The sequence below is a fragment of the Manduca sexta genome, chromosome 23, assembly GCF_014839805.1.
Source record: "Manduca sexta isolate Smith_Timp_Sample1 chromosome 23, JHU_Msex_v1.0, whole genome shotgun sequence".
Lineage (NCBI taxonomy): Eukaryota > Metazoa > Arthropoda > Insecta > Lepidoptera > Sphingidae > Manduca > Manduca sexta.
The window spans coordinates 16,738,099-16,810,187 of record NC_051137.1 but is presented as its reverse complement, the minus strand read 5'-3'; the positions used below and the strand labels follow the sequence as shown (position 1 = coordinate 16,810,187).

The 72,089-nt window shown below is 34.7% G+C and overlaps 4 protein-coding genes and 1 non-coding gene across 5 annotated transcripts; 1 reads left to right on the top strand and 4 right to left on the bottom strand.

Annotated features, from left to right (window-relative positions):
* Positions 1-7,321: 7,321 nt before the first annotated feature.
* Positions 7,322-9,854, bottom strand: LOC115454442 (uncharacterized protein K02A2.6). Its single transcript, XM_030183177.2, has one exon. The coding sequence runs from the start codon at positions 9,499-9,501 to the stop codon at positions 7,471-7,473; it is 2,031 nt and encodes a 676-aa protein (XP_030039037.2). The 5' UTR covers positions 9,502-9,854; the 3' UTR covers positions 7,322-7,470.
* A 427-nt stretch (positions 9,855-10,281) lies between these two features.
* LOC119190345 lies at positions 10,282-11,359 on the bottom strand. The gene has a single exon (XM_037442126.1). The coding sequence runs from the start codon at positions 11,182-11,184 to the stop codon at positions 10,303-10,305; it is 882 nt and encodes a 293-aa protein (XP_037298023.1). The 5' UTR covers positions 11,185-11,359; the 3' UTR covers positions 10,282-10,302.
* Positions 11,360-12,118: 759 nt separating this feature from the next.
* Positions 12,119-12,192, bottom strand: Trnat-agu. The gene has a single exon. It is a non-coding gene; the product is annotated as a tRNA-Thr (tRNA).
* Positions 12,193-22,715: 10,523 nt separating this feature from the next.
* On the bottom strand, positions 22,716-23,790 carry LOC119190316. The gene has a single exon (XM_037442001.1). The coding sequence runs from the start codon at positions 23,621-23,623 to the stop codon at positions 22,907-22,909; it is 717 nt and encodes a 238-aa protein (XP_037297898.1). The 5' UTR covers positions 23,624-23,790; the 3' UTR covers positions 22,716-22,906.
* A 23,222-nt stretch (positions 23,791-47,012) lies between these two features.
* Positions 47,013-65,260, top strand: LOC115456294 (homeobox protein aristaless). The gene is made up of 5 exons (XM_030185306.2): positions 47,013-47,089; positions 58,739-58,958; positions 59,574-59,619; positions 64,322-64,515; positions 64,718-65,260. The coding sequence occupies exons 2-5, from the start codon at positions 58,759-58,761 to the stop codon at positions 65,106-65,108; spliced, it is 831 nt and encodes a 276-aa protein (XP_030041166.2). The 5' UTR covers positions 47,013-47,089; positions 58,739-58,758; the 3' UTR covers positions 65,109-65,260.
* The last annotated feature ends 6,829 nt before the right edge of the window (positions 65,261-72,089 follow it).

The window sequence follows — 72,089 nt, the reverse complement described above, 5'->3', positions numbered from 1 at the left end:
AACAATAAACCGTGTCAGCGTCATCGTTGTCGACAACCTGCCGACGGCGATGGGCGGAGGGCGGCGCGGTTGGGCGGACCGCCCATTACATTCAAACTTTGCTGGACTTGGCGTTGTGTTTGAAAGTTTCAGCCTCGGATCTAGGGGTGGCTAGTTGGGGCCCATGCCCCGGGCGGCAAATTCAAATTTGGCAGTCGAATACATCATTAACGCAACTTTGACTACTGACACATCCAGTACATTCAATACCAAAATTATTTCCCGCTGGGCGCGAAATGATGATGATGATAAAAGTAAAAGTACTGGTGGGTGGGATCGGTATTTTCCAAATTTTGCCCCGCCTCGAAAAAATTCAAGATCCGGGGCTGGAAAGTTTGTATTGAATTTCCAGCAAACGGCCCAACGGTAGATCAGCGCTGGCTTCACTGTCAGCATATTGCTGAGTTGGTGCCTTATTTGTGACAAACATAGTTTTAAGTTTTTTTTATCTGTTTCGCTTATTTGTTTGTTATTATGTAACTTGTGTTTGTTGCAAAATACATTTCTTATCTTTCTTTCTTCTTTCTTTCAAACATACAAAAATATAACTCAGCTAGATTACTAAACTTTTATACAAATACATAAGAGTTCCATATTGAAATTAAAGCCTCTGAAATGCATATTGAACATGTATGTATATTAGGGTATTCAAATATAACACATCTTTTGTTTGATGATTTTGAATGACTTTTCTTTTAATAAGTTCAAATGTTTTATCTTGAAAATCATAGCTTCTTTAGTGGATTTGCAAAGATATACAAAGATTATACTTAGTCTGGCCATAAATACTGTTACACTTAATTATAAAAAAATATTACATTTGAATTTCGAATCTGTCATTTTTATACGATTGTTCATTGTGTTTTCTCATTTTGGCGCCAATACATTGTAAAATATTTTGCGATATTAAAATGGTGTGGGGTGATAAAGAGAACCGAATCGCTGTGATAGCATTACACAAAGTAGGTATGGAGCCAAATGCAATTTTTAAAACTCTCCATACACTTGGTATTAGTAAAATGTTTGTGTACCGGGCTATTAATAGGTACAATGAGACCTCCTCTGTTTGTGACAGAAAAAAGATCTGGCCGTCCACGTAGTGTTCGTACGAAAAAGGTGGTCAAAGCAGTAAGGGAAAGAATTCGAAGAAATCCTGTCCGAAAGCAAAAGATTTTATCTCGGGAAATGAAGATAGCACCTAGAACCATGTCGCGTATTTTAAAAGATGACTTAGGACTTGCAGCCTATAAGAGACGCACTGGCCATTTCTTAACTGATAATTTAAAGAAGAATAGGGTGGTAAAATCGAAACAACTACTGAAGCGGTACGCAAAGGGAGGTCACAGAAAAATTTTGTTTACGGATGAGAAAATTTTTACAATTGAGCAACATTTTAACAAACAAAATGACCGTATTTATGCTCAAAGCTCTAAGGAAGCTTCCCAATTAGTCGACAGAGTGCAACGTGGACATTATCCGACTTCAGTGATGGTTTGGTGGGGTGTTAGCTATGAAGGAGTGACTGAGCCATATTTTTTGTGAAAAAGGTATCAAAACATCGGCACAAGTGTATCAAGATACCATTCTTGAGAAGGTAGTTAAGCCCCTTAACATCACCATGTTCAATAACCAAGTATGGTCCTTCCAGCAAGACTCGGCGCCGGGTCATAAAGCTCGGTCCACGCAGTCTTGGTTGGAATCGAACGTTTCGGACTTCATCAGAGCTGAAGACTGGCCGTCGTCTAGTCCCGATCTTAATCCGCTGGATTATGATTTGTGGTCAGTTTTAGAGAGTACAGCTTGCTCTAAACGCCATGATAATTTGGAGTCCCTAAAACAATCTATACGATTGGCAGTGAAGAATTTTCCCATGGAAAGAGTGCGTGCTTCTATTGATAACTGGCCTCATCGTTTAAAGGACTGTATTGCAGCCAATGGAGACCACTTCGAATAAGCTTTTTATATTTTTAATTGTTTTATATTTATGTATTAAACTGACACACTGTAAAAGTAATAAATGTTATTTGCAGTTAACAATTTTCTTTTTTCTTTATTACAATATTTATGGCAAGACTAGGTATACAAAGAGTATATACAAAGATTATACTAATTTTGACACTCGTTTTTTAAATATGATTTGATTGGGTTTCCCCTAAATCTTTGTTCTCGTTTTGTAATCTTTAAAGATTCCACAATGGTAAGACCACGGAGACAATGTAATTCTTTATAAAGATTAATTGAATATTTTGCGTATAAAACATTTTTTTGTGAAAATCTAAAATTGATTTATATTACTTTAAATCTCTATAAATAAAAAAATATAAACAATTTAGATTTTTAGATCGTTTAAATACAAATGATTTATGCAACTATACCAGAACGAATACCATACTTTATCATAAAAATAACTACATTCAAATTTGACATTTGTTACAAAACATACGTCCAATTAGGCATCCTTAAACCAACACGCAGCTGTCTAAAATATCTCCCTCTTTACTCCTAACATAATAAGTTTCAAAATTGTTTAAAATGTGTCCACTAGACAGAAAGGTATTCTGGTAAAATATAATAGCGCGACAAGGCACGGAGCACTCATTAGAGAAAACAAATCAATATAATAAGGTAATAAAACTGGCTGTTCCCATTGTAAGGTAATTTTGTTGATTGGCCTTTACGGCTCGGTTTGATTGTTACAAATTTGTTTATGGCATCGGCCGTGTTTATTGGTGGGGTCTAATCGGAACGAGTTTCGGGTTCTTAGGATCTTATGTTTAATTTCAAATTAGTTTGGTTAACTAGAACATGTGTTATTTTGTCTGTTTTTAGGTAGATTCGAATCTTGCTTTGCATTGACAGGAAATTTATCCTCTTAAGAGAATTTCGATGATTATAATTATTAATCTTGTTCTTCAGAATCCTTCGTATTGAAAAGGTGCTAAAAGACAATGCGGTTTCATAAAGTTCAAATCTTAAAATGTTAAATTGCAACATTAATATAACGCATTAAAAATATTGGGTAATGACTATTCAGCTCAATAAAGAATATGATCATCAAATCAATGGTTACGAACATAGGTTTACAGAGTGACAGCAGACAGAAGTATTCGCAAAGCAATCGTCACATGTATTATTTGCAGTGTAAATATGATCAACTATATTATGGTTAAAGATAATAAAATATAACGAAACTGAATCCCTCTTAAAAAAATATTTACAGAATTTAATGAGAGAAAAAAAGGTATTTTAATAATTACATAAAAATGCTGTGAAAGGGCGTCGTAGTCTCTTAGCACAGGCATTCTATATGCTTAAAAAGAGATTTCTAGAATTAAGTAACTCATAAGGAAAATTTGTGTCAATGTAATGATAGATATTTTTATTATATTTTAGCAAGTATTTATTAAATTTAATTCCTTTGTACCGTAATATTCAATAACAACCAAATTACACTCAATTATTAAAAAGCTAAATTAAATTCCCCAAATTCAAAATGAATTTTTGTACAAGTCTATCGTATTTCAACAGATTAGCCATGTGATATACAAGTAATATAGTGGTATATAAAAATAATTATTAACGAAATTGAAGAACAGACACCACAAGCTGGTGATGTATAATTGTAAAATGTAGGTAGATACTGTAACGTTGCGTTGACTTTTTGGACAACCCACACCTCAATCCACGCATGACCATGAAGGCTTCAAAGTCTTCGAAACGTTGGTAGAAAATCAGAATATAAAAAAGCGTTAAAATCCGAAAAATAATTTAACTTCAATGTCTAACATTCACGTAAACACAAGAAAAGTTGATGAGTTCTTAAGAATTCATAAAAAATATTTTATGAAGCTGTAATTTTTTAAGATGGTTAACAAAATTTGACGGTGGAGATAAAATATAATCGTAACATTTATTCGTTTACCTTAGAATTAAATGTTACAAAAATAAAAGATCTCATTTATAATATTAGTACCAAGTAAGATGAGAAAACCTGACACTCAAATAAAAGCTTATTTCCTGATTAAAACTTAATGTTTTCTAATCCTTCAAGAGAATCTAGTGCTTCCTTTTAGTATTTTTTTTTCATAGTTGTGAACTCTTGAACTACGTCAAGGACTGTGCTGAATTGGTGATAAAGTTTAATTATCCAAACCATAGCAAGGCCCTGCGTCAAGTTACATTCTCTTTAACTCGTAATGTTCATTTTACTCGCTATACATCGCGCCTCACATGCCTACAAAATTGCGTGTTTGCCTGAAAATTAAGAGAATCCTTTTTATTCCCATAAAAATAACATTAAAACACATTCAAACTGTTTAAACACAGTTCCTTTAACACATAAACATTCGAAAAGAAACTGGATTATTCTCTGCGTAGTGCTTACTGTTCTTTGTAAATGGATTGAATTTCTGCCAAGTTGACATAAAGGTTAGTTCGCACAATAAATAAATTTTATCTATTAAATACAGTCACTCGGACTGTATTTAAATACAGTCACTCAAAAAGCTATTCTATATTTAAATATAGAATCGCTTTTTTTATTGATTGAATCTATTTTGTTCAAATTTCGAACGCATAGATTGTACCGACCTTCTTCACAGTATTTAACTCTAACAAGTTTACTAATTTAAAATGAGACTACACTATGAAACGACTGAGGAAACATAGCCTTCATACATTTACACTCGATATACAGTCCAAACCAGCCTTAAATAATATATTTACAGCACGCAGTAGTGTCGCGCAAACGGCTCGCCATCATCTCTCGCTATTAACTTAACACTTTTTGTTCGCCAAATGTCACCTGATGAGGTTTAATTTGGCTTTCAGCCACACCGCTCATCTGTCGAAGAGCCATTAAAATTTCGCTGTTCGCGAATAGCTCAATCAATAAACGGTGATCAGAGGTAAAAAGTTTTCGCCACATTGTCTGTCGCTATCGTGCGTTGGATGTGCGAAAATGGGAGGCGATTATCAAAACATGTGAGATATGTCGATTGATTTTATAGGAGTGTTTTGTTTTTATTAATGAAGGCAATTGTTCAATATGATGTGAATTTTTAAATTAATTATAATTTCATCACCCAGAACTTTCAATTGACTATATCTGTGGTCCGCCATAAGGAAAAAAGTTATCCCCAAAACTGATATTCCATAATGTTATCATATTTTTTAGGATTTTTAAATAGGTAAGTATACCAAACACACACTTCACTACAAAAATGTAAAACTGTCTAAAGAAACTCGTTAATCTGAATGACTACTAAATAAAGGAAAAGGGGAAAAACAAGATATATTTATAGCAAAACAAGTATGTCGAGCGTTTCTATAATACAATACGTGGAAAAAATGGGTCTCGCGTAAGCTGCGCCTGCGCACGGCCCTCGCAGGGAATGTAATTAACAGAACACCAATAAAAATAATTGGGAACAAAAAGCGATCCGCTCTCGGCCGCCATTTATTATTTTGATTACCCTTGTTATTGTTATGGGGCATTGATGTTTCTCATCAACGCTTTCACGAAGGCACTGTGACGTCAAATTGTATCGTAAGGGGTGCACACATGAACACAGTGTCTTTCGTGTGTGTGGTACGAGAAGGGGATTTATTGTTCCCCTTTACGGCTTTGTTTGTTCCTGCCGACGACGCGTGACGCAGGATAAGGCAACGACCGAAGTGAGGCGTGGGCGGACGATGCAGCGGGTTTGATAAATTGCACAAACAATTATTTCTAATTTATTTCAACCTTTGCCTTTGCAATTGTTTTAAATTATCTCCTTTAATTGTACTTTTTGCAAATAGTAATTTCTCGATATAGACCTGTCGCAATAAAAATTAATTAAGATAAGTATATCCAGGTATGATGCTATCGTTAGTATTAGATACTATTAAATTTATAAATAGAAAATATGGTTCGTGTTCTTTATATAATATGAGTTTAATTTAGCTTCAGTGAAAGCATTATTCGTGACACATATATTTAGTAGCTAATAATGAATATTATTCTACATCAAATTAATTCATATTAGTAGACTAGCCTACGTTGGTTGGCAACTTATCAATGATTCCATTTGGTCTTTTAGATATTTATGGCTGCCAGATATTACATATTATGAGACAAACCATTTTTTGCGCTATACTACGTAAAAAATCATATTGTTTACTATAATAAATGTCAATGTTGGTTGGCAACCTGTCAATGATTTCATTTCGTGTTTTGGATATTTATGGCGGCCAAAAACTTATCATTAGGGGAAACCTTCTTTTTGCTTTATACTTTTTAAAAACATCATAATATTGTTTCTGTTAATAAATATCAAAGTATTGTAATAATGTTCCTTTATTATTGAGGGAGAAATATACAATCAGTCAAAATAAGACAAAACATTTAGTATGTGTAAACGAAATTTACAGGTCCTTTTAATCAGGGATGTTATGGATATGAAATTTCGGATATGGATACGGATATGGATATGGATATAGGAATTAAATTATTTCGGTTACGGATATTAGATTAAAGTAAAATAAAAATATTATGGAATACAGTAGGGTGACGATAACTAACTAACGTTCGTCGTCATCGTCGATTATTAATTATCGATGAACTAATTGGGGGACATGGGTGTTCGGAAAACCTGTGTGTTTTAATTTGAGATGAAGTTTCAGTGAAGTAGTGACACCTCCTTCCGTAAAAAGTTTTTATCACACTGTTTACATTTTGCAAAAATTACCTTCAACTTGATCAAAAAATGTCCAAATTGAAGTACATACTTTGGACGCATTTTGTCCTTATAAATAAATTTAGTATGTAACTGTTAGATATACGCGCTAGGACTCAAGTGAAACGTCAGATTGCTGGAATCGTACTACTTTTATTTGCTAAGTGACACGATATTTATAACAGCGAGTGGATGCAACCACCCGCATAATACAAATATAACATTCCTCCCCCTAGCATGACAATACATAAGAGCAAGCATCATATTTTTTTCCTTGGAAATGCTAGGTTTAATAAAACTTTTTATAATTTACTCTGGGTACAGGTCGCAATATTTTACCACAATCCGTTTGCCTTTCCTGCTGTGGGCGTTGTTGTGAAGATAATTCCTCGGTCCCGTTGTCGTTCCCTGTTTCTATTGCCTCGTTGAATATATCATTCTCTTCTGCAGATTCCTTAGCCTGAGGCTCATTGTTTTCTAAATTCTCTTTCTTCCTCTCTTCTATTAGACGTATCATCATCGAACGTCGAGGAAGTAGACTGCTGTGAAGACGTTTCTTGTTGAGTGATGTCTTCAAGTTCGATAGGGCTATCACTCGACCGATCCCCATTGCTACCTGTACCCTTGAAGGGAATCAATTGATTTTTATGCTTTTTAATAATACAGGAGGTCAGACTATCTTTAACCATATAAATAACTTTGCCAATTCTTCTTACAATAACCCCTTTGTGCCATGAATCGTTTTATTAATACTGTATTTTTTATACAGAACAATATCGCCTGTTTCAAAATGGTGAGTTTTTCTTAACTTGAACGCTTTACACTGTAAGAACTGTTTGTTTTCGACATGTCGAGTGAGAGTGGTAGACGTCGGTAAAGGTTGTGTCGGGTTAATTAAATCTAATCGCGACCGCAATTTACGTCCAAATACTAACTGCGCCGGCGAACAGCCAGTGGTGGAATGGATGGAATTTCGATAGTCAAAGAGATATTTCCATAACTTACAATCTGTTGAAATGCCATTATTGCTTAAAATACACGATTTAATCCCTTTTTTAACCACCTTTACGTAACATTCTGCCTGCCCGTTACTAGCCGGGTGATACGCTGGTGACGTCATATGCATTATACCGTTAGAAAGACAAAATGTCTTGAACTCAACCGATGTAAATTGAGTGCCATTGTCGCTAACTATAGTGTGAGGCAGACCGAATCTTGCCATATATTCGTATAATTTGTTAATGACCGATGACGATGAAGTACCTATACCCATCTCATAAGCTTCAACCCACTTAGAGTACGCGTCCACTATAATTAAGTATGAACGCCTATGGATGGGTCCTAAGAAATCTATATGTATTCGATAAAATGGCTGTGGAGGATGTGGCCACAATGCGAGCGGTACGCGCGCTGGTGACTGTCTTAATTGCAAACAAATCTCACAACTTGCAATCATGTTTTCTATAGTTCGATCAATTCCAGGAAACCAGAACCTACTGCGCGCCTCTGCTTTTGTTTTAACAATACCCAAATGTGATTTATGCAACTCTAGTAGTAACTTATTTCTAACTGATTCGGGAATAACTATTTTGTGTCCTCTCATAACACAGCCGTTTTCATACGACAATTGTGTCTTACAAAGAAAATAAGGTTTAATTAATAAATTTTGTACACGCTCCGGCCAGCCGTTGTTAATATAAGAAATAACTTTGCATAAAATTGCGTCTTTACACGTTTCGTTGCGAATTTCGTGTAGTGTAACGGGTAAACTACCATCAACGACAAAGTTTACGTACGATGCGCGATCTTCCACTGGTTCTAAACTATCATGAAAGCCGGTTGCGCGGCTGCAACCCCTATTACCAGACGTTAAATCATCGTCGGGTAGACTTGCGCGCGATAAATAATCTGCACTGTTGTCAGCACTACGTATATATTCTATTGTGTAATTATAGCCACTTAGAAATATTGCGTAACGTTGTAACCTATTAGCTGAAACTTCTGGAATGCCACGATAGGGACCGAAAATAGATAATAGGGGCTTGTGATCTGTACGAAGTACAAACGGCGTTGCCCTTCCGTACAAATACTGGTGGAAACGTCGAACTCCGAATATAATTGCTGTAGCCTCCTTTTGGATTTGTGAATACCGTTTTTCTGCAGTATTCAGTGTCCGCGAGGCAAAACACACGGGGCGTTCCACCCCGTCAGATTCTATCTGTGAGAGAATCGCTCCTAAACCACTCGGTGATGCATCCACTGTTAATATAATTTTTGCATCCTGATTATAATGAGCCAGAACTTTCTCTGAGGCTAAACACCTTTTAATGGCATCAAAAGCATAATTATGTATCGCCTCCCATTTCCATTTACTGCCTTTATGCAATAATGCATAGAACGGACTTAAAATTGTGGACGCATTTGGAACAAAATTCCTGTAATAATTGACCAACCCAAGAAAAGATTTTAGCTTACTTACGTTTGTCGGTATAGGTGCCTCAACTATTGCTTTTACTTTTTGTTGAGATTTCCTCAACCCAGTTTTGTCTATGGTATAACCTAAATATTCGACTTGGTCCGCAAAAAATACACATTTATCCTTACGCAACGTTAAGCCCGCCTCTTCTAATCTTTTTAAGACTGCACTAAGCCTATCTAAATGCTGCGCTTCCGTTTCTCCTGTAACACATATATCGTCAAGCATACACATAACTCCGTCTAAACCCGACAACAAACACTCCATTGCCCGCTGAAAAATAGCCGGGGCACTAGCGAGACCAAACACTAGCCTTTTATATTTAAATAATCCTCTGTGAGTATTTATACAAGTTATCTTTTGTGACTCCTCATCCAGTACAAATTGTGAGTACGCTTGTGTTAAGTCTAATTTACTAAATTGTTGCCCTCCATGCAGTTTCGTAAACAGTTCTGTAACAGTTGGCAGCGGGTATTGTTCAACTATTAATTGTTTATTAACACTAACAGAGTAGTCCGCGCACAATCGTATAGACCCATCACGCTTTAATATGGGCACGATAGGCGATGCGTATTCTGAATGTTGAATTGGTTCTAATACCCTACACGCACTAACCGATCGAGTTCACTGTTTACCTTATCTCGCAAAGCGAACGCAACCGGCCGAGCCTTACAAAAAACCGGTTTCGCATCATCCTTTAACTGCAATTTTACGCGGTATTTTGTAAACATGCCTACACCATCTGAAAAGACTCTTGCGTAACGTGATTTTAATTGTTGAACCAAGTTATGCGATTTATTTATAAGGTTGATTTGTGATATTTGCAATTTAAACAAACATATAAAATCACGGCCTAATATTGGCGGCCCACCGTCACGTATCACACGGACCTTTAAATAATGTGTTTTGTTTAAATATGTAAAAGGCAATTTTACGAATCCTAAACAGTCGATAGCACGTCCCGTATAAGTAAACAGCTGATCACTAGCTAACGATAATGGCACTGAATTAAAATATTTTTTATATGTTACATCTGAGATCGCGGTAACCGCCGACCCCGTATCGATTTCAAATTTTAAATGAACTACCCCGACTGAAATAGTTAACGTCATTGGCTCCCCTTTCAACGAACATATTTTTTTTTTTCTTACCGTCGTCACCACTCTCACTCGACTCGCCGGTACCTAGAAAGTTAATTGTTTTGCACATTCGACGTAAATGACCCGTTACATTGCACTTTTTGCACTTATAATTAGCGAACCGACACTGAGCTGTTTTATGATTTTTATAGCCACACACTGTACACATTTCCTTATTATCATCACGTTTGTTTTCACTACGCGCCTGTTTGTCGCGGCCGATCTTGAATAACGGTGCACCCGATGCTGGTACCTGCGCCAACTCCTGAGAGGACGATGCTTCCGCTCCTTTGCGTGCACTGCGCACACTCTCCGCCAACTCCACTGCTTTTGAAAGCGTTAACTCTTCAAGGTCACGCGCAAACAGCTTATCTTTCTCTGGCCCCGGTTGCATGCCCATTACAAACCGGTCACGGAGCGCTTCTTCTACGTTCAGGAACCCGCAATGTAATGTGAGCCCACGTAGCCTTGCAGCCCACTGTGAATACGATTCCTCGGGCCCCTGGACTGCAGCATAAAATTTATACCGCTCACTAAATCCACACTTTTTTGGCGTGAAGTGGTTGTCGAGAAGTACCAGTATATCTTCATATGGTACCTGCGTTAACTGTTTCGGTAACGCCAAATCCGCCGTCAGTTGATAAGTGCCGTCGCTGAGTGCACTCAGTAATATCGCCCGCCTTTTCACTCCTGCTGGGTCCTTTTCCTCGTTGATGTCGTTTGCGATAAACCATTGAGAAATGCGTTGCTTGTAGTTTTGCCATGTATGAATTGTATGGTCAAAACTGGACAAAATGCCGAAGTGAGACATTTTTTTTTTTTTTTTTTTTTATACGTGGGTACTCGTCGCCACTGTTAGATATACGCGCTAGGACTCAAGTGAAACGTCAGATTGCTGGAATCGTACTACTTTTATTTGCTAAGTGACACGATATTTATAACAGCGAGTGGATGCAACCACCCGCATAATACAAATATAACAGTAACACACCACTATTCCTTCACTTTATTAAATAAGTACCTACTCCTAAATAAAAAAAAATACTATTTATGAATGAGGTTATGTTATGACTAAAATATAGTGTATTTATATTTTATTGCAATTGCTTATCAGTAAATCGCTCCCGCTTCCGCCATTTTGCGCACTGTAACGTTACTCGAAATGTTTTCACAGTCATAAAATTGTATAGTTTTGGTTTTAGCACAGCTATTAGTAATAATTTAATTTTATGTTGAATTTTTTTGTTGTTAATCATAAACGGTGAGCGTATAACGTCGAATTGTTTAAAACTTAGCTCACTTAAACAAACTGCTCTATTGATGTCTTTATGTTACTTCAGGCACGCTGGTCTGATATGTGAAAAGAAAAAAGTGTGCGGTTTAAACACTTTGGTAAATATTATCGTATGTAGAACTCTTTCAATAGCATATTATACATCCTTATTATGTATACTTAAAAAGAAATCTCCTATACATCTTACATTCCTAAAATATACATCATTAAAATATCGTAAAGTCTGAATAATTCACTATTCCAATCTAAAATAATAGAAGTGCAATATCCATGATATGGATATTGTACTTCTATTATTTTAGATTGGAATAGTGAATTATTTATTTTATACTTACAAAAAAAAAAACAAATTTTTTGTACATTTTAAATTCCTAAAAATATACAATTTAGATTAAAATATCGAAAATGAATAATTCACTATTCCAATGTAAATAATAGAAGTGCAAAACAAAGGCACCGGCGAGATTTGAACTCACGATCTCCTGTTTACTAGACAGGCGCTTTAACCAACTAAGCCACGGCGCCGATGAGCAAAGTATTGAAATGATCCGTAACTTTCCCGAAAGCCCTTTTCCTTAACATGATCCCAGCAATTGATTTTAGCTGACTGTCTCGACGATTTCTCAGTGGCAGCTCGGATAGAGGACGATGACGACGTGAAACGCCCGCGCTTCTGAAAGCACCTAAAGCTGTTGGTCCTGCACCTAATCTCTCTCCGGTCATGTCGGATTGCTGCCTCACGGGACTATGAGAGTGAAGGAACAGACAGTGTACCTGTGTATTGCACACACACTTGTGCCTAATATCTCCTGCGTACCCGCTTAGCCCTATCAAGTATTGATTTTGAAAATTATAATTAATTTTATCTCATCACAACACCATAACACAATAGTGTTATAAATTCAACATTTGATGTGTGTTTAGTTATGCATGTAATCGGACGCGAACAATTACTTACCTAATTCACAAAAACACATAAACCTTTACGCTATGACTATAAAAACGAAAATTCACCATAAAAGCAAACATAAAATCAGCGCAAAGCATTAATTAAATCGAATCACGATGATACATTGTAGCTTCACAATATTACAGGCTGTAATAATGAATATTACCGCTGTAATAATCAATATTACAGTGTAATTACTTGGAGCGCGGATTATTGCTTTATTAAGCTCGCCTTTAGCGGTGCGTGTTTAGATGTTTATTGTTGTAATTTTATAATGGTATAATTGAGCGCAGGAGTTATTACAGGAACATCTGCGAAGTCCAGCATCAGGCTATGATTGCAAACGTTCCAATGATCGCCAGTTTTAGCTGATTTATATTGCTTTTCTGTTGCAATTTAATGAGTTAATTATCATGAAATGTCTATAATTAATGTCTTAATATTATGATAAAATCACGGATTTTGACGCACTTAAAAAGCGGCGATAGCCTAGTTGGTTGTGGAACGGACTGCCGAGACGAATGTCCGCAGGTTCAAATTCCAAGGGCACACACCTCTGACTTTTCTAAATAATTATATGTGTATTCTTTGTGAATTAGCGCTTGCTTTAACGGTGAAGGAAAACATCGTGAGGAAACCTGCATACCTGAGAAATTCTCTATTAAAAATTTTCGAGGGTGTGTGAAGTCTACCAACCCGCACTAGGCCAGCGCCGTGGACTAAGGCCTATTCCCTCTTAGTAGTTGAGGAGGCCCGTGCCTAACAGTTGGACAGTATATAATACAGGGCTGAATTATTATATACGCACTTTGAGAGTATTTTTGAGTGATATATCAAGACATTTTTTTTTTGTTTTTACAGTGCCTCTTTAACCAGGGAATGTTAGTAGTCTTATTGATAAGTTTGTTGTTAATTTACCAAGTGAGTGATTTTTTTATATTTTTATAAAAAGCCGTTTTATTTACCAATAATTTTTGCATGTAATTTAAATTAGTACTAAACATTGAAATAAAATTATTTTGCGGGTTTTACTGCACTACTTTTAATTATAATTTTGTTCCGATTTTTCAAAAACTTTGCAGACTTCATAGTCACTGGAGGTGTGTCAGAAGTGTAAGACGTGCCATAAATCAAAGTTACAATATCTACCTTCATTTCACAGTGTAGTCGTATTAAACAGCGTAAACCGAGAGACCTACCAAAATTATATACCTAAAATAACAGACGTAATAAATTGCCATGTTATTAATATGAGTAAAATATAAACACCGTGCATAAGTGATGCACCTTTTAAAAGATAAAAATGAATCATTGCACCGCTCCATCAAACTAATTGCTCTGTTTAAATAGTGTTAAAACAGTTCGCAATCGTTCGCCCATTTGTTACTACTTATTATAATTAAACTTTTGTACTTGTAACCATTTTGCGCGTTGTCAAGATAAGTGTAGTTTTTTTAATTACTTGCAATTATCTTTGGTAGTGTTAAAGAGTTTCAGCGTTTGTTTTATCTATGGGTTCTTTAATTGTTTTTTAATGTAATGTGCCCGTTTTCTAGACTGTGTTAGTTGTCGAGACAGGGTGTTTTAAGTATTAATTATAGTGTTAATATGCGAAATAACTTACGAGAAGGCACTACTAAAATTTTAACGATTAGTTAATCATTTGATGAAGCGAGTATAATGTTTACACACACACACACACATCATCACGCATTTTATCCCCGAAGGGGTATGCAGAGGTGCAACCAAGGCACCCACTTTTCGCCGAGTGTGTTCCGTCCCAGGATGTGATAGGGGGCGAGCCTATCGCCATATCGGGCACAAATTCCAGACTCCGGGCTAATATTGAGCAGAAAAACCCAAATATCACTTTGTCCGACCCGGGATTCGAACCCAGGACCTCAGAGCGCTGCCGTACCGCGCATGCAGTACAACTACGCCACCGAGGCAGGCGTATAATGTTTACGTAATATTTTAATCATCTTTATATGAATCGCTTATTACTATCTTCAATTCAATATCTTTCCCAATATTATCCTCAATGAATCTCATAATTAAACAAGTGTGTGAGCAATATACAGGTGCACTCTCTAATCCTTCACTCTCATAGTCCGGTGAGACGGCAACCTGACATGACCGGAGAGGGATCAGGCGCAGGACCAACGGCTTTGCGTACTTTCCGAGGCACGGGGGTATCACACCGCCAACTTCCCGATTCCGAGTACTGAGTCATTTTTAAGATGGAAAAATCCAGTCACATTTATTTTTGGTCCAACCCGGGATTCGAACCAAGGACCTTAGCGCGCTAGTTGTACTCGTATGCATTACAACTACGCAATCGTGACACTGTCATGATGATACTTTGTACGAGTACATAAATTTGTCTATTTTTTCTTTTACCGTATAAAATGATATTAGTATCAAGATATACTTAAACCTTTTTTTTTTTTTTTATTTTGGTTTCGCGGAGATAGTCCCTTATTACTACCGCCCAGCCTTCGTGGGGGGTGACTGAGCGGTTATGCTGGGGTAACCGTGCCTTACGGCCCGGCGTTGAGCCGCCCGGATTTGATGACGACCTTCGGGCGACCGCCGGGCCGAGTCCCTAACCCTATGTACAACTTAACCTATGCACGGCCTACCAGCTAAAACTCCGCGGTGGCCCTCTTCGGCGCATTAGGGACGGCTGCGGGCTTCCTCTGACGTTGAAGTGTCTAGTCTGCGTCCGCAGCCGCCCCTGCGCGGTGCCGCCTTGCGGCCCGTCTCCTATGGGAAGATATACTTAAACCTGGAGGTTGGAACATTACCTGATCTCGTACGGATAATTTCTATTTATTTACTGTATAGTCAATTCCGGAACAATTGTTGGAATATCGGGTAGAATGATTGAGCCTTTCTCTTAATAATCTTCATAAAGTTTTGTTCTATAAAGTATGGATTCATTATGCAGTTGACTACGATCAAAACAGTTTAAATGAACTTCAATAACAAAACAATAAACATTTTTAATATTACACGAAGTTTAACTTTGAAGATAAATATAACATAAATTATTAAGATAATACAAATATCCAATTTAATAAAATTATATCCTAACATCGAAAAAACGAATAGCTATAAAAAGCCAATTTTCTTTGTCACGTGTTTATTGATAAGTGGATCCTTCGCGATAAGGTTTAATTATTTTCTTTAATAGGTTATTATAACTTTCTATGAGTAAATACATTCCGTACGTCGTTGGGAGTTAGTGCAAAATTAAAACAATTTGTAAAGAACAAAGACGGCTGATTTTATCGCTCCAATTATTCATGGAACGGAATGGCGTAAGTTATAACCTTAGACATGATTATACATTTAAATAAAATTACGTTTTTAATTTAGATAGACGACGTGAGGTATGCATGGACTCTGGAGTATTAAAGAACTGCCAAAAAAGTGTTTTCCAGTTACATTCTGGGCACTTGGGATGTTTTAAACGAATGTACATTTTTCTTCTTTATGATAGCTTGCTTTAACGAAGGGAGAAAGCATTAAGAACAGTTCTGAACGTAGTGTAAATAAGTAACTTTAACCTATCGACAACTTAATCTTAGTTATTTGATAAATGCGAAATTTGTGAGAATGTTTGCAAACCTTTCAAAGGGTTTGGATTTAATTTGACACATAAATAGATCATATGGTAAATTTGCACATATTATCCTCGAAAAGGTACAAAATAAAAATTAACCTGTTTTTTTCTATCGTATGCAAAATTTGCATATAATCTTCCCGAAAATGCACACAATAAAAAAAATATTCCGGCTTTTTTCCGCGTGCTAACCCCGAGCAACCGTGTACTATATTATCCGTCCTCTCTACGTCTCATGACTTCACCCCCACATTATTCTCACTACAAGCGTTTTCAACAGACGTGAACATGCTAGAGCCGTCTGAAATAACTTCATGCTCTAACCCGAGCAAATTTAATTTTCACGAACCTTACACAAAGCGAATTAGAAGCGGTGGCGAATAAACTGTTTTGCATTTTTAATTGCGTTTCTTTATCTTTTGTATTAATCTATGGTATAGGGTGGAAAATATGTTGACGTGAAATGAATATTGTTGTATTGTTTGCTAGGTGTTGCTCACAACTTTGCTGGGGAAAAAAAGGCCTTTGTGTATTTTTCCGGGGTTCGAAGTAGGCTATATCTTAATTTAGGGGATGGTCTATCTGTTTGCCAGAATTCACCCAAATCGGTTCAGGAGCTTTTGTGATTACTTCTAACAAATATGTAAATATCCAGACATCTTCACCAATTTACAGATTAAGAAAAAAATTTATGGTATACCAGCAGCACACTTAACAAACAATACATGAAAATAGGAGATAAATATAATGTTACAAATAAGCATGATATTTACAGTATAGACAATATATAATAGACACTATAGACAACTGCGTAATATAATTTTTTAGTAAAATAGAAATTATTAATGGATTTTTCTCAGGACGGTTCGAAGACTGCAACCTTCATGGACAAGGGATGGGGACGGCGGGCTGAGGTTTTCGGCGTCCAAAAAGTTAAAGTTCCAATATCTACCAAAATTTTACAAATGTTGCTAAATTGCACTAGTAAAACTTGGTGCACTCAGAAGTAGAGAACTCCCGTGCCTATCAATGAAAATACGGGACTAATGTTATTATAAATAATCTTATAAATATTCTTACCTGGCTTTAGTGTCAACATTTTTTCACTTCTATTAATACATACAAAATTGGCTAACCTAAAACAAAGGACTTTGTTAATGTGACTCCGTTATATTTATTTACCAATAAATTTTGCTCGCATGCTTCAAATATATAAGTTATAAGAGAAATTAAATTTAAAACTTTCATGTCAGTTATGTGATGTTTATAGCAATAAAGTAGTGGACGTACCTCGCGTGTTCAGTTAAACAAGTTAACTAATAGCCAACTAACCGCCCTAACAAAATACAATTAACAACAGTTTACAGTTTTCTTCGTTTAAATTAACCGTTGACGGACGCCCGGACGAAAACTTGCAAAAGTACAGAAGTGTTTATTTAGTTGACATTTATTGTTATATATATGAGGAATTTATATGGTTAAGCACTGACGGCCTTAATTCTCGAAAGGGTAGGCAGAGGCGCAATGGTGTACCCACTTTCTATTGTGCGTATTTCGTCCCATGATATGATAGGGGGCGAGCCTATCGCCATCTCGGAAAGCAATTCCAGACTCCGGGCTGATGAGTAGAAGAAAAACATCACTTTATCGCACCAGGGGATTGAATCCAAGACCACAGTACGGCAGTCGTAATACAATAACGACACTGAAGCATAAAAATGATCATTTAAAAAATTGTGGTTTCTGTTATAGTTTTCATAAATAACTACAATACATGCAAAACTAAAAAAAAACTGGCTTATTGTCATTGACTTAAAATCTTGATATTTTATTAGGAAAATAATTTATAACCTATTTTGAAGATGGTATACTCGCGGTATAAAAACTAACTATTTTTCAAATTATAATTTATGTAGTTGCCTATCGCACTGGCGATCAAAGACTTTAAAAAAGATAAATTCCATTTTCAAAAACCGTTCCAACCTTACAACTTGGCAGTTAACAAATAAAAGAAATAAAACATAGTTTTATCAGCCACGAAACATGTGATTGCCACCGTTGTAAATGAGACATCAATAGGGAACAATCCGCAGTAAAGGGAGCTTAATGTCCGCGATCACGCGACCGTGCGGGTGTCGGGCGAAATAATCCAGCATGCCTTTGGGGGGTGGGTAGAAACTATTCATGTTGGTATGTAACGATTTTCTTTCACATCGTTCTAGTATGTAAAGTATAGGTGTGTGCGTGTGTTTGTGCGTGACTTTTTTATTATTTATTCATAGACACATCAGTTCACGGTGGTCACTGCACTAAGCTCTAAGTCCGTATCACGTCTTGTGAGTAAAGATTTTTTAAATTGTGAGAGTTGATAATGGAAGACTTGTCTATGATATTTATGACTTATCAGCACGAGCTGTAATAACTTATGGGACGATAAAATATTACCTATGATGTTCAATACATGACTCCACTTATGCTGGTGTTTGTTGAGCGGTCTTAGATAAAATTCTATTATGATTTCTTAATTTACGCGAATGTTAGACATTGAAATTAAACAAATTTTCCGGATTCTATCGCGGTTTTTGGTATTTTATTTTTCTCCCGACGTTTCGAAGACTTTGCAGCCTCCATGGTCACGGGGGGGACTGAGGTGTTGTTCATCCGTAAAGTCAAAGTTACAATATCTACTTACCTACATTTTACAATTATACAACTTTTTAAATTTTAGCTGTTGGTGGTCCGATCTACGCAGAATGAGCTCACAGTGTCTTGAAGTATCACAGTATCTTAAAATTATTTATTTATTTATTTAAAACTTTTTTGTACACCAAAAATGTAAAAAGAAAACAAAAAGAAGACAAATTTGCTTACAGACGGTGGAAAAGAATACATTGGTGGTACAAATGGCGGTCTTATCGCTCGAGGCGATCTCTACCAGACAACCATTGGATGGAGATGATAAAAATAGTCGAAAGGGCAGTTTAGGGCGTACGTAAAAAGATAAAAAAATAATAATAATAATAATAGCAATAATAATAGTAATATGAAAAATTAGATACGATAATATATAGAATATACTACATAAATATACATATGCGCTAACACAAATAATTTATAGACAACATATACATACACACATATATACATACATACATAAATACATACATATATATAATATAAATTACACAAATAGATAAGTAACAAGTGCTAGTCAATGCCGTACGATTAGATTTTAGAGGGTAAGGAAATGCTCTTTTACCATCCTTTTAAAAATTGATAGTGACTGAGCGCGTCTTATTGCTACTGGCAAGGCATTCCATAGCCTGACAGCGACAACAGTGAAGGATTTCTCCATAAATACAGTAGCATGCACAGGCATCTTCAATTTCAAGTTCTCCGATGATCTGAGCAACTTATCGTGTGAGTCGTGAAGAAAAAGGAATCTAGATTTAAGGAAGGAAGGAGTAACAGGATTGAACAAAATACTATAGAGGAGGGAAAGGATGTGGGCATTCCGGCGAAGTCGAATAGGCAACCACTTGAGCTTAGTGCGAAACTCAGATACGTGATCATATTTGCGCAGTCCAAATATAAATCTGATACAAAAATTCTGGAGGCGCTCAAGCTTATTAAGTTGTTCTTCAGTAATATTGGTATAGCTGGCATCAGCATAATCAAGGATGGGAAGGAGAAGGGATTGTACCAGTGAAACCTTGGTAACAATGGGTAAGACGTTACGTAACCTTCGCAAGGATCCCGCTGACGCAAAGAGCTTTTGACTGACATGTTGAAGCTGAGGTCCCCATGTGAGTGATTTGTCTAAGTATAACCCAAGATTTTTTACACAGTCACTGTATGGGATAGTAGAATTGTCACAAATCACTTGGGGAATTTGCGACCAATCTACCCTGGTTATCAATCTAGGGCTGCCAATGACAATTACCTGTGTTTTGCTTGGGTTTACTTTAAGACCATGAGCCTTACTCCAAGTACAAATATGATGCAGATCACAGTTTATCTTAGCAACTGCACCAGACAGATTTTCCAGCGGTGCTTGACAATAAATCTGAAGATCATCAGCATACAGGTGGTAGGATGAGCGAAGCTGATACGAGATCGAGTTAATAAAAACTGTGAAGAGAAGAGGAGATAGAACGCCGCCCTGAGGCACGCCGGCAGTAGTTGAGCAATAAGAAGAATATTTATCCTCAATACAAATACGTTGCCGACGTCCAAACAGGTAACTGTGAAACCACTCAATTGCTGTTGGAGATATGTTAAGGGATCGCAGAGTGTAGAGTAAAACGTCAAAATCAACAGTGTTGAAAGCGTTACTGAAGTCAAGTAAAGCTAATACAGTTAGCTTCCCTTCCTCCATGCCAGACCTGATATTTTCCGTAACATGAATTAGAGAGGTAGTGGTACTATGACCGGTGCGGAAACCGGATTGAAACAGATTGAAAAGTCGATTAGTGAAGAGGAATTCAGTGAGTTGGAAATGGATTAAACGTTCAAGAACTTTAGAGAGGAAAGGTAAGATAGATATAGGACGAAAGTCGGAGTAGGTAGAAGGATTAGATTTTTTAGGCAGAGGGATAATTTGGGCATCCTTCCAGGCAGTAGGAAAAATTCCACTAGCGACGGAATGGTTAAGGATGTGACAGATTATAGGAAGGACTTCGTCAAGGATGGGAAGAATCATGTTACGTCCAATACAGTCGCTTCCAACAGCATTAGAGGTGATCGACATAATACCCTTCTTAACATCACAAGCAGCAAAGGGTTTGAAGACTAACGGGGAACAGTCGGGAGCTTGACAGTTAGAAAGAAGCTTTATAGTGTTATCTTTAATCGTCCTATTAAAGTCGGATGGAGATGAGAAATGTTGATTAAGGGAATTAATGTCTATATTATTAGGAAAAGAGTCTTGACAAGATTTACCAACTCCCAGTGTTTTAAGAAATTTCCAGACTCTGACTGGATCTCCGTTGTCAACTGATGTGTGAACGTGTCGGCGTTGTGCATACCTACACACCTTGCTACAATGATTGCGGATAGTCACATAATTGTCCCAATTTTTGTCACTGGGCCGGCGCTTAAATTTGGACTTGGCCGCAGCTTTCTTTATGAGCAGAGTTTTGATGTCATCTGTCAGCCATGGTGCCGGTAGGTGTTTCACTCTAACAGGCCTAATTGGTGCATGCGTGTCGTAGAGTTGTCTTAAACTATTATTAAAAATGTTAACCTTATCGTCAACATTGTCTGTCTTGAAAAGCAAACTCCAGCAGATTTCAGCAGCATCCTTGCGAAGGTTATCAATATTCATGGCACGAAAATTACGCAGTAATAGGGTTTTGGATGAAGCTTTAGGTGGACGGATACGGAGAGATAGAAAAAGTAAGTCATGGTATGAGAAGGAATCAGCGGAAAGTTGGCCATGCTTACTCACAAGATTTGCGGAGGAAACAAAAATGAGATCTAGGAGAGAAGGGGAACAGTTGGGAAAGTGGTGAGTGGCAGAAAGTGGGAGGATAGAAAGATTGCAGGATTCAATAGTGGACTTGAGAGAGGACGAACGGAGGTCATTTTTGAGAAGGCAGGTGTTGAAGTCACCCATGATTACGGTTTGACTGTACGAAGGAACTAGGTTTTCAAGGATGATTTCCAGGGAAGAAAAGTAATTAATACGGATGGAAGGACAGTAATATACACCAAGTAAAACCTTGGCATGTGAAAGTTCTATTTCTAGAAATAGGTGCTCACCAGCATTAGATGGAGGCGGCTGCGGCGATGTGCTGACAACCATGTAAGGAATATGTGAGCGAAGGTATATAGCAACACCACCGCCACCGCCCATCACCCGATCATTTCTAATAAGGTGGAAACCGGGAAGAGAGTAAGAAGAGGAAGGTAGACAGGGTTTTAACCAAGATTCTGAAATAAGGATGGCATGTAGATGCGTACAGTCAAACGAGGCCAGCATATCGGGAAAATGTGCCGGAATGCTCTGCGCGTTAATGTGGACTACATTAAAGTGCCCAGAAACACCTGAGAACAGAGAAGAAAGAGACTCAGAAAGTTGTGGGGTACAATAAAAGCTGTCATTACTACTTATAGAAACAAAATCCTCACTATCGCTATTCAGATCACTGGTAGACATTGATTATCAAATAAATATTGTGATATAAAATAATATATTTACTTAAAGTATATAAATAAAGATAGTATAGTAATAAAGTAATGTGTTAATAATATCTAAGAGAAATATAATTATTATATATATATATATTTTCTACAAAATTAGATGTTATATCCATCTGCCGGTTGTTTAGTGTCATAGAAAACTAAAAACAAAAACAATTAAAAGAGTTTAGTAGTAATGTGTGTCCAGGGAAATCATAAATAACATAAAGAGAGAAAGGGAAGAAAAAAAAAAAAAAAATAAAAAATAAAAAAAAAGAAAAATGTTAAAAAACTAAACGTTGCAGTATACGGAACAAGATTCACATGTCAGGTGTCAGGTGAAGTTATTGACAGATACATTAAAAGTGAAAAACAAAAGAATGGAAGGGTAGGTAATAAGTATCAGTAAAAGTAAATAAAATGAACTATAGTGAAGTGATACCTGACTTGAAATAAAGAATCAAGGGGTAGGACACATATTACTTCTTAGTAGCTACAGCGCGGCGAGTTTTCGGCGCGACCGAAGTTTTCATCACAGCCGCGGGTTTAGCAGCGTCCACAGGAATCCGACCGACGTCTGACAGCGATACAACTCGATGACGACCACTGGAGTTTAAGACAAATACGTTGCCCTGGTTTGTCCAACACTTGGTGACGCCGAATTTTTCGCGTGCCGCCAGGAAGATGTCGTGTCGAGCCTTTGTTAGGAACTCTGATAATGTAATACCAGAACCCTTGAGCTTAGTTTTATTATGCCAAAGGTTGTCACGAACCACGGCGTCCTGCAGCTTCACCAGAATCGGCCTAGACTTCTGAGGAGAAGGACGACCCAGCCTCTGGCAGCGTTGTATATCACCAACCGTGAAGTCAGTGATTCCCAGCCGCTGAACCACTATGTCAGCAATAACTCGAGCAGTGTTCTCGTTTTGCGCTTCGTCAGCGCCATGAATGAGCAGGATTTTTCTACGTCTCTGCATCTCCATGGTGTCCACGCTGCGAGATAACGTCTCAATTTGCTGTTGCAGCAGGTTGAGAGTCTGGGTAACGAACAACCGAAATGAGGCAAACTCCGCTGCTATCCCCGAAGTACCAGTGGAAGAATTTGAAGCCTTCTGCAGGTCGCATTCAAAAGAGGCCATTCTCGTTTGGAATTCTTGCTTCAGTTCTTCAATAGTCGACCTCAATCCAGATTCCATTGTGATGTGATGGTGTGAAGAGTGAAGTGTAGCAAGTTAAGGATAATGTAGGAGGAAATACACACTAAACCCGGCAGGTAGACAGTTTAGTCAATAGTAGCAGACATAAAATACTGAAAAATACTGTCTTTTACTAATTTTAAATGTAAATTAAAAGTAGAGCAAAACCAAATGTGACTCTTCTTTACAACTACCCACGACGAAAAGTTATATATTAATTATATATTTTTTTAATCACTTAATTGTTTTTTAATCACGCAAAAGTCCACAGCAAATATTGACAATGATCCAGGCGAAATCGAATCGCGATTAGTAGGTAATACTATATAATAATAATACATGTATAAGACACTGGGCTTCCTCTACTATTGAAAGGGTTTAGGCCTTAGTCCACTATACTGGTTTAGGCCGAGTTGGAAGACTTCTTCCCTCGAAATCGTGAAGAATTCTCAGGTATGTAGGTTTCCTCACAATGTTTTCCTTCGCTGTTACACTGAACTATGATTAATAAATAAAATAAATACGTATGTAGTATCGAAAAAGTCAGATGTATTCGAACCTGGGGACATTGTCTCGGCAGACCGTTTCCTTCGAACAGTTTGTTTATTTATTTATTTAAGGACCTCCAAAGAAGGATACACGGCATATAATAAATACAATGTCGTAGCATTTTTACAATTAGCAATGTGGCGTGCCTCTTCAATTGTAGGAGACCACAGCATGCAAATTTATATATTAACAGTTAGTTTATATATCTTCGCCTCCACGACCCTTCAGTGGGAATGAGGAAACATTTGCTAGATACCCCACAGCTTAACGTAATTAGTTGAAGATTAATTATTGCACAACATAAATCATTAGTCATAGGGGTCATTTCCTCTTAATCATCATTGCACGTAATCGTCTCTGCTAGAAGTGTCATAGTTTATGGCATTCATTTAAGTGAACGGTATGTACTTTTTAACAAAGATATATATTTAAAATGATATACCTAGTAGTGTTAAATATTTAGTGGTTTTCTGCGCGATATATTTTTTATTGCGATAAGAAAATATATCGACGCTAGAAAGCATAAACGCTGTAACCCTGAAAGTATGAACTGTACACCAGAGCCAAAAAACTTTTGAAATTTTAGAAAAAAAATCATAACTCGTGAACCGTTACACCTACAAGCTTGCGGTTTTTAGCAAAGTTGTGCAGTTTGTGCTCAGCTATAATATGGTCATTAGCTATTTCATCTAAAGTTCCTGGACAAGATTTAATATGGGTTACAGCAAATAGAACTTTTTTGAGACCTTGAAAACGCTGTAACCATATTAAACAAAGTATGAAAGATTCATTTTGTCACTTTTTTGGGAAAGCATAAACGTTGTAATTAGCATACTCTCTATTTTAAAATGCTGTAAGCAATGGAACAGACTATACTTAAACGTCAATAAAATGCTGTAACTATGGTAGAAGTTGAAAAAAAAGACTTTTAAAAAGTTAAAAACTAATATTTTTATTAGGAACTCTCTTTTTGACTACAAAATTATTATATTAAATAAACTTTTATCACTCTACTGTATATTCCTTTGCAGAAATGTCTTTTACATTAAATGGTAAGCAATAAAAACAATTTAAAAATATAAAAATGAGTAATCCTTTACTTTTATGATTCAACCTCTCACTGATTTTTAACTCTACTATATTATAGACTTTTTCTTTTTATTTTTCATTAATCTTCTGAACATCTTTATTCCTTTTGAACAGCGTTCTCGGAATCAGCTTCTTTTGCTTTGGAATCTTCGAAGAAATAACTTAAAAATGAAATTCTTAAAAAAAATCATAATCGAATCATAACAACTAGCTTTAAAAGCTATATAAGCAATATTAATAATTAAATAAAACAAATAATATAAATACAATTTATAAAATAAATGAAACAAATACAATAAATAAATAGGTAATAATAATTGTTTTCTTCAACTAAATATTATAGACAAAATTAACTTTGGTCAATATTTCCTTATCATTGTACGTTTGATTGTTGAGGATCTTTTGTTTCTTCAGAAACATTATTGTTATTATTAGGTATTGACGATGGGTATGGAGCTGGTGTCGTAAAAGAAAACACGGTACCTTTTTGGTTCCAACGTTTTCTTTCTGGAAATTTCGACCTTCAGAATAAGCCCCGTAGACGGCTGGAAACGAAAGTGAATACTGAGGAATTAAAAGTTATTATGGAAGCGGATCCATCGCAAACCACTTTAGAGTTAGCTGCAGGGTTCGGTGTGAGCGATAAAAGTATTTTAATCCTTTTGAAGCAAATCAGGAAAGCAAAATAGCTTGAAAGGTACCTCATAGATTGAATGAATCAAACCAGCAAAAACGCGTCGAATGCTGCGTTACATTGCTCAACCGATACAATAATTATAGGATTTGTAATCGAATGATAACCTGTAATGAAAAGTTCTTCACAATGGCTGGATCCTAGAGAACCATCCAAATCCTGCCCCAAGCGAAAATTGATTCAAAGAAAATTAGTTTTGAGTGTTTGGTGGACTAGTGCTGGTGTCGTTCACTAACGCTTTCTAAAATCTGGCCAAACGATTATGGCAGATATCTATTAACAGCAACTGCAAACCATGATGAGCAAACTAGCTGCCATACGGAGGCTGGTCAATCGCTGTAAGCCACTGCTGCTTCAGGACAAGGCTAGACCACACACTGCACAACAGACAGCCACTAAACTAGAGGAGATGCAATTGAAATGTCTGCGACATCCGCCGTGCTCTCCCCGGACCTTGCTCCAACAATTACCATTTTTTTCAGTAAATTCGATAACTTTTACAAGGAAAAAAATTCGACTCAGATGTGGCATTCCAAACCGCCTCCAGAAAGTTTATTGATTCTCGCCCCCATGTTTTTACAAAATGCCAATTTCTCATGTCAAAACCTAGTATTAAGAATTTCTATCAATTTTTCGTTTATTTCTTTATAAATTTTTTCACTGAGAATCTTTATTTTTTTATTATTACAATTTTCAGTTTCATCTGTCATAACATCATTATTTGAGATGGAATTACACTCTAGTATTAAATATTTTCGCCATATACGACGTTCAAACGACATCTGGAATCAAATTACTAAATATATTATTTAATTAAGTAATTTTAACATTTATTCTTAAAATGAAAAAAATAATCTCAGGACGTTTTTATTATAACTTACAGACTTATTTTATCTACTGATTTTGCTTATCAAAATTACAAAATTTTAGTCAATGTCAATTAAGACATATTCAAGATATCAAGAAATGCTTCAAAATTGTATTACTAAAATTAATATTGCTCCTACATTTTACATAACGATAGTAGTTAGGTTATAATTTAACTATTACAGTAAATCATAATAAAAGGAAACATTGGACAATGGTTAATTAGTGTATAATCAATAAAAAAAATATGAATGTAATTAAAAACTTATCGTTAAAAGAGCGCCCAATTGGCGGAAAGCTCCAACTTACAGCAAACACAACACTGCACGACACGAAGCGACTAAGACGTTTCGTCGGCTGCAAAAAGGTGCCACGCGACTGTATTAACAGACAGTAATTCAAAGATTTTCAAACGATCGATACGGTACGGATCGTATTTTCAAAAGATGTAAAAGGATTTAAATTAGTAATCTCCTCATGTCACATACCATGTAAACATTGTAACCTTTAGGTGTAACCTTTAGAGTGTATATTATTTACATACCCCATAAACGCTGTAACCTGAGTGTGTCTAAAAATGTTTTCCCGTATTAACGTAGTAACCATGGTCACACTTTAGATTACGACCGATCAAATGGTGTAAGTACCTTTACTACAAAAAACACTCGTTTTTCGGTGGGTTACAGCAATATAAAGTCTGAGATATGTAAAAAAATGACCAAAATTTTACGCTGTGCAAAAATTTTTTTTCATCCTAGAGCAACGAGCATGGGTTCATTCGACGCAGAAAAATTTCCTGATTCCAACGGTGTAAAAAACGTATTTTCGATATTTCAAGGGTTACAGCGTTTATGCTTTCCAGCGTCGATATTTTAAAATTTCCAGAATGTTTATACTTGTTTTATAGGAATTTAAAGATATTATAGGAATTTATAACCTTCACGATCGTATGTGCGATACACATTCCGATTGGGTTAGAAAATGCTTTATTTGAATTTCCAGTATTTTTATATAATTTGTGCAAACAAATAAATTTTAAAATGACCAAAATGTCATGTCTTATAGAATTTTATTAACAAAAGATATCCTACAATTTTGTATTTTTCCTAGCAAATGATTAAGTTATTTACTAGCTACTCCAAACCTTTGAACCACCTACTTATTAATAACAAACCATCGTTCTCCAATTTTCATAAAAAAAAATATATATTGACATTCTATTAAACAAAAAGTATTATAAACATTAACTCACAACACTCGATATATGCAACTGGCCGGATCATTTCATCCGTATTCAGTTAAAGTTAGGGCTCTTATCACACTGGCGAATTGCAGACAAATTCACAGCGATGCGAAGGCGCTGCGTGCTCGTCCATTGTAATGAGACCGTTAACTTTAGTTAAACACGGATCAAACAGCACGGACCTAACGAAATTATAACAATCGATTGATTGACCCGAAGCGTTGTTTAACCGACTTCAACAAATATGTGTTATTATGTGTACACTTTGAGTATGACAGTTGGCATTTCACGAACGATAGCGCATACTGGTCAGACAACATTTTTACCCCTTTTTTTGAAAAGGTCGCCATAACCACTTACGCAGGATGGGTAACAAGTTTACATTTGCTGCTTCGAATGTATATAAAATAGGAATTTAGAACCAAATACGTCAATATAAATGCTATGGTGAAATAACTAAACGCAAACGTAACTTTGTCGCGGTATACGTTACGTATTGCAAAATGATGTCATAATTGCATTAACTTAATTAACACTCGCCATTCGTTTGTTAGTATCAACTATTGGTAATTGTTTGCTTAGTGAAAAAAATTATGCTATAAAAACACGTTGTACGTAATTAAGAAGTTTTAAATAGGAATTAATCGGCCATGACAATGTGTAGGGCTCGAATAAATATCACATCGGAATATGATTGATAAGCAGATGTTTTTGTTTTGCGACCACGAAACGTTTTTATTCATTGACGTCGCGTCTTCCTGATAACGGCAAATGTCTAGTAAAGACAACTAACTGTTTTATGCTAATGCAGTATCTTTGCCAATTAATGTTAGATGTGTGCTAAAAATATAGTTTTTTCATATTCATCGTTTTTTCTAGTTGGAATTACAGCTGTTGTTTATGTTTAGGGTCTAAATAACAATCATTGTAATCTCTGTGTTGTGTTTTGTTTATCCTATTTTATCTTATGTAAGTATGAGTTGTCGTAAATAAAAGAATGTTTTTATTTATGTTAACAATTACCAGAGGCACCGTATGCACTTATTTCATTTTTGTCCAAGACGTGGAAAAGTATGTTATAACTAATAACTATTATGGATTATTGAGACCTAAATGGACCTCGAAGGATCACGCTGACGCTGTCCATTTATCGCTGAATAAAACCATACTACTAAAAAAAACTGATCGTTTTTTGAGCAGAGTACACGCGATGCCCATGTTCAATAAGTATTCATTTTTTAATCACTTCAACAAGACCTGCCTATTACTAAAAGACATACAATAAAATGCTCTTTGTAAATTATACTTTGCTTTAACGTTGAATAGAACATCGTGAGAAAAACTGCATACCAGAGAAGTTCTATATAGGAATTTTGAGGGTGTGTGAAGTCTACAAATCCGCACTAAGCCAACGTTGTGGACTGAGGCCTAATCCCTCTCAGTAGTAGAAGAGGTCCGTGCCCAGCAGTTGGTCAGTATTTAATGCAGCGTTGATTATATTATACAATAAATTGCGATATTTATGTTACCTTAACCTCCATTACAAACCTTGTGCGAAGACAAAAAACTAAAACTTACGAACTAGTGTAGGAAAGTGTGGTGCACAATTTCATTGAACAATAATAGTGTAGTTTCTAAGTATTTATAACACACGAACAAAGTGTTTTTATGTTACCAGAGTTCAAGAAAATGTCTAAAATATTGTGTATAGTTGTTGTAATTATTATCTAGACAATATTTTCTATCAGTGTTATAAACTATAGTATTTTTTTGCTAAGAACCTAGTCCTTACAAAAAAGGATAAAAAAATTGGTCATGCTCAATCAAATCGCAAATTAGTACATACAAAGGCTCTTGAATAAGGAAGACGTTGCAGTTGATTGCTAGAAACGTCTAATTTGTATAGTTTATTCGAAGTATAACGCAAAAACTTATGAAAACATTTGCTATAAAATACATAGGCTAATAACGTAATTATGTTCTATTTAATTTTTTTAAAGTTAGTGTTTGAAAATATCGATTACTCTTTTATAATTGTAATATATTTTGTAATCAAGATCCAGCTCTTTAAACGAGGAAGCTGACATTATACCTTTGCAGGATAATGGTTTTATAGTAAGTTTTTCATAAAATATTATTTAAAAAAGTGAATTCATCTCAAACAAATAAAAAATCGTATTGCGGGAATATAAAAAAACGAACACTGTCCATTACTGTCTCCTATGAAGCTTATATCTTGTTCCCTTAGACGTTTTCTTTTTGTACATAACACCCAAAACCGCCTTATTATACTATTTACAACCAATCTAAAACACATCAGTTATGAACCCGTTCCCAGTGTCAACTATATAAAAAATCAATTTGTTATGTCCGTAAGGTCGGGCAATTCAGTTCCAAGTGAGCGTGGTTCCTGCTTCGGATTGTTGGGCCTTTGTGCCGGCGTGAGCAATTCACACTTCGCCCCGCTCGCTTCATTGTGTGCCCAAGCTGCGTGACGCAGGGCTGGTCGTTAAAATATGGCTGATATTTTTTATACGACGAACAATCGCCTATTAAGTCTATGAATATGAATCCTAGACTTTTAACGTATCCTTATCTAGTATGATAGACAAGGCTTTGAATAGTTTTTTATACAATTTAATGATAAGATGAAGCCGTTTGCTTGATGGTAGACAGTTCAGCCAGTAACTAGTAACACAATGAACTTAGAAAATGTCTGAATGCATTGTGGTCGATCTTGACAAAATATATCTTTAACCTCATAGGCCTAGAGATTTAAGATTTCAAAGGCTAAAACGCTTTAGATAGAAACAGCTGAACATGTGGATATTTAGTGGCAGAATATATTCACAGAGAAGGACTAAGATACACTAAGATACTAAGATACTTATCAGCTAATGTTTAATAATTATATTTTCAAGGAGTGAGTTCTACTTAATACAAATTAAGTCATACGTTACTTATTTAATTAGTATAATGTACATTGACTCATTCTTAATATAATTTTACTTGCAATTCCTGTACATTTGTTAGATTTTCTAATAAAATAAAACAAAAAATCAAGTAACAAAATTAAACATCTAAACATTATAATGAAAACTGAATTTTGCATAAAGGCCTTTTTAAACGTAACCTGAGCTAACATTACAGAATAATTTACGTGCAAAACATATTCCATTAAAAGTTTTATCGACTAATTAAGTGGGGAATCATGTTTCCTTCGCATATTACGTCATGAAAGACGTTAGAAAATGTCAACTTTGTACAACTCAATTAGAATTTAGTTTTAGATCCAGAATATTGGTGTCTGTGTATTATAAGCAATATTGGAATATGGGTTTTTCTGCTCAGTATCAGCCCGGAGTCTGGAATTTGTGCCCGATATGGCGATAGGCTCGCTCCCTATCACGTCATGGGTCGGAATATACTTGGTGAAAAGTGGGTGCCTTAGTTGCACCTCTGCATATCCCTTCGGGGATAAATGCGTGATATTGTGTTATCTTTTAACTCCAAAGGGGTAGGTAGAGACATAACTGGTGCGCCTACTTCCCGCCTTGTGTTTTCCGTTCCATGATGTGATGGGCATGACCCTACTGCCATTTCGGACTCAAATTCCAGATCTCGGGCTGATCAGAGAAAACCCAATATCATTTGGCTCGACCGGGAGATCAAACCCGAAACTGCAATCGTACTGTAACAACTAGTCACTGAGGCAGTATATAACATAATTATCACCATTTTTTTTGTTTTAATTCAGTCGAAATTGATAAAATTATTTTTTATGATTTAAGTATGAACCCTAAGTAATGTCTTTGATATAATTATACGAGTCACAATGGTGACCGCAAACAGTTTCCCCCGTTTTATTGTTGACGTTATACCATATTTATATAATTTTATACGGTATAGAAATATTAATGTTGCATTAGGAAGGGAAATGGGATAGTGATTTCCTATATAACACCACGACCATAATTACAATGGTCGTTGTGTTGTCTTACAGACGTTTCAAAAAAGAATCATCAAAATCGGTACACTCAGTCAAAAGTTCTGAGGTAACAAAGATAAACAAAACAGGTGGATTGAGAGCCTCCTCCTTTTTCTGAAGTCGGTTAAAAAGCCAACTAGTTTGGAAATAAGAAAGGAATTGTTGGAGATGTTTGATAGACACATAGACAGGCTGATTCCAAAAGGCGACAAACTTTTGTAAGTCTTCATCTGGTTGTTTACATCTGGTGTACCGTGGTTGCTGTTCGAGTGGGTACAAGTAGCATGCTACTAGGAATCCAGGAATTCCACCTTTTCAAGTCCTTTTAAGTCGTATCGAAATGAAAAGCCGCGATTTATCGTAAGAAACATTTGTTTCCAGGAATTGTTTTAAGTAATTACTGTAATGATACTAGTTTTCTTATATGAGTATATCAGTTGAAATAGGAGACGATTTTTAGTTTTTGTATTTTCAAGTAATAAAAGTTGTTTCTATATTTCGTCGCTAGATGGCATTGATAGAACCAAATGTATCGATCAATGTGGTAATTTAGTTTGATGTTCAGAATAACATCTGATCAATTAGAGTATTCCGTTTACTACGACAAGGTGAATACAAGAGACCCAGATATAATTGTATTACTGGAAGCGAAATAACTAATTTCCAATTCCAGTTACCATTCTTAGAGTTTCAAACCAAGCTTTTATATTATAAATATTAAGGTAGATAATCCTTTGTCTACCATCTTTAAAAAAATAGGGCTTACATTGCCCCGTTTGTACAAACCTTGGCTCCGATCCCTACACAAACCACATAATCAATTGAATCTGTACATCGCGTTTCCCAAATCAAGGATAACATCCTTGCTACACAAATGGCCAGACAGACTATTAAGCTTAATAAAATTTTCGATGCAACCACAAGAGGTTAGAACATTTGGTGTACAGGATCAAACTAAGGCGTATAATCGTAGGTGATAAAATTAACACAACTCTATGTTTAAACGATATTATTATTATACTAATATACATTTTAAAGTTTATAGATATAAAGAATGTTAGGCTAAATCACGTTAATAATTTGGGTGAAAGTAAACACCTAAATAGACAATGTCCCGGATTAATTTGTGGAATTTTTATATAAAAAAATGCACGAATTGAATTCGTTTTTTAAATATAATTTTCACATTTCTTACAAGGCAGGTACTGATATATTTTAGAAAGATACAGGACCAATGACTCCCTAAGCCTTTTTCAAATTCGACCCTGTCAATGGAGTCCAACAGACGCCAAGGAACGGAAGTCACGTCCTCCACGATTGTTAGGATCTGTTATTATACTGTGATGGCACTTTAAAAGTCCGTTTATATACTAATAACATGAAATGGGACGCGATGTAACGTTTAGTCTTTTTTACAATTTCATTTTGGAAATTATGAATTAATGGTAAAGGAAAGAAATTCCTAAATTAGTGGTTATTGTAGGATATTATATTAAGGTAATAAATTAAAAACGTATATAAAAATATATTAAAAACGAAGTTATATTTTGCCGCGCATAGAATATCCAGGGGATGTCACTTTACAATTTGTAAAAAAAATAGTATATTTAAAAGGGAAAATTTTCAGAGAATATCGACCTACTGCAGTAAATAGCGCTTGAACTTATAAGCTAGGGTGTTGTCAAAGATGTATTAAAAGAGTAAATCAATTATTGTTAGAGAAAGTACCTAAATTATTTTCATCCTTTAAATATAATATATAAATGTATTCAATATAATAACACTAATCTACGTCTGATAGGTAACTTAATACCATTTATGTCCTCGAGCGTTCTTAAAAATTGTAGAATTGTGTTTTTAAGAGACACGGCGTAATATTTTCACGTATCATGAAAATATTCACTTAATTATATGTAAATACATAATATATTAAACTTTAATTGTACTAATTGCAAACAACAAACCCGAGTTAAAGAAAATCATTTGATTACCGACAAACAAATTATTTCTTACTTGTAAAATACCTTATGTTGATGCGGGAAATTAGCTCCGGATTTATATATATACTATAATTTATGCGTGATCTCAAAATGTTAGTTCACGAATATGAAAATGTTATTTATTTTGCTATTCAAATTTTAAAGATAGCAGCTAATCATTTATGCCTATAATGTCTTAATGCAGCCATTACTTTTCTACGAAATGATTTATATCTTCGTCTACACGCCAAATAAATTTGACTTAGGATCGGAATTCTTCACACACAAAAAATATCGTACGTGCAATTTGAAATCGATATCGCAAATTGCATGCACACGTAATATAAGACGAGCAAGCCGTCTACGTGACGCTATTTAGCGCCCAAACGACGCAAGCGCGAATTGGAAATCAAAACAAGCATTGATCCACAATCAAAACGAATCGAAACTTTAACGTCGTGATCGATACTGTGCCATCCGATTATAGGAATTACGATCGTTTGTGCATATCGAATATTCGAATTACGAAACCTTACATCCCAGACCGTAAGGTAGAATTTAAAGCTTTCAGAATTCCATTTTCAAATTTCAACCTTACATCCATTGGCTTAAAAACCGAACGCATTCTCTTTTCGGCCAGTTTGAAAATTGCGACTGAATCGATGGTTCGATTAAACTCAAAATCGATTGTGAAATGCCGTTCAGAAACACTGCGAATACAACTATTTCTTTGGATTATATTAAATTATAGCTAGCCGTGAAAATCGTCCAGTAATGTGTTGGCAAGATTACCGATCCGTGGGACTGCGAGAACGTATCATTTGGTTTCGATCTGGCGGATGGCTAAGTGCGGCTAATGGGCGCAATCTTTGAATTAGCCGTTACATATTGATTTTTGTTTTATTTTAACATATAAATTATAGTTGTAGCACTTGTATAATTATTTTTCTATTGATCTAGAGAGTAAATGTTAGGTAATCATTATTTTACCAAGCGCTGTTGTCATAGCACATTTACTAATGAGAAATATAGATTAATATTAGATTGTATGGAAAAAATCACGTTAATGTACGTGTAATTTATCCCGATAAGGTTTAATCTAAAGAAATGATTCATACAAGAAAAGAATAGCATTAGCATCTGTTAAAACAACATTACCGCGCGGCGACACGCTCGCTTGGCGTTCGGAAACACTAATATTACCAAGTTGACGTAATTTGTACACAATGTACACTGACTTTATTGTGTGGAAGGGTTCCGTGTAATAGTTTCGTTTACTATGAAATTTCGTTCACTGCCGTAGTTTGTGGGGATTTATATGTTTTAAGGGAATCAATTAAAAATATTTTGCGGATCTTATCGCTGTTTTTTATGATAATTTTCTCCCGACTTTTCGAAGACTTTGCAAGACAGTCCGCCGTGACCACGAAGGCTGCAATAAAATAGTTTATTTTAATGTCTAACATTTGTGTAAACATAAGAATCGTTATAAAGAAGTTATGGGGTTGGAACAGATTGCCGAGAAAAAGGTCCATAGGTTCCAAACCCAAAGGCATGCATCTCTGTCATATTTAAAAAGTTGTCTGAAAATTATCGGTTGTGTTAATAATGCAGGAGAACATTGTGAGGAAAACTGCATATTTGATTTCTACAAAAGGATTTAGAAAGTATATGAAGTCAGCCAAACCGCACTAAGCCAGCGTGGTGGACAACTCTTAGTAGATAAGGCCCGTGCAAACAGCGGAACAATATATAATACGGCTGTTATTACATCAAAAATTCTTATGGACAATTCTTCGGTATGTATATTCCCTCACCACTAAACCAAACAATAACTGATAAACAATACACACAACTTCGAATTCTTTCTAACGAGAAACCACCTTTATTTCACCTCTTTTTCACCCGCAGTACCCTGAAATAGAATATGGTAAAACGTTAGTTGGCACAACTAATGTCGGCCGGTGTAATGAGCCTCTTATCTGACTAATTAAAAGTCGATTTAGCGCGCTTTCTAGTCGCACCGGTGACACGGCGGAATCCTTTACGATATGATTGATGTTCGTGACAGTTATAAGTAATTAGTAGACAGTTGGGGTGTAATCGCTTTGTTTGTTTTTTTTAGAAATCATTAATTATCACGTTGTTTAGTGTGGAAGGTGAATATGGTATGTTATTTAAATATTTCTTTCATGTGAGGTCGGACTGTGTATTTTCAGACTGGTTGGTGGAAATAAAGAAGGATTTACCGGCCTTTTTATTACCGGCTAGAGATGTGCCAGCAACCCTCTTTGGGGAAGTGGTATTATATTTATATATTTTAATCAACAACTATTTTACTGCGTAATATTTAATACGATTTAGCAGTTGCGGATAAAAAGAAACATCGATCATGGAAATTATACATATTTTCATGTATAGCACGAATACACACAACCGAGGAGATCAGCTAAAATCCGCATATAATAACTGCTTGGCCGTGATCTGACCGTCAGTGCAACGCTGACGGCCAAAATACATAATATATACTGTACTTAATCGGTGAAACACGTGTAGGTATACTATCAGTAAAATTGTGTTAATAGGAAAAATCTACCTATAATTTTATGTTGTGACTATTTTCAGAGTAGATATTTACAATATATCTACTGTCTGTTTATAAATTTACTTTCACACGGAATATTTCGTATTAATAAAGTTTATTATATGTAAAATGAAAGTTTAAGGCATTAAACAATGAACAAAAGGTGTCGCACATTTACTATTAGTAATAAAACTATAAAATGCACGTTAAGCTGAATTTTATCTTCAATTTTATTGCACAGTAAAACAACTTGTAACATTGTGAATATATGTGATAAATGAGAGAGTTGTGTTGGTATATATACGATCAGTTATTACCATATATATGTACATAAGCTGTATGTGTCTTAGATTTTTTTATGTGCACGGCAAATTGACCCATTGCTCCTGATGGTAAGTGGAGTGGGGTCCGATAGAATATCGATTGATTTGAGATGATTCCTCGGCAGTTTATGTAATTGTGCCTGTTGGAACCGGATATACACAGGCTGATCCCGGAACGCGACACATTTACGTAGGCTACTATAGTGGGTTTTAACACGTTGTGTACAGTAGTTGTTATCCGGGCAGATATGAAATATATTCTACCACCAGCAAAGCACTAGAGGAAGGTAGTCATAACAAAAAGATGTAAGATCAGCCCAGATTAATGTTATATGATTCGCAAAGTATTTATCCAGAATATTGTTTCTCATCTCTCGTAAAATGGTACTACACCACGTAGTTATATTTAAGAGCGGTTTTTGATAACGTATTTAAACAGCGTAATTCGATAAAGTAAGTACGCAAATATTCCTTACTGAAGACAATATCATAGTTTTAAAAATGATAATTACGACAAAGCTTTATTTACCTAATAAATTTAGACTGTTCTAATCAAAGACCTAGCCTAATTGGGTGTGAAACGGACTGCCGAGACGAATGTCCGCAGGTTCAAATCCCAAGGGCACACACCTCTGACTTTTCTAAAATCATGTGTGTATTCTTTGTGAATTTATCGTTCGCTTTAACGGTGAAGGAAAACATCGTGAGGAAACCTGCACATCTGAGAAGTTCTCTGTAGGAATTTCGAAGGTGTGTGAAGTCTACCAATCCGCACTGGACCAGCGTGGTGGACTAAAGCCTAATCCCTCTCAGTAGTAGAGGAGGCCCGTGCTCAGCAGTGGGCAAGTATATAATACAGGGCTGATATTATTATTATTATTATTATTAATCAAAGACAGTTTATATTCGAGAAATGTATCAGTTAAAACCTCTAATTTTATACGAGCCATAGACAATAATTTTCCCTTTGATTGCTCCGGTGGCGTAGTTGTAATTATACACGGTACGAGCACAAGTACCACGCGGAGGTCCTGGGTTCGCATCTCGGGTCGGGCCAAATAATAATTACGACTGGGTTTTCCATCATAAAAATTACTCAGTCCCAGCTCGAAGTCAGGGAGTTGGCGGTGTGATACCCCGTGCCTCGGAAGACACGTAAATCCGTTGGTCCTGTGCCTGATATCTCTCCGGTTATGTCAGATTGCCGCGTTACCGGACTGTGAGATTGAAGGAACAGAAAGTGCACCTGTGTACTGTGCACTATAATATATCCTACATACCTAGCTGATCTACATCGAGATTGGCCACCGTGGTCGAAATTCGGCTAGGAAGGAGAAAGGAGTCACAATTTTCCCACAGTACGGCCGTGTAATGCGGCCAAATGTTGTCGCTTTAAAAATCAAACAGTTCCCTTTTTCACTTCAAACAGTGGTTCAGCGAGACGAATCGATTCTGTTACACAGGTCAGTTTGTTTAGTCCAACCCGACCGAAACTGGCCAAAAAGAGAACTCGTGAATTGAATCCCTGGACTACCCATATTTGGAATATGATTTACATAAATTATCGCTATACATTGCGCATTAAGTGTTCAAAGAGTTATTAATATTACAGTCCAAGCACGCAATGGATGCGTTGCAACTTAAACTGTTGTATAAACGAGGTAATTTTAAGTGGTAAGAGCAGGACTGAAAAACACCATCATCACGAGCGCATCCCGGTCGAAAATGGCCGTGGTAATGATATTTGTTCGTTGATTTTATCTGTTTTGGTCCGTAACTTGATTTGTTGAACTTCGGTTTCGTCGCGGGTCCGTAAGGGGTCGTTTGTAATGAATTTGATTTAGATGACGTTGAACTTTGCATTTGGCAAGATTTGTAGAGTTTATGATGGTCTCTTTATACTTTTGAGACTAAGATATAATTTAGAGCCACGATACCAACTTCTATCGAAAAATATTATACTGTCAGGTAACTTTTATATGTTTGTATCGAAAACAAAACAAACATTCAAGTCATATTACTTTAAGAGTACGTGCTAATACGTACATATTTTATACAAAACCTACTCATAAATTATAAAATAGATACCAAGAACATCAGTAATTAAAAACATTGTATTAAGATAGATGACTAAGATTTGTACGGAGCCACACATTAGCAAAGATTTTCGCGAAAGATATGCATTGTCAGTTTTATTTTACGCAAATGTGTTTTCATTAGGCACGCTATTGAATTATATTTCTCATGCGTACTTCGCACATAATAGTCTTTGGTAATGGTCGTTGTCAGTCAATGAAATATACTCAAAGACTTTAATTTTACATTGGGAAAAAATTACTTAGAAAAAGTCATGTAAAAGCCAAAAATTTTTACTTATAGGGTTAAATTACTTGATTTGTTTATTTAACCATAATAATTTATAAGACAATGGCCTAAAGTGTATTTTAAGTTATTGGAGATTGCAATATCTCTCAACTCGATTTAATGCTAATCGACATCGTTTGGCATTGCATCTTTACATAGACATAAAAACAAACTCGACCTATTCAATTAAACCAAATAAACCTAAATTATGCAAATAAGGAAACGTCGCAACTAAATCCAATTGTAAACTAGCATTTAAGACCGTCACAAATCGCATCCTTTACCAAACTTGCTGATCAACAACCATTGTCAAAAAACAAAGAACTATAGGTTCAATTGTGATTGATTAAACAGATCAGAGTGTCGAGTGAACGTTCCCTGTAATTTGTTTTAAATTAACTGAATAAAAAATAAAGGAAACGAGCGGAATAGCCGATTGTCACATCCGGAGCGGTGACACTGGGCAAAAAAATGATTGAGTCACGTGACCGCAAGCGGACGGCGAAGTTTTCGGAATGTCTTCTGATTTGAGAGCGGTGGCCGATCTTTGGTCTTTTTTCTTGTTTGGTTTCCTTTGTAATTTTGATTTTCTTATTTTTAAGGTTCATTTATTTATTACTATTAATGAAGTAATATAGACTCATTTGGGTAAACGATACTTAGGTTTATGTTTGTAAGGCAACGATGGGGCAATAATGTGTACACTAATGTTCTCATGGCGGAGCATGCGTCCTGCAGCAATAGTTCACATATGCAAGGTATTTTAAGTCCGTTTGGTGGAACATTTACAGCTTTGTTATAAGTACAGCATTGAATTATCATCAATTTATTTAAAGGATTATTTCTCTATTGTAATGAAATATAATTAGATTTGCGGCCGATTAAATATGTAGGTTTAGCAAAACACAATGACCATATCCATTATGGCGACCTAGAAAACCCGTAAACATTAAGTTAATGCGCGCACATTACACAAAATAGCAAGTATTGTCATATTAAACGCTTTTATAAATGTAATACACTTTGACATTCATACAGAAATTACCGTTATGCGAAAGTTGATCGGCGGATGCGCGTAATTTTTTTCTAACGTCCGTTTCCGGTCCACACAGAACTGTATATTAAATTTGAAAAAAAAAATCATACCCCTAACTGAATTTACACGATCCACGACACTAATGACAGTAAAATAACAATTACTGAGCGACACAGATCTTATCTACGTAATTTGGTGCGGCCACTTCATGTAGCATAATAGCTGCGGTAGTTTTATTGTTATTTACACAAATAAAAACGTTTATTTGTACATTTTCCCAAAATTAAATATGAGCCAATTTATAATGGTGTTGTTAGTTAATTTCGTGTGATTCTGATGCTAAGAAATATTATTTCACGCGTCGTGAAGTTTTTAAATTGTTACGGAATTAGAAATCCACATTTTAAGTATATAACGAAATGTGTTCAATTTGTACAATTGGTAGAGTAAAATATAGTATTTATTTTCAAAATGTTTTAATAGGTATGAAACGACCTCAGATGCTGAGTGTTGTGATAATTCGGATTAGATTTCTGTTTATTTAATATTTAACAATGAATATATACTATACAACATTTAAGTTTAGGTATCGCATATTAAAATTTTGTCATAAATTAAGAAAAATCAGGAGCCTAAACTATTTAAAACCTATATATTTTTTAGTCTTACTAAAATTATAAATGTTTGTGAAAATATTTTGATGTTTCTTAGAAGTATGATCCTCTGAGAGGATTTGGATGAAATTTGGCACAGGAATAAACTACATTCTGGATATAAACAAAGGCTTTTAATCCTGGTCATTTGCTCCCATGGAAAATAGTGAAATTTTGAACCTAATTTATTAAGTAGGTGACGCTCGCGTCTTACATGCGCGTGCGCCTGTTGTTGTTGTGTTTAAGAAACTTTTGTAGTGGGAAAGGATTTTTACGAAGGCAAAGTCGCGAGCAACATCTAGCATTTATACATTTAAAACTATTAAATGTTATAACAAATATTATGTAGGTGCATTATTCGACATTTACACATGAATTAAGGCTGTAATGACAAGGTATGGATTTATAGTAGATTACTAAATATATTGAATGTTGAATTTTATGTCGTAATTATAATAAGTATAAAATATAAATTGAATTTATTATATTAAATAAAAATCTTTCAAGGCACCAATTTTTTTTTATAAGCTTTATAGCAATGTGGCCCCACTGCACCTGATGGTAAGTAGAGTGGGTCTAATAGAATGTTGACTGACGAGAGACGATTACCCCTTGACAGTCGACACAATTATGCCGGCTTGTTGGAACCGGATATACATAGGCTGATCCCAGAATGCGACACATTTGTGGGCCACGGTGGCGGATTTTAAACCCTTGTGTGCGGTGGTTGCTATCCGGACGGATATAAAATATCTACTAAAATATAAAATAACTAACAAGTTTATCGTTTTGTCACATTTTGGTTTCTATAAAACTAAAATAATTATGGGTACCATCTGATAATTATGTTAAATATTTTTTTTAACGGAAAAGGTGTAGATTTTCAACTAGAAATATTATCTAGGTATATTATTAAATATGACTAATGTTTATATAAGTCCCTTATGTGCACGTTTGTCGACAACAGCGGACAATTACCGCGTGTGACATTATGTCGTTTGTATAATTATACGTGGGTGGAAATCTACGTTGTTTTGTAATCAGTTGTTTGTAATGTGCAATCAGTTGGCGGCTTCTGTTCATTTAGAGTTATTACCATGATTGTGTTTCATTATAAAACATTTACATCCAAGCGTGTTGCAAAAAATGTTTAATGTATGCACGTAAATGTAATAAAATGATTCCGAACAAAGGTTGGCTAAGTGAGGTTGTAATTGGTTTAAAAATAAATGGATTTCATTGTTTTTGTTGATTGTGAGTTGTGACAATGTATTGAATATGGCATTTTATTTTGGCTTCAATTTTCTTAATATGAGGTGCAACGAAACCACTTTGCCGAACACCTAAATAATGTTTTCTTTTTTTTAACTAAGAAACATTTTGGTGAGGTTAACATTATTTTATATCTTAACTTGCGAGATAAAATATTCAACTTATGACATATATTTTTTAAATCTATTTTCTGATTACTACTAAATTATAATTGTTTGTAAAGGACTGACAATGTTTGGATTTTTGTTAATATATTTAGGTTGAAAGGCATACACAGTATAGTCTAGAATTATTATGCTTAAATTACCTTTTATCACAAATAATTTATTCCCGGTAGGTAACAGCTTGGCTGTGCCTTAAGCATTGATTTAGTCCACGGGCGGCAGATGCTGCTGCCTGCTTATCATCAAACGGACCGCTTGCTTGTTTGCCTACTACAATAATAAAATAAAATTCACTTCTTTTTTTATAATGATTTCACTTCTGCATCTCAATCGAATATTCGCGGTGGAAGATTTGTCTGATGCTAGAATCCTACTTGCTGCTTTATTAAAGCCGGCTCATCACCTAGTGCACGCCACGAAACTTTTCGTCTAAATTCTAAAATTAATTATGATAGTTCAATGAAATATATTAGAATCTTCAATCAGTCGCAATCGGCTTATAATGACTACCACGTTATTGAAGATTAGTTATAATTATACTAATTATTTCTATACATATCTATTTTTACATTTTGTTTTATTATTTACAACTAGCCGTGCCCGCGGCTTCGCCTGTACAGAAAACACTGTGTCACAAAGTTTCTACCGCGTAAATCCCGACCCACGAGATTTTTTACAACCACGCGACATCTTCAACAGTAATCGTTATATTTCAGTCAGTTTACATAAAACCGTAATGTACTATTAACCTAAACCTTCCTCAAGAATTGTACTATTTTTTAGTAAAAACCGTACAAAAATCCCTGTAGTAAATTTTGAGAAAACCGATCACATACATACAGACTGCTTTTGGGGACTATGTTTTATAATATGTATAGATATGTAGGTATCCGCTTAGATACCTTGGGTCAATATTCTATAATGTAGTATACTATTATTAGATGAAATGGAAGATTTCGTATACAAAAGGGTTTTTACTCATTTTTGTTGTTTATTTTTATAAAATATTCACCATTGCTTTTTAAAACGAATTCAGGCCATTTTACTATTGTATAAATGCAATTACTTATATAGAACATCAAGTGATACATTACTGGTCTCGTCATGCAAATAAAAAAGCATATTCAAGTCAGCTCACTTACAAATAACTTATTTACCAAAAATTACATCAAAACAATACCTTTCACTGAAACTCACATTAGTGCGTTTAGAAACCTCAATTACACTTTCTATATGCAATTTTCTTACAGAAAGTATTTTAAAATTGTTTCGAAATATTATTATGTTTAGAACAACAACCCGTAAAGCGATTTTATATCATTATTCGTGGAAACGTTCTGAACGTCTGCGCCAAATGTCGTTTTAATAGTTTTAATTACATCACGGTCTCAGAAGGTAATTGCATACATTAGGCTTGGTTATTGCGCTCGCATTACCTTGCACATCTTTGTTTTATACGAGAAATGAGTACGCGACACCTGTGTTCGTCTCTTAAAATGAATGGCTAAAAGTGATGATCGTAAAAGGCAATTGGGCTAATAAAGTGAATTCTTAATAATATAGAGTTGGTAATATTAATAAAATATTATACAAAAATATTGATACCGGTAAAAAAAATACTTCTAAATTCGCTTGTGTCTGACTTATTACTCAATATATTTTACAGACTTTTCTATTTGATTCGATTGGATTGTCCAAGTAGTATGTTATCCAAGGTTGGGTAGCCAGAGGCTCTGCCCAAGAGCTAGCTCCTACGAGGCTTGCGGTTGCATGCCCTTAGGAACCCCGCAACCTTCGATACTAGGGAGAGAGAGTCGAATGGGGGATTTAAAAAACGTGGTATGGTATAGTTGAGATCTACAGAAACAAGCAGGAACATAGAGCTAAAAAACAGTGAAGTTATTACAAATAGGGTTCTAATTTGTCATTTTTTTATGCTAATTAAATATCTTAAAATTTTTGTATTGGTTGTCTCTGAATGAGTATTAATTCTGGCTTTAAAATAAGAATTGATATTTGATTGCATAGCATGTATTATTTATTGTAGGGTTTCCAAAAAAATAAACAATATTATTAAGTTTGAAAATATTTCTATGTAACTGCAGTTTCTTTGCATAAAATCATGTCAGTTGATATGCAGTTATATATTGAAAAAAAATATTTTAGCATTGATTCCAATGGGCTTTTAGAACTAATCTAATTCCAACTCTATAAATTATCACCATAACATAATATGTTATATATTACAAAAAAAATATGTGTACGTTTGTTGTATATACGAACTCAAAAAAGGCTGGTGCAATTTCAATGTAATTTTTAAGTAATCAGATCAGTGATCCTGTGAAGTTTGAAAGCAATTGGATCACCAGAAGGCATCTAGCTATCGATAATTAATACTAGGGCGTCAAACTCCCCAAATTGCTCCTGACTTTGATTGACTCTGGAGTAAGAGATGACGTACATCATGTTTTGTCGGAGTGTGTGCGGAGTGGACCTCATACTTTGAGCTTCAATTTGGGCAGTATAAATAGATTTTTGTCAGTTCTTGTATCGGAAGAGGCTAAGGCTTTATTAAGCAAATATTTTAATATGAAAATTAAGTAGGAGCGACATAGTCGTGAAATAACGAACAAGCTCCTAAAATAAAGATTAAAAAAAAATACTTCCCATGCAGTCGCTACTCAAAAATAGGATACATTATACAACCCCAAACCAAAAATAGTAAAAAAAAATCACCAACAGTTTCTATTGAAACATAAAACGAACAGAGCTAACTAAGTTGCGGGTAGTCTAGATGGGTTTATAGCCCTTAGTACTATTAGTAAAGACGCCGACATTTCACAAATGAATACTAGTCTCGGAGCTAATGATTTCATGGCTTTTAATTGGATGTCTAATAATGCTTTATGAAATATGGCGATGTCGATTCGTTTAGGACGGGGTTTTATAATTTTATCAAGTTGATTGTCGTGATTTTTTATTGTATTAAAATTATTTTTGCATTATTGCAAGTGGAAATAATTATTAGGGTGAAGATCATCTTAAAAATAATTAAAAGTCTGTACCCAATAAATTGATATTTTGATGTTCATGGCATTTCCTACATATTTTTGAAATAAGTTTTGTATGTACATAGTACATCTTACTTACAAACTTGTTTAAGCGTTAAGAGGTGGTTAAGAATTGCTTAAATAGCTGTCAAAAACATCATCTGTTTCCTAGTTTAAACCTTATTAAGAGGCAAGATGGCGGGTTTTGACTTACAGCTGATCGAGTAAATTTGTGTTTTAACTAAGCATAGCTTTGCGAATTTTTATAAGACTAATTATAATGTATAATGAAAAAAAAAATACTTCGATTATGAAATTCCTATATATTCATATAGTTGTAAGTCCCTCCTGTCTTATTATTAACTATGTTATTGTTACATTTTTTATTATATATTTTTCATATTATAAATAGAGATAATTTTTTAAAAAGTATTTATTAATTATTCAGTTATAAATTTTTCCCACCATTAGTCTTTTATACAACATTAAAAAAAAACTAAAGACAATAGGTTTTAAGATGTAACACCCTTTGTTTTCTTCCCTAAGCTATTATAATGAGTACTCAAAGAAACATAATAGATATTATGAGATAAGTACTTTAAAATCTGAGTATAAGTAACTAAATCTGGGATTCTGAGAGATAGATTATATAAATACAAACCAGTACCTACATAGAAGATAATGCCACATAAAAAAAATGGTTAATAAAGAGACAAATATAGAGATTATTATATTTTATAAAATTACATTTATCATAAAAATAAAATACAAAAAATTACAAAGTATTTAATTAAATTGCATTACACAATTTTCATTTATAGATGACTAGCTTTTGCTCGTGGCTTTGCCCGCGTGAAGGAGTCTACCGGGATACATTTTTTTCCGACTTACTTGATATATATCCTTATATTATGACCAAATTACACAAAATCATTATAAATTGTAGCCTATGTATTATTTGGACGTATAACCAATATTACTGTAAAATTTCATCTAAATCCGTTCAGCAGTTTTTTAGTGAAAGAGGTACAAACATACATACATATATACATCCATCCTCACAAACTTTCGCATTTATAATATTAGTAAGATTTATTTGGTTGACACGCTAGATCCATTTATCAATTAAGATTTAAAATAAATAAGATCCAATTTAATAAATGAGTGGACTATGCACCTCTTACTAAGTACAAGTCTATAGGCGTTTTTAATCTGTACAATGCGCTTTTAACATTCTACCACAATAATCTGACCGGCTCAAATCGCCCATTAACTTGCAGCATACTTAATTACGAATCGTGGGGCCCAGTTAGGCTTTTGACACGGCAGACAAACGCGTATATCGTGATTCTGACCAGTAAAGTCGGTTTGTTGATAAAGTCAATTAGCTGTATCGAAGAGGGGACCCGTGGGCCCACCCAGCCCCGCGGTATCACTGGCGCGCGATTGGTCGACCGACGGGTTGGGTGTGGTCGCGACCGGCCGGTTTTTTTTCTCCGTTGCGTAGGCGACTGGCGGGTTATTCTGTGCCAGTCGTTAGTAAGCCTTGGAGTGTTATAGTTTATTGTGACACGTGCCTTGTGGACAGTTTGACGGAGTTAGAAAAGTGAGGTGAGTTTTTTGTTGTTGTTTTGATTTGAGCGGTGATTGTTGTTTGAATTTCAAATTTAGAATGTTTTATAAACTGTTGTTACTGTTACTTGTTATGTGTAAGTTTCCCTTTGTTGTGGAAATCATTTTGTTTATAAGTTAGTGTTGCAGTAATTTTTGATGCAATTTTTTTTTTTATTATTTTTTATATTTTTGTGATGAAATAATTAAAATGTAGAGATGGGAACATTTCACGGCTACCCAAAGATAGCAATATATATTTTCTCAACGCCTTTCGCAAAACAAAAATAAAACGTCGATTTAAAAATACACACACATCCTCACTTCACAAACTTCTTTTATCAATTAAGTATAAAAATGATTTTGCAATTTTTTTGGCAAACAACAATAACATTTGCACATATTTACACATCTTTTAAACTCCTACATATCTTTTAACATATTTTTACTAACAATAATCCTGACATCAGTCTTGCATTACGACAGCGCCCAACAACATTGTGGGAGTCGAAGGCATAATACACAATATTCCAAAGGGCATTTGCATAATTAGGTGAATTTTATAGCTTTATTGAATTAGGACCGATGTCACACCCAAAATTGAAACCAGTGGGGCGTCTGTGTTGTTAATTTTCTTTATAGCATGTATTATGGTCAGTTCTGAACGTTATATCCCATTTCTCAAAATAAATGTTAGACGGACAATAGTTTATTTATTGAACTTGTTTTTATTAGTTTTAAAGTATGCGTAGGCAATAACAGCTTTTTATAGCGTATAAATAAAGGCGAATATCTGATTTGCATGTGTTAATTAAAAAGCTATAAAATTAGTTTTCTACAAATTAGATCTTGTTGCGTAGATTGCCGTCGGCGGCGGCACAAAGCCTGTATGGACGCTTTGCGTGAAATTTTATATTTATCAATCATTCTTAATGTAATTTGCATAACTATAAAAATTTAGACCCGTTAATTCGGCCTAGTCTTGAATCACAAGAGATCGGAACTAGTTTCAAACGTTTAGTTTGTTTCAATCTTTGTCTAAAATATTACGTGAATCGAATGCGAAGTGCAGCTTTAATATGAAATTTTGATATATTTACTTTTACCTTAAAAGTAATGAAACGTACTTCTTAATATTTAGTAGATAAGAGTTCTTTGAATTATAATAATAAAAAATAATATCAGGCCTGTATTATATACTGTCCCACTGTTGGGTACGGGCCTCCTCTACTACCGAGAGGGATCAGGCCTTAGTCCACCGCGCTGGCCTAGTGCAGATTAGTAGACTTCACACACCCTTAAAATTCCTACAGGGAACTTCTTTTTTTTTAAAGAAATTTTGAATTATAACTGCATATAAATTTGTTAAAAATAAGCATATATAAATTTTATATTATGAAAGCATCGTATTAAGATCAGTTACTCTAAAGTCATAAAGAACCAATTGTTCCGCCAAATAGAACTAATCAATATCTGTTTGTAATTATCTGTTATAATAAAGCTGCTCCTCGACAAAATCTCCTCAACATTTCGATTCACTTTTTAATTCACTCAAATCTGTCCGGCTATCATAAAATCTGGTCCGTAATTACAGACGACAAACAACTCTGATGTCTTCATTACCCTTGCAAGTGGTCTCACGTTCGTCGTCACAATGTATACTAAATTGAGTTCTCACGTCACAATGGCCGTCGGAATGAGTGATTTTAACCGATTTTTTACTAAAGGGTTGGCCGATCTCAATTCGATTAATGTTACCAGCCGAGGAGACCCGTCGAGTTTGGACTCTAACGCAGCAGAGTTTACGAGCTGTCGAAGGTCACGGTTCATTTTATAATGGACGGATCGAAGCCCTCGCAATGACTTGCGGATGCCTCCGAAACGCGAGCAGCATTGTTGATTGTATTAGACTTAATTAGATCTTAATTAACATTCTGGTTTCTCATTACACGCTACTCGGAGCTACTAGTAATAGGAAAGTCCATTCAAATCCACATGACTCGTATCTTGATTATATTTTTTAATGTTCGGTTATAATCGAAGTGTATTTTTTTTTTGTTTTCGTTTATTACATGTCGGTGGAAATGAGAATTCCATATAGATTAAAGCAATGATAGTAGAAAGCAATACACATATTAATAATGAAAATGAAACATATTTTCATCAACAACGGATATAGAAACACTTAGTCTTCCAAACGGATGTTTAAAAACGAAACATAATTTGTTATTAGACGTGTTTAATGTTAATACAGTAGAACAAAGGAATAATTAGTCAAAGAAACAAATTTATCAATAAACGAGGAAAGAAATAAGATTACTCATTTTGTATCCTATTTCGTTGAGTTAAAGCCGAGCGGAAATTCCAAACCACAACCAAAAGTTTGTAGAATTTAATGAAAATTGTGGAACATGGGATTTTGAACCTAATGCGATAGTTTTAGAGGATGGTTGTGTTATCAAGTGGCAGACAGACATCAGTCAAGGGACGGATGAGTCAGACGCTAGCAGTTCTTATCTAAAGCTCGGCGATATAATCCGAGAGGCCATTAACACTATATACTCACTAATGGACAAAAACGTTTAATCCTTCAGTTCTTAGAGATGTTGATAAAGTGCAAAATGGGGATTCCCGAGTTTTAGTAAATCGTTTGTGTTTGGAAATAATTGGACAACATCCTGGAGATTGTGAAGGCAGAAGAAATATTTGCATTATTTTTCTTGTGGTGGAGCTCGTGGGTGGTTTTTGTGCTCTACACGAGTCTTTTAATATTAAACTCAATCTTGAATGCAGCAGGTTTGGTTTTAGACCTCGGTGTTATGTAGTTATGTTGAATATTACTAACAGAATTGTAATGTTTAATCTAGAATTATTTATAAATATTTTTTTAAATTATGAGATAAAGATCAACAATTTCAAAAGCTGCGTAACAGATTTATCAATTGCATAATATCTGTAATATGTAATACTCATTAAAGCGATTCCAATCTGATAATAGGTGACGAAATCTAATACATAAATAATTCAAAGGAATTAAACTTATGCATAGACAATATACTATTAGGAGTGGAACGTGTTCCTAATGTTGCCAGAGACAAAGGTAATCCCGAAGGCGCCTGCCAGACCCTATCGGTTTATAATCCTATTATAATAATTCTTGACTAAACACGCATTAGCGCTTGGAATTTATCTTATCGTTGGCAAGTTAGTGGAAAGTGTTGCTATTTTAGCATAGTTAGTTTCGAATTCAGGTACGGATTAGTTTGTGGTTATTAAATAATGATATACTCAGGTTCGGATTGAAAGAAATTGAAGTTTTTGGAAGTACTTCACTTGTGAATTCTATTGAGTGCCTCGGTTGCTTAATTTTATTGTGTAAGCGGTACAAGTACGACTACCGCACTGAGGCCCAGTTTCGAATTCTGGATCTGGGTAAAAAATATACATAAGCTGGGATTATGCATCTTAAAAAATAATCAGTTGCAGCTCGGAGTCTGGAACTTTCGGTCCAATTCCCTCGTGCCTCGGAAAGGCACCTTAGTCCTGTACCTGGTCTCTCTCCGGTCTCACCGAGCTATGAGATTAAGGAAGAAGAAATGGTGCACTTGCGTATTGGGCACTCACTGGTGCACTATAATATATCCTGCGTACATAACTGATCTCCATTGAGATTGACGGCCGAGGCCGAAATTCGGCTAGGAGGAAATAACTTATGTATGTTACGTTCTTGCTAATTACTAATAATTTATTTTACCTAAAATTTATTTCACAGTTATGTAAGCACCCTAAGCATAGAAAAAGTTAAGAACAAAGCCTGGATATAATTTATATTTGTCATAAAACTGTGTATTAAATGTTATTTAATTCTGTTGACGCACAAAAAAATAACTGTAGTAAAGTAAAATTCAAATAAAATGTTGACGTCACATCCGTCGACGTTTGCTAAAATTATGTCGGCCTTTTTACTGTACATCGGCTGACCCCGAAACGCAACTCAGCGGAACGAAATACTATACACACTTTATAAATTTGTCACCATGTTAGATATATATTATAATATAGTTTTGTAGAGAGATAGGACGCATTATTTTCTGTTTATTTTCCTCTTCTAGGTTTTAAAAGCGATTCAGAAATCATTCCACAATATAACATAGGTTAAGCCAGATTTGGTACTAAATTGTAATCAATAATTAAGTCTCTAACTGATTGCAACTTTTGTAAACTGCCTAGTAAACATTCAAATTGTAAATATTTTTTTTACAGATTCCAATTTTTTTGGGAATTGCCTATTAAACATTCTCCTGCCCGTCTTATTGTGCCTTCATTTTACACAACACTGCCCATCCCAGCATTTTAAATCAAACTATTTCTATCGAAGCATATAGTTCTTGCAAGATAAGATTTATTGTCGGCGCCAGCGCAACGCAATCAAAGGGTACTCGAACATGACATGATTCTGTTTATTGATTATTAACATTTTCACATCATTGTTTTTGTATAGCCGTAATTTCACTCAAAGAAACTCGAATCGTACTGACTATGAATTGCTTTTAATTCGTCCTCAAAAAATATGCGAGCGAAAATTATAAACGCGTACGTGAGTCGATTAAAGAAATGCCATTTAAGGCGCAGATAGCCAGTGGGCTTTATTAAACGACATTAGAGTTTAAATTTGCGTGCCGATACGGTACGATCAACTTTGCCTCGTACACAACGCTCGTAAAACAACATTAGATATTCCAAAAGCATGTTCATTTAAGGCAGTAAAGTCGGGCATTACAACTTTTTACACTCTTTACAACAGCCCGTGTTATTCAATAGCATATTAAATTATTGCGATCTTTGCCAATATTTATTGCGCGTGTATTAATTGAAACACTATAACGTACGCAACCGCTACAACCGCTGGTGTCCAAGTAATTGAATTACTAATTAATTCAAACACTACAATGTATACCGTATTCACACATTTTCAATTTGAATTTATTTAAATATAGAATGTTTGTTCTAATTTATATTTATAGTTCTATGTTAATGTCGAAGAAATATACGATACAGCCAAACACTTTCTAAAAAATAAACAGTCAAAACTGCACTTATTATAATAGAACTTTAAATTAGACCCAAATATTACATTTTGATCTCGTATTAATCAGCTCTATAGATCGGGTTTGTGTATCGTCGATGAAATTATTGTAATCTATAAGAATAGATCGCGATCCTGGACTGATTCAATAAGAACTATAACGGGACTTCCTATTACCACTGCCCTGAGGAAATCCGAAGACAGCATGGAAACAGTTTCGTCGTCATCGTCTTTGTCAAAATATTTCTAGACCGACGCGACTTTTGGTAATGAAGAAAACGAGAATAGAGGTCTTGACATAGCCCTATGATATTTTTTTTCAGCCTATACAAATCGATCTTGACGTGGGCCTTCCTTGCATAGTCTCGGTTCATAGATGGTTGTCAACAAAGAGGTCTAAGATTATATTATAGAGCGGACATTGTGAAGGTTGTCATACAAAAATTTTGCGCTTATGTCATGGTTACTCAATCTAACGTGAAATCGAAAATATCAATGTAAAATACTTCATATTTTTGCATATCATGATTGGCACGTTTTTAATGCGAATATTAGCATATTTTCTGTAAATATATTATTTTCGTATTAATATCTAAAGACGACATCTTGTCATGTGTCTTACAAGACAGTGACTTATTACCAATTAATAATAATAACCTTTGGAGCAAAATGTGGGCCTGATGTCCAGTCTATAACTAACTATATAGTTTAATGTCTTTGGTTGTCACGAACCCGCCTCACGTACCGCTATCATAACTATCAAACACGTAATTCGATTTTCCCGAAATTGAGATGATACTGCAGCAAAAAGCCAAGGTTTGTTTAGCGAGGCAAATGAACCCGATACCGCTAGGTAAAATGTAAAAAATGAACAATGTGTCCATTACTCGGTTCACGAAGCCAATCAGCAAATATTGACGATATTCGCGGAAGCGGCGGTGCGTTCAAATTCACTCCTTGATTGCTTTATTTAATTTACACAATTTTTTTTACGAACCTTAGAGCGTGACGCTGTCTAATTTGTTTTTTCTGGACCGCCATAACCGAATTTCACCGCGTTAACGTTTGCGTTTCGTTTTTAAGGGGCATTACGTAAACGCGCTTATTGAAGTTGATTTTGTTTTTATAATTGTAGTGTCAAAACAGTTGTATATCCAGACAAGCTGGTATTCTGTTGATTGTCGTGGAGTATAGCGTGATTGTGGTTGGTATTGTGGTTGGACTATTTTATTATACTTATATACAAATAGTTACCTGTTACTTCGCTAACCTTATACCTCTTCCACGACATCATGAAGGCAAACCTATCGCTATATCAATTGACTGGGATAGAAAACAGTCAATTTCTAATACAATATAATTGACACAAAGCTCGGATTTCGATTCGCGGGCGAAACCGTCGGTGAACGCGGTTACCGGCGCGTGCGACAGATGCACTGCAGGTGCACGTCACGCTCCATAGCCGGAGACCAGATCCGAATCTACCTAATCGTTCGTGAACTAAAACAAATTCATTGCTTCCAATGAAGCTTTTTAGGTAGTACTAATAAATGTTTTTCCTGAAGGGTTAAGAGGGATCCTGTATTGATATTATAAATGCGAAAGTTTGTGACGAGGTTCGTTAGGAGTAGACGCAGAATAAGCTGAACGGATTTCGATGGAATTTGGCATATTTAAAGACTATGTCCTTGATTAACAAATGGGGTACTTTGTATCTTGGAAAAGTACGTAATGAGACTTGTATAACAGGCATGGAATTACATACGAGTGGAAACGTTAGTTGCTTTTAATTTTACATTAAAAAATATATACATTTTGTTCACATATAATATTTGCTTTCCTGAATTTACAAATAATTAACTTCATTATGAAAATTACTTTATTTGTCAAAGTGCTCATTATGTGTACAACTAAATATTATATTTTTATATATCAATCCAAGTCAAGGTTGGTGTTATGAAATTAAAATGACCACATTTTTATAAATAGATCAATTAAGTAGTATGTAGTTTTAAATACTAATGAAATATATTAGTCCAATTTATTTTTAATACAGTGGTTTGGGATATTTTTTGTATCCATAGTGCCATAGTGGCCGTCGTAAGTGTAACGCGTTCCGGAATCAATCTGTGCATATCTGGTTCGGACAGACCGGCATAATTGTGTCAATTAGCGAGTATTCGTTGTCAGTCCGCTTACCATTGCGCATTAGGCTCTGCCGTATCCGTATGAAGAAAAATATGAATTATTTACTTGTATTTAGCTTCAATTACTCAAGATTTATTTCACAATGTTAAAGGAAATCTTATCCGACAGTTACTGGTACAGTCTTTTACCGGTGAAAGGTCCCCCATATGTGATAATTCGCCTGGGTAGGAACCACCGCAATGTCTATTTCTGCTGCCAAGCCGCAGTGTGTAGTCATTGTTGTGTTCTGGTTTGAAGAACATTGGAGCCAATGTAACTTCTGGATAATAAGCCTTAACATCTCATTTCTCAGGATGCGAGCGCGAACTAAACAATACTTTGTAATTCAAGGTGTTGGATTGTGTTTCTACTGTTTATGGGCAGTCTTATAGCTTACTATCAGGCGAATGGCAACCTCGTATCGTCATTCAAAGAAATAAAATAATAAATTTACATACAAAGCAATTAATGGTGAATCCATACTTTTGTTTACTATTCATTTGAGAGCCTGACTTTTTAATTTGGTTCTATATTAGACAATTAGCATTAACTCAGACATCGTTAAACAGGCTCCAAGAATATGGAATATTTTTTCCAAGCTAATTGATGTGGTAATACTTTACTTCTATTATTTTCCAAGAAATGACGGTCTGATAAGTATCTTAAATCTTAAGGAGATCTCGGATTTAGATTTCTGCTAATGGACGGTATTGGAGTTTAATTTTCTGAAACGTCTGCACGTTGGTTTTTACAAGAAAATAAATTTTATTCAATCAATATTTTTTTAAAGTTTGATTTTCTGAAACGTCTATACATCGGTTTTTAAAAAAAAAATTATTTGATCAATATTTTTTTTAATCTCTAAATATTCTAAAACGTCTGGACATTGGTTTTTATACTAAAATTGATTTTATGGATCAATATCTATAGTTTTCAAGTACTTGTCACGGCGGTTAGGTTCGAAATTAAAGAATGATTTAATATTTCTACAGGCTATGTTTAATATTCTCTGTATGTAAACCTGTATTTTGAATACTACGCAACGAAATTAACAAACATTTATACGTATAAGTTGAACACTATAAATAAAACATTTTTCGTTAAATAGAAAAACTGAACTAGTTAACAACAAAACCGATAAAGACAAGATCATAATTTACTCTATCATTCAAATTAAAACCGAAAATCATTCAACATAACGTAAACAGGTTACAATAAAAAACAATTTTACAATGTAATTATAACAATTCGTCCAAAAACTGCAACTAAGCGCGAACCAGTAAACAAACGTACCTTTAATTAGCGAAACATAATTGGATGTTTAATTGGATCTGGTAGTTAATTACTGTTCTAATTGTTTATCGCTTAAACTAATTGCTTTTGTAAACGGATTAGAAAAATTGATGATTTAACTTATTTTAAAGTATGACGCAACATTGTGTTCCGCGTTTTGTTTTAATTATCATTAATTTAAAATTAAGAATACTAAATATTATACACATTAACCTAGGTTTTCTAAAATTAACATGTATAGTATATTTGAATTTATAATTAATTATGATGAAATGATAAGTATTTTTTTTCATTTACGTTGCTATTCTGAATAATTATATAATAATAATATCAGCCCTGTATTATGTACTGAACCTCTGCTGGGCTCGGGCTTCTTCTACTACTGAAAGGATTTAGGCCATAGTCTAGCACGCTGGCCTAGTGCGGATTGGCAGACTTTACAAATGTACCTTCGAAATTCTTATGTAGAACTTCTCAGGTTTTCTCACAATATTTCCCTTCACCGTTAAAGCAAGTGATAATTTTCAAAGAATACATACACAACTTCTATAAAAAGTCAGAGGTGCGTACACTTGGGTTTTGAACCTGCGAACTTTCATTTCAACAGACCATTCCACTCCGAACTAGGCTGTTGCCGCTAATGATATTATGAGTCGGTAATAACACATGTCACGAAGTACGAACTGTCATGACAGGTAAAGGGCAAGATGTTGATAAGTAGCTCATATTTGGGAAACTAATTGGTCTTCAACGCCTAATTGGATGAGGTGTACTTGAACTATGAAACTAGTTAGGTCCTCAACTTGATCTTTAGATCTAGCACGATGTGATGAATTGAAAAACGTTCCTTATTCATACGATGTAAGGTTGGATATAAGAAAACACTTCCAATTAAGAATTGGAATTGGACAATAACAATTACAGACTTGTCAACTGTCAATTGGTGTAAAACCTTTAATTTTAATATTCGTTGAACCTTTGCTAATTTTTATAAATAAAAGTTTAATGGCATGAAAACGTTAACAATAATGGTCATTTTCCGACATCCAAAACCGATATATCATGAATATAATTAAAATATTATCTTAACAATATCTTATTACAGAAATGCAAAGGGTTGTGAAATGTTTGGATCTCTACATGTTTATTAAAAATAAACGGAGTAATAGATGAACGGATTTGAATGAAATTTCACACATGGATAAATCATGACCTAGATTTACACATTGAATACTTTTTATCCCAGTAATTTGATCCCATGGGAAATAAATATTTTTTTAAGTAGATTATGCAGGCGTCTTACACGTGACGCTATGAATATCTATAATGATGTCAGGACTCTTTAAGCGGGAAAGGCTTTTCATGCAGGCGAAGCCGCTGCCAACACCTAGTGTGATACATTTTTGGTACCTTTTTATACTGTTTAAACGCAATTTTCATTACCATTTGGCAATTCACATTACTGTGTTTTCCTTTTTATTTTTCTCGTTTTATTAAAGGATTTAATTTAGGTGTACATCAAAATATATCATCAACAATAACTTCAGTCGACCAGAATTAATAGGTGACACTTGTTATATTATACCTTCTGTAAGCTAACGATATATCAAGTGTAAATTATGTTCTGTATGCTGGATATGTTTATTATTGTTTATAAAAACTGGCTAGTTAACAAGTTACAATACAATTGCAAACTTTTTGTTGCAAAGTTCTAACTGCTCCGTCGCTCATCTGCTATTTCAAATTTAGAAACTTGTATTCCAATTTCAAATTTCTGCGATTATAAATGAGAAAGTTTTTAATAAAAACAAATAATTATTTCTAAAATGTTAAATATTTATGAAATAGAACGTAAAATGCTCTTATATTTGTTTTCAATAACTAAAATAAATTTTAAGAAAATGTTACAAAAAATTCAACGGTATCAACCAACATCTGCAATACAATAAATGATTTACTTTTTTTTATCAAACGTAGACAAACTACTTGGTAACCAAAAAATTCTGTTCGAATGTCAATTTTCACTTGAACATTTACTACTTTATAATCTGTAAACAACAAAAACCGTCGAAGAAAGCGGATGTTTGCGCGCAGCAATCTAGATGGGGAAACGCGATACCGCGGTTAATTGTGCCTGACGCCCAAGGGCCTTACAATAGGGTTGCCACACAGTCGAAAGTTTGGTAAATTAATCGAAAAAAACCGTAATTTTCCTGGTTTTATGTTCTAGAACGGAATAATGTTACGAAAGATTTTCATGTGACTGCAAATTATATATTTTTTTAATAACAAATTTTGTTTTTACGGCCATCAATCTTTGGTTTTTATGAGAAAAGTTAGTTTCTGCTATAGTTTTTTTACAATTACGATTTTATCTGGTAACCCTAAACTATCGTAATTATTATGTTAACAAAGAATAATATAATAAACGCGTTACTTTACGATTCTTTAACGTAATATAGATGCTAATCTAATGTGGATTTGTGTAATGGAATTATTTTATCAGACTATTAATGGTAATCAAGTTTGATTAACCGTTGAGGTAAATTCGGGTGTAATTCGTTTTATTTATTGTTGAGGAAGTCATTTTCATAGCGGCGGCTTTACTGATGACGAAATGAGACACCATTTTGGCTTCGTTTCGTAAATTTTTGTTTTGTTTTAATCAGTTTGTTGCCATTAATATTTTATATTAATATCTTTTCTAGTCGGGCAATGTTCTTATGTATATAAAGGTTTGCAAATTTAATAAGGCTTTACTTTTTATAAGATAATTAATGTTCAGTGCAACTACTGGACATAATAAGACTTAACATCTCATGACTTAGAATGACGAGCGCAGTGGAATACCAAACAATACTTTGTTATTCAAGATGTTGGATGGTGTTTCTACTGTTTATGGGCGGTCGTGTCGCTTATCAACAGTCTAAAAGGAAGCTCGTCTCGTCATTCAAAGCAATAAATAAAATATCTAAAAATAGGCTTAATAAAGTTTAATTATAAGATACTAGGAAGCAATTGACCAAACATTGAAAAGTATTTACAAACCGAATCGCAAAATCAATATCGTAATTTTGTTTCAGATATAACCATAATTCTAAACATGGGTGTATCAGAGCCTGGTTCTTCCACTATTCCTGACCTGCCTCCGATGGACGAACGGCCAGGGTCCGGCAGCGGGCTGGACGACGAGGACATTCCTCGGAGGAAGCAGCGCCGGTACAGAACCACCTTCACGAGTTACCAGCTCGATGAGTTGGAGAAGGCGTTTGGACGGACGCATTACCCTGATGTATTTACTAGGTAAGCGATGTGATGTTTAGACTCAAAACTTTAGGCCGGCATAATTGTGTCGACTGGCGAGGGGTAATCATCTTTCGTCAATCGACATTCTTTGAGACCCCACTCTACTTACCATCAGGTGCAGTGGAGTCACTTTCCCGTGCACGTAAAAAAACTGCTTTAGGTCATACTTCAGATACCATATTTAATCATTTATTTTCGGTTGAAATACTGTCAGTGGAAATAAGGCTTATTATTAAAATAAGGTATAGTAAATAAACCAAGAGGCACAGAATATACATTTTTCAAACCTACATATGGGAAATCTCAAACTTTTGAAAACCAACATTAAAAACTGTCCTTCAAAAGTAATTACCTATTTAATATAACTTTGAAATCATAATACATAGATAAAGTAAGCCAGAGATAAGAAAGTAATTACTAATATTACCAAATACACTTGAAAAAACATTACGCCATCAAACAATACTTAATCCTTGTATTATGAAATCATATTTCTTTGCGTTTGTAATTAGTTTTGGCATTGTGGTTTATTTTGCGTACCTGAGGGTTCAAATTACGCAGTCTTATAATGGCTTAAGCATTTGAACTAAAGGATTTATTCTTTTGTTGCAGAGAAGAGTTGGCACTTAAGATCGGGCTCACGGAAGCTAGGATTCAGGTGAGATTTCTTAGACGTGATTATTTACAAATAGCTATTAAAGTGTTTAGGAAACTGGGCATTTTGTGTAATTTTGAAAGGGGCTAGATTTAGGCTTTGAGTGTTGATTGAAGGGGTTAATGCAACCTCATAAGCGTTCTCAACAATTGATATTTGACAATATATTAGTCCAGAATTTTTTTTTTTCATTAAAACAAACGAAGTCTTTGCAACATTTTTTAATAAACCACTAAGCCTTAGCAGGAGATCTCATTCAATTCAGGAATGTCGCATCAACTAACTTGAAACAGTAAAATAAAATTAAGAAATATATTTTCAAATTACGTGTGTTTTTACTCACAACGTTCGAAATGGTAATAAAAATAAATGTGTATTGTGGGCGCGACAAAAAGTCGCACGTTAAGCCCCCCGCTGACGCACGACCGGCCGCCAGTCACACCGCGCGCCGCTTGACGCAGCCCGTTTACACATTCCATCGCCTATTAATATCTCATATCACATTAATTTGATGTTTATATATTGTGATCTTTTGTGCTTGAATTATAAATGTGATATTTTAATATTTTTTATTCCCTTTTCCGTTCCGACAAAGAATAACTTCATAGTTTTTGAGTTCGTTTTAATGAGTCTGATGTTCTTATTAAATAGCTATAAAATTATAAAGGCTTGTAAATAAAATATATTAATGATGCCGTCGAACATTGGCGCAATAAAATATTGATCTTATACTAGAGTAGCCAACAACTACAAGATAGTTTTGCTCCACATCCACATAAAGCGTGAAATATGTAATTATAGGTTATCCAGATATTTCTAATATAAATTAATCGATATCCTAATATAACATTGCTACTTTAGTTTCTTCGTAACTTAAGGACTGGTTTGTTAATCAAACAATCATGCATTTGTTCTTCAATAAGGATGCAAACATGTAAATAAAAAAAAACTGATTCATACTCTTAAGCTTAAAAGGTTTCTTGTGAAGCATAGATTAAAAATGATCTCACCCAAGATTCCCTTTTAATTTATCCATTTAAAGACAAAGGAAGCAATACCATACGTACAAATTAACATTTTTTTTTTATAAATCTAATTCACACGCAGTTGTAATATTCTCCAACGTGGTAATAAAGTCATCAATGATATTAATTATTGATCAGCCATACAGCCGCTGCAATGTGGCATTCTACGTAAGGCATATTAAACACTTAATTTATACAATGAAACATTTATAGTTACAATTGAAAAAAACAGCATCATTAAGTGCGTTTATGAAAACTATTTAAGTTGTAAATTTTGTTAAAATTTTTCTCACGTACGAAACGGCGGCTGTGTGGGGCGACCATAAATATTGCTTCGTAAAGGATTTGTTTTTGAACTCAAATTCAATATGGCCGTGTTCCATAAAATGTAATACAATATTTGAAACTCATGTCAATTTTATTGGGGTATTTGTGCGAATTGTGAATGATATGAATTTTTAATTAATTCGCTGAACCAAGTTTGGTGCGAGCGTTTGTTTTTTGGTGCTAATTTGTTATATCGTTATGGAAATATAATTTGTATTATCTTCCGTTAGTAGTTTCTCTTTTCTTATTGGCCTGTAAATCCGTGAGGTTTTACATTCGACTCCCATATATCAAAAAGGTAACTTATTAGTTACCTACATTACATTTGAGCGAAAATACGTATTGTAACTTACCCAGGTTAGAATTTGTGCTCTATATAATCATTCTGTATGTTTTTAAAGAGAAACATTGTGAAAACAAGAAAAAATAGTTATTCTATTTCAAAAAATTCTCAACTTTTTTAAAGTTCCTAATTGTAATTCAGTTCAGTAAAGAAAATTCTAATAAACTTCACAAATATCCTAAAAAAATCACCAATCTCACACTACCCGTCAACGAGACTCCGAAATCAGTTGAACAAATCAATAAACCAACAACTCCCAGTTGCTCACATTTGGCTCGCGGTTATTTACAAATAAAGCAATTAACTCACCGTATACTGCCACAGGGTGGTTATTAACGGAGATTAAAACGATTAATATCTGCCATTAAGCTGTCGTATTATGGTCACAATACCGCATCAAGATTCCTTTAAAGACATGTAGGGAAACGCCACTCGATCCGGGCCTATATAAGGGCAAAAACAGATGACTGTGCACCGTAAATGTTCCCAACTAAGCCATTTGTATAATTAAGAATCGAATTCGTGCTGCTGTGCGTGGAGAAATTTGTGCTTCGGTAAGCGGAGAATTTAGTGAGGAAAGTGGTGAGGAACAGCAATAAAAATTAATTAATAATTTAAGTCTTAGGGTTTCACTTCTGATAGTTTTAATCAATATTTTATAACTATTTAATCAGTTTTAATTTTTTATCCTGTTTTTGAGTTCGATGAAAGAATAAAAGTGTGTTTTTAGTTGAAACATTGTTTAAGAGTGTCACAAAACGGCAATTCAATTATCCTCATGTAATAATTTTAGATTTATAATCAAAGCAACATAAACCGTAAAAACAACTATAAATCGATCACATGTTAACAACATTTGATATTTTCATTAAAAGCTGCTTATACTGGTTCTTTTCCAATTAGTATTTTATAATGAACTAGCGAGCAGCCCCGACTCTTCCCGGGGTGCAGTTATCGATAGCCTAATTACTTTTGGTTGTACGATCCCTACATAACTTCTTAGGATCACCTGCTGACCTAATTTGAAGATAAGCTAAAAATTTCATTCCAATCCATCCGAATGGAGTCCATAAGTATTATATTTTGTATGTAATTAATTAATACAGCTATTTTATAGAACACGTTTTTATTAAATATTTTAGATTGTTAGACGTGTAAGACAATATAGAAAAAACTACTATAGAGTAATTATGCATTAAGTTCTAATATATATAACACTCTTCCACGCTTTAAATGAAAACAAATACATACAGGAAACATATTCTAACTAGTTTACAAAATTATATATTATTTAAATCTCTCCTGCCTTATAAAAGCAGAGTAATTATGCATTAAGTTATAGTATTAAACAAATTTAATTTTATAAATATAGATAGAAAGGAGTCAAAGGTATTTCTAAAATGGCGCCAAACGTTCTTTTTTATAGAAGCCGCTTGTTAAGGATTCTTGAAAATATTTACGAGTTTTTATAATTAGTCAAACGGAAATGGGTTCGGTGAACGTTTTGTAATCAAATTGGTATTAATTTATGTAATAAAAATACTGAGTAATCATAAAGAACTGTGGAATCAAACTTAGGTAAAATATATAGTTCAAGATATTAGGATGTTTTATGGAGCGGCAAATTTTTTTTACGTGATCTCTTGTATGAAATTTTATATTACCCACAAGTAATTTAAATCATTACTCAACTTACTGATCAATATTGGAGTCCAGAATTATATCTTCCGTTAATAATTATTCTAATCCAATAGAATCCAAAAACATAAAATTAAAAATAGCTTGTATTTTTGGCCCATATAGAACTTAGCTGATTCCAAAATTAAATTTTTTTTTTGCTTCCACAATGCGATTAATCGGAATAAGTGGCAGATGTACTAACTTACCCCAGTCTACCTTCATCTTAACGGGTAGCCGGCACAATATAAACAACAAACGGCTAATTACATTTTATAATCATTGCTGCTAATTGAATACGTTCTCACTGCATGTAAATGTAATCACTAAGAATTCCCTTCATGTCCAAAACAGGCCTAAGCGCGTAACATGTCGGTGATTTTAATTAAAAAATGTTATTCGTCTTGTTTTTATTACGTTTCATTTACGGATACGTATGAATTATTTATCGTATTTGCTATTATTAATGGAATATTTGATATATGTTTGAGTATGAATATTTTTGGTAGAGCTGTATTTATTCGATATAGCTGTTGCTCGATTCTACCCGAAAGTATATTTCCGTGGTAAAAACAGATAGTGATTTTTGAAAGGTCCAATACCTTCTTATAAAGTACCATGAAAATCAGTTCAGCCGCTTAAGAATTTAACCCAGGATCACGCAAACAAAAAGATTTTAACGCGAGTCCAATTTGACTGTACATAAGCATTAGAACTGAGTTTTATATGAAAATATTTATATATGTATAACACTATAAATATAACATATCTAAATAACAGTCAAATATTTGAATTTTATTTATTTATATAAATTTATAATTTTGCTGTACTGTCCTTTAAGCCAGAAAGCAGAATAGATATCACACTCTAAATAAATAAGAATACTGCAAAAGTCGTGGGGTTGGTTGTGGTGATCTTCGGTTTTTCTATTCAGTATCAACCCAGAGTCTAGAATTTGCACCTCTACCTACCCCTTTGGGGATAAAAGGCGTGAGTGTGTGCTACCGTAGAAATGTAATAAATTATCACTTTTAAATTACATTTCAAATAAATAGTGTTCATGTCAATTAACTTTTATCAAAGTGAGACCATGTTTACTAATAACTCTATCTAGCAAGCGATAAAACTTAAAAGTTTTTACAGCCGTGCAAATTATAGCAAAGGATAGTAAACGAGATACCCTAGTGGTAGTGTGAGCGCTATAAAAACCTGGCGCAGTTTTACACATGATGTCATTCCTAACAGTTCATTACACTGGGTTTATTAAGTTTTTAGTATACTTTATTGGTATATCATAAATATCGTGTCTAATAAAGATTATTTATATGTAAAGGTGTGGTTCCAAAACCGGCGTGCTAAATGGCGGAAGCAGGAGAAGGTGGGGCCACAAGCACACCCGTACAGCGGGTATCTGAGCGGAGTCCAAGCGCTGCCGACCTCCGCCCCGCTACCCGCCCCGCCGCACCCCCTGTCGCAGCTCGGGTTTAGTCTCAGAAAACCATTCGACACCGCTCTAGCTTCCTTCAGGTAATTCTAATTATATTTTTTACAACGTATTTTGTTATTAATTATCTGATAAGCGATATAATTTTAATGAATGTATTTAATTTATTACATTTTTTGTCTGTCATAAATAAATGTACTAAGATAGAGCATTATTAATTAAAAGATATTGCATATGTTATTTATTAAGTTTTTGCAAGTGTTTTTATATGATTTTATTGTGCAGGTACGCGAACGCTCCATTATTCGGAGCTCAGTATCTACCCCCGCTGTCGCGCCCGCCGCTCTTCGGCGCGCCGCTGTACGCTACATCTCCGGCTCACTTCCACTCCCTCTTCGCTGACCTAACAGCACCCGAGCTGCCGCGTCTGCCTGCCGAAGATACCCGACTATCTCCGGAAAATTCCCGTCTACCATCAGAGGGCTCGAGACATTCGCCAGAGGTGACGCGTTCGCCATCCATTTCACCTCCGATATCGCCGGGCAGCGAGTCGTTGCCTATGCAGCCGAGAATGGATGACGTGCGGACTTCAAGCATTGCCGCTCTGAGATTAGCGGCGAGGGAACATGAATTGAGATTAGAGTTGTTGAGGCAAAGAGCTGATTTGATATGCTGATACCGGAATGTTAACTTAAGTAATTAAATGCTTCTAATTTGTATGTATCTTGTATATGTTTTTGTATATAGTAGTGTAATCTTTAATTTTATTACATGTTCCTTCGCAATTAAACTTTGTATTTTACACGTAAATAAAACAATTTGAAATAAAACGATTTTTAATCTCAAAATGGATTACAAAGAACTTTGTTGGTATATAAATACCTAGGCAAACAAAAATAATATTTCACAATTTTAATGTTTCAAAGACACGGTATTTAATAATATGGAATCACGAAACATATGGTTTCAAAGAAGCACGTACTGTCCGCCAATTTGATGAATTTGATTAGCAGTGTGAGCATGTAAGGCTGTGGTTATACTGCTAGCGGGCAGCGTAACCTAATTATTTTTTTTATAGACGCAACTTATATCCACTTTTTGTTAGAGAGGAGTCTTTGTCCTTTAGTCTGTGGATACGGGTTATACTCCATCATATGACATCAAGTCTAGATGGACAATTGTTACCTACACAAAATAAATTTAACAATAATTTTGAATATACGCTCGAATATTACTTTTCGGTATATATTTTCGTAGAACTGTATAGGCTTTTAAAGGTCCTAAAGTTATTATAATTTTGCCAAATATTATATTGGCAATGACACAAATAATTCCGGTCATTAAAGGCAATTCGTTAATTAAAGAAAAAAATCTATAAGCCGCCGAAAATTAATAGCAACTAGTTTAGGCTTTACTGTAGCAATTAAAATACCGGAAGTTGTGTTAAATATGCGCCGGAGGCTATATTTTTAGTATGTCATACATTTAGTAATTAATGTATTGCAAACAATCACAAGGTTAAATACATTAAAGGTGATAATGCAGAAATTAATGTAGTATTTAAAATTCCCTTGGAAGAAACCACGTAAATAAGCCGACGATTTAATATTATTGAGAACAGACAGTTTTATAATATGTAGACATGAGAGGTAATGTAGAAGCCATAAGAGTTATTAGAATACTAATGTCATAGTATCGGAAAAAAAAAAGGATTCAACTGATTGCCTCGGTGTTGTAGTTATATTGCGGTACGACTGCAGTGCTGACGATATCAGGTTTTCTGTTCAATATCAGCCGGGTTAGTATATACTCGATTTGGCTAAAGGCTCGCCTCCTATCATATCTTTTTTTTTAACATTACTTTCGTTTGTTAGTATTAGTTTATACAAAAGCACTGGACTTTTAGGTGAGCGCTTAAGGCACTCGCAACCCTTGAAAATAAAGTGATCATGCGGGCAACCCACTAACGGGTTACGAACCTCAGCTCAGGATGATCACTAGGAGAGAATGAGACATCAACGATTATAGGATGAGCGTAGTAAACAATCTATCCATTACCAAATTCGTTGGCAGACGGGCCGGAACTATTAGAAGGGTTGGGGGGGGAGGGGAAGAAACGGCGAGGTCACCGACGGTGAGGACGGAACTGCGGTCTTTTAGAGTGTAGGAGTTTTAGGCGCTCGTTTTTACGACGAATGGCCAGAGTGATATCGTCTTCTGAGTCGGTCCGAATAGACCGCGGCCATCTCTATTTAGCCCGGATGGAGTGTAGATTGAATTACATTGTGAAGGACATTGTTTTAATCATTATAAAAGTGAAATCCAATGACTGAATGTGACAATAATATTACTTTATAGTTCAAAATTTGGTGGTGCTGCTACTGTTTATGAGCAGACGTGTTGCTTACCATTAGATGAGTGACTTAGTCGTCTCTACAGTCTTCTATAAAAAAAAACTACAATACATAGTTTTTCCATCAAAGGAGAATGCCCATATTTGTATGAAAGTTGGGCTACGCTTGCGTCTGTACAAAACCTTCACTAAACTATAGGGAATATATCCTAGTTTTTATAAAAATTTAAAACAATTGGATATTCGATGGGAGTTCGGAGTAATCAGATTTTTTATAACGCGGTTATTTTGAGGTTAAGTATGGACTGCAATAATGTACGGTAGAAAGTACTTATGTGCCTAAGTAAGTTCAATATGGCAGTACCTAATTGTTATTGCAATAAGCAATTATTGGATGTTCTTTTCACCTAGCTTTAATTGCCCTCATAAGAAACTGATAGGTACTAACATATCTGATAAGACGAAATTTCAATAAAACTTCTAAGATAGTATGAAGGAATATTAGTTTTTCCACGGAGATATGTCACCTGACCTTTTGTGTATATATTTTTCTGAATAACGACTTATTCTATTACATGGATTACGTAATCTTTGTTTCCACCTACCATTATCTCACTCCAATATGGCGTCAATACATATTGTAGAATAGATTCAGCTTAGCTTTTATGACCGGCTGTATGCCTGACGCCAACCGTCTTTGGAGGATTCCGATCCCAGGCAACTCACTTCACAGCCTGATTAGGCTAATAGTTAATTATCATAGGGAAAGAAAAATAAAACGAGAAATACGATATCTGATGTATATTTTTATATAGATGTATATTTTTAATAGAGGTATATATTCTTGGCAAAATAAAAAAAAGAATTTGATATAGCTGCAGCAGGTTTATATATACTTCTGAAGTGAGTGAATGACTTCTTGCAGCGCTGGCCAGGTCATGTCATGTTGTTGTCTGTGAACCTCTCTATTAGCTGATCTCCAGCAGGCAGCACAAACTCATTCCAGCCTTGAAACCTAAAATATAATGTAGAAGTTGAGTAAACATGTTTCCATTATTATTATTGTTAAACTGTTTTCTTTAACTTTGGCAAGATTTTTCCCACATTGTGGGTATGTTAATAATAATCTACATAACTTACAAACCGAACAGCTCGTCCAAGAAATATACTTGTTGCTTTGGCACCGCAAAGGTGCAGTTAATACACCGCCGGGTTATGCCGTCTCGATTAATTGTCCTGGGTCTAGGCTCTAGACGACATTGTGTTGCTAACTAAAAGCCTTCCGTCTCAAAGTTCGAAACACACACTATACACGTTGTTTTTTAAGAGAGGATTTCTCGACTCAACATTAAAATACATAAGAAAACACTCCGATTTTGAGTAAGATAAAATATTAAAATATAATATATAATGATTTAACATTCAAACAAATCTGAAGTGTCAAAATGTCACTAATTTCAGTTGCCAGTGTAATAATAATCTGTACCCATATTTTTATAATTGAAAAATAAAGTCCAGATATGTTTTAGCTGACTTTAGTATTTCTGTCAATGCAAGTACAAGTCGCCATTTGTTTGTTTTTGGAACGATTCATATGTTCTCTTTTTACCAGCTATTTGGAGTTTGATCATAATTATTAAGTAAAATGTATTATTTTATAACAATATATTTGAGATGAATAAATATATTGTTATAAAATAATATACATATATATTACAGATTCAAGTACAAGCACATTTATCGTACTTATTTACTTTTTTATTACATTAAAATGGGAATTTGTTATAAATTGGTATCATTTCGCCATATTGGCAGTAAATTATCCGGTGTTTCATTTGCAACAATTAAACAACTTTTTTTTTCATATCTTTTAAACCCCCATTCGCTTACGACTGAAATAAATACAAATGAAGTAATAATTAAAATGATGATTTTTTGTAGATATTTGGTTAAGACGCATGACTGACGCAAAGATAGCCTGGTTTTGGGCATTGTCCTTTACATTTTAATCAAAACAAGATACACCAACATGTTTATATTTTTAGGCTATGATTAAAAAATAAATTCGCCATCTTTCAAAAAGTGTTTTCATTGAATCAATCTTTCTCAAAAAGCAGTAAATTCGTCGAGGAGCTCATCCATTCACATGAGATGTACGACTAATACACATTACAATATATCTACTCTCCATCCATTCCGCTCGCACTATCACCGCATCCCTCACGTATCAGTTCATGAATCAGCTCCAATCACCCACAATCATCAGCAATTTGGCATTAGTCACTGTCCCAAGGCCAGTGAAGGGTGCAATCATCGCGACCTCAGGACCCTAACTGTGGTCGCGTAATGAGCCTAGGTTGTGCCGAGTTTGAGGTAATTCTTAATTATACGAGTGATTAGGAATTGAATAATTTGATAGGCGTGATTTTATTTCCTGTGCTAAAAAATGGCGAGCAGTTTGAAGAATATTTTTGAGAAGCACATATTTTATAAAAAATATATGAAATGCTAGGTATCAGATTATGACCCTTCGTATATCCATTACACATAATATAAATGAAACTAAGAATTTTCAGAACAGACCAAACTATTAAAAGCGGCGTGTATCCAAACGGTTCCTGCAACCTTTGATAAGTCGTTTGTTCTTCTTGTAGGACATCCAACGCTGCGCAGTGCGACGCTGAAAATTATGTGGTCTGGAAATTTTTAGGGAACGACTTGCTTCAGATACGTAAAGACGGAAGAAAAAGCAGAATCTAATGATTCTTTATTTAGTTATATCATCGGTTTCGTTTTGTCGTTAGAGAATAAAGATTTACAGATCCTTATTTACAGATGTCAAACACAAAATTTTACATTAACTAAGCCTGAATATAATAAAAAACAATAGCTAAAACCTCAAATACCTTAACAGAACGAAGCATTATTTATGACGCTGGTTTATAATACAGTTTGAATATGAATTATAGCGCGGGACTGTATCACTAAAACACTATTTTCTTTACGACAATCAAGAACACATAAAAGGGTCCTTTTCAAAATTATATTTAATAAACATCAAAATTTTATTAGTATTTATTTGACAAACAATTACACGCATCCTTTGTGATGATAATGGCGCTTATCGTAAGATTTTACGAGCTTCGGACGACAGGCCGGTTATTAGTGATGGTCTTGCGTCGCAGTTATCGATTATTGATTGTTATTGTTTAACTTATGCTGTGAGAAAAAAAAATATAAATAATAGTGTAAAAATCTATGCTGAAATTTTTTACTATCATATTTTATAAGTAACTTGTTTTTGATTTCATAAAATACATAGACTTTTTTATGACTACGAGAACTATTTTTTTTTTCTTATTATCCTATCAAACCCACAATATGATATTGGCTATGGTTGCTTATAAAGCTATTTCTTTGTCAAGGTAAGTAATGACAGAAACTCTCAAGAACAACATGACATACTCAACTGAGAATGCTTCTCAGTTGAGTATGTAATGTTCAATGTCCAATCAATTTTATAAATAACCGGATATATCATTTTATCGATACACGCGGATCATCTCAAAATCCGTTTAGTTTTTTAGTGCACCTCGATCGCAAGCGAGGGCGCAGGCGCTTGGCTAACTTTTATTCACCGATCTTTAGGTACGAGAGTTTATAGTGTGTCGTAAATTACGCCAACGAATAAAGACGTTTTGTGTACGCTCCGCGACGGCGAGACGTTTCCATTTGTATTATTTTAAATACACACCGTTTTAATACGGCAGTATTATAATAAGCTTTGTGTTGAATCAATTTCGCTTTAATATTCGCAATCGTTGCGCGTCACGTTCTTAGTTTATGTGTTTGCGCCGTTCCTCCAATGTTTTATCGATAAATGTCCATTTTGAAGATTTACAACACTCGTTTTTACGTATGTTTTATGTATTCGGGTGTAAATTAATCAGATTTAAAATGTTTTTTGTACATTGTTTACGTTTATGGCGGATTAAGTTTTTCGACGGATCGATAAATTTGCATCGAATATGTTTGCGAAGTCTCGTAATGATGACTGATTAAAGATTTAGTGCCTTTCTGAAGTGGAGAAGTTGCTTTTTATAACAATTGTATGACATGACGAGCATAAAACTCGCCTGATGGTAAGCGATACGCCCGCCCATAAACAGTAGCATTACCATACAGAATTTGACTTACAAAATACTAGCACTCCATTGCGCTCATCACAGAGACATGTTAAGTCTCATAATGCCCAGTAATTACGCTGGCTACAATGCTTGGCGATAGATGTAGACATTGCGTTGGTACCTACCCAGACGGCCTCCCATACCTGAGACTTATTTATACCAGTTTGATTCTCATAGATATATATTTATAATATCATGACCTATATGACAATGAAAGTCGCAGAAGGTCGCTGGGCCGCTTCCAATAGATCGACCTGAAACTCTTTGGGGTAAGCCCATGTTCAGCAGTGGACATCCTGCGGCTGATGATGATCATCTTTACTTGTGCGATATATAGGTGTGGGAATGGAATGTTGTGATACGTGGAATGGATATAAAATGCGTGAGCGAGATGAAAGAATAGAGAGTGAATGGCAGACGAAGTTTGGGAACGACAGACAAAAGAAGTTAGACTAAAAAATTATTAAAGAAGGAATTTGCATAAAAACTACATGTTTATTATTGAACAAGTCCTGTATACGTATTTTCGTTTCCGCATACTCCCCATTCTATTATAATCGTAGGCAATAAATAATTTAATTTCTAAACTTAAAGCATCATCTTTAACGATACTATGTGATCAGATATACTATCATAACAGACATCCACAATTCCGGACTTGTCATATTGCGTCACAAGACTGGTTACGTATAAGGACAGCAAATTAAATACGTCTACTTCATTAATCATTCATTTAATTTAATTCAAATAGGTTACGTTAATCTTGTTATAAGTAATTTTTAATAAATATCTATCGAAAAAGCGGCGATAGCCTAGTTGGAAGTGAAAAAGAACTGCCGAGACGAATGTCCGCAGGTTCAAAACCCAAGGGCAAACTTTTCTAAAGTTTTTTTGTGAATTATCGCTTACTTTAATGTTGAATGAAAACATTGTGAGAAAGCCTGCATACCTACCTAAGAAGTTCGCTTAAAGAATTTTGAAAGTATGTGAAAATAACCAATGTACTCAAGGCCAACCTGGCAAACTAAGCCCTAATCCCTCTCAGCAGTGGAAGAAACCCGTACCCACCAATGGGACAGTATATAATACAAGGCTGATATTATTATTGATAATTTCT

What these genes read in the sequence shown, in the direction of transcription:
- LOC115456294 (XM_030185306.2), top strand. Translation starts at nt 58,759, where the DNA reads ATGGGTGTATCAGAGCCTGGTTCTTCCACTATTCCTGACCTGCCTCCG. An exon ending in TACCCTGATGTATTTACTAG is followed by an intron (nt 58,959 to 59,573) that starts GTAAGCGATGTG and finishes CTTTTGTTGCAG; the next exon opens with AGAAGAGTTGGCACTTAAGA. An exon ending in TCACGGAAGCTAGGATTCAG is followed by an intron (nt 59,620 to 64,321) that starts GTGAGATTTCTT and finishes TTATATGTAAAG; the next exon opens with GTGTGGTTCCAAAACCGGCG.
- LOC115454442 (XM_030183177.2), bottom strand. Translation starts at nt 9,501, where the DNA reads ATGGAGTGTTTGTTGTCGGGTTTAGACGGAGTTATGTGTATGCTTGAC.
- LOC119190345 (XM_037442126.1), bottom strand. Translation starts at nt 11,184, where the DNA reads ATGTCTCACTTCGGCATTTTGTCCAGTTTTGACCATACAATTCATACA.
- LOC119190316 (XM_037442001.1), bottom strand. Translation starts at nt 23,623, where the DNA reads ATGGAATCTGGATTGAGGTCGACTATTGAAGAACTGAAGCAAGAATTC.